Consider the following 72,089-nt stretch of genomic DNA (forward strand, 5'->3'; position numbering starts at 1 on the left):
TTTAACAGTTAATGCTTCTTGGATTTATCTATATGTATATCGCTTTCTTTGCTCAGTATTGTTCTTTAATCCCACTTCTTCATGGTGAATTTAATTCCCTTTAGTAAGAAGCCTATTCCTTGTAAGTTTAAATATTGAGGGTCTATAGGTAGAAATTTCTGTCTTTGTCTGAAAATGTCATCTCTTTCATTTTTTAATATGGTTAGTTAAGTGTTATGTTCTAGGTTAAGAGTGATTTTTTCCATTAGCACTTTAAGGATAGTGCTTTCAGTTATCTTCTGGCATGTATTGTTACTGATGAGGAGATTGCTACCAGTCTAATTGCTCTTTTTATTTGATATTCTTTCTTTCTTCCAAATTATTTTTTCAGATTTTCCTCTTTGCCATTATGTGATGTGGTTTACCAGCTCTTTTTTAGCCTTGGTTCCCCAGAAAGCAGAGCTTCAGGCCAAGAGTTTATGTTATTATTTAATTAGAGAGTACAATCCTAATGAACAGGATTGCAGGGCAAAAGCAGTGAAGCAGGGAAGGATGGTGATTCAATATGAGAATGCATAATCAGGCTGGGATGTGACCCCTGGAAATTCTGTAAACTGGATCTCAAGATCATGGGGAGGGAATGTGAAGAAAGGAGAAAGAATTCATCCATGGGTTTGCCCTGTGGGGGAACTGAAAGGGTTGCTTTAGGAGTATTCTCACCTGCTGGAGTAAGAAGAGAGGTGGGGGATAGATTTGTTGGAATCATGAACACAGTGAGACACTGTCAGATTGTATATATAAGTAGTCTGCCAGTGTTGCACATTCTTTTAATGTGGCACATGGAAAGGATCAGGCTGAGGCGAGGTATATATATCATATATACCCATATGATACAGGTATATGGTCATATATTTGTTTTCTGTTACTGGTGACTCCATGCACTTCTTTTATCTGAGGATTTATTTCTAACTTAACCTCTGAAAGGTACTATTTCTTCAAATACTTATTATATTCACTCTAATCTCACCTTCTAAAAATATTATTAGATGCATGTTGGTCTTCCATTTTATCCTTTATTCCTTTATCATTCGCATTTTCATTTAATCTTATAATTTTTCTGGCTTATTTTCAACATAAAATTCAAATTCAGTTTTATCAAATATGTTATTTAAACTTTCTGTGGAGTTTTGAACTCCAATGAACATACTTTTATGCTTTTTTTGCATCAATTGAGATGATCAGGTGGTTTTTTATCCTTCATTCTGTTAATGTGGTGTATCACATTGATTGATTTTCATGTGTTGAACCATCCTTGCATTTTACAAATAAATCTCACTTGACCATGCTGTATAAACCTTTTAATATGGTGTTCATTTTCCTGGTTGGATTATAGCTTATCTCTGCAGGTTCCAGCTTGTCCTTGATCTCCTCACTTCACATCATCTCTCATTCCTGACTTCCTGCCCTGCTGACTTCAGGACTGTCACTAGAGGCAGGGGCAGTGGACTTATATAGACTGTTTTACCAATTCCCACTGTCATATAAGGTTTAATCCCTATAATAAAGTCCTTCTAGTGGTTCTACTTCTCCAATCAAACCTTAATATAGAATTTATCTAGTATCATTTGATATTCTGATCAAGGAAAAAGGGAGAAAGCCAAAGTATAAAATATAGGAACAGAAAGAAAAAAATACAAAGGGAAATATATTAACTTTAGGATGATGCACTGAACATAAATATGCTGTAAAATCTAAAACCTGGATGAAATGGATTATTTTCTAGTAAAATAAATATCACCAGAATTGATTCAAGAAGAGTATGAAAAACAAAAGACAACCATATCCCTTAGAAGACCTTCATTGCTGCTTCTGGTGAATTGCCCACATTTCCATCTGGTTTGAGTTGGAGATACCACCTCCATATTCTAGTGTTGGGTGCATGACCAAGACCTGGCCAATTAGAATCCCCTGAACTTGAGGTTTGGACAGAAATCCCAAGCTGAGTCAGTCTTTTGTATAAAGGCTCTCTCTTTGCCTGGGTTCAGTACACTGGTAGTATATAAAAATGGAGTTGCTATTGGTCCTTTTTCTTGCCACCACTTGGAGAAAGCTTTCCTGCAAATAATACAAAACAAAACAAAACAAAACAAAAAAAAACTGCAGAGAGAAAATTATCTGTCAGAGAAACATTTCCTATTTACATCCTTTAGGCCCCCACATCTACCTGTGTCTGAAACTATCAGCACTTTTAAACTTTGGTTTATTGTGAGTCAATAAATTCCTTTTTAGCCTTTAAACTAATTCACAAGGGGTTCTCTAAAATTACAGCTTCTAATTAATACAGTGACCACAGCAGCAAATGCATAAGATTTTAAGAAGCTAATTTTCTTGCAAAAATGAAGAGATGGGTATATACTCTTTCAAGTTCAAATACTCTGAAATTCTTACCCTGTTGCTGAATTTTTTAATTCATTTATATTGGATTTAAAAATACAAAAGAAAATAGGCTCTGGTTCAAGATGTTTGTGGACTTAAGCATATGTAGCCATTACCTTTGACTCTCAAGAATGTATCATAATGATGGTGAAATCTGAAAGAAAAGGAAGCCTACTACTAAAATATGCAAGGAAGGGGCTTCAGCTTCTGGGGTATATATGTGTCCAACAGAACTTCTAAGTAACTCAGAATGGCAAGAGGGAGAAGTAGACTGAAAGTCTATGTGGGGCAGAGTTACTTCACTTATACCTTTTTATCCCTAAAAAGCCTGACAGAAAGACATTTAACCACCCTCTTACCAATAAAAAGGAAACTTTTAAAAAAAATATGTAAGGACTGTATGCAGGTGATCCACAGTAGCCAGTATGATTGTCGCAGTCTGTGCCAAAGACTTATTCTTTCAATGTTTGTAGGTTTTTAGAATAGTGACAGGTCTCCATCTGTTCATGGTAAAATTTTAAGCCTTTCAGGTTTCTTCCTATACCATGAATTATTCCTGTTTCTTTCAGGATTTATTTTTCTATTTTTAATATTTATCTTATTCCCTCTTATGTCATACCTATCTCAAATATCTCAACAAATATTTATGGAACATCTACTTTGGGCAAGATAGTATTTTGGATGTTATGAATATTGTAGTGAAAATTACAAAACCCTTGCTTTCCTAGGAGTTTATATTCCTTTTAACATCTAGTGATATTTTGTTTTCTATTCATATTTAAGCATGAGGACTGTGAGCTCTGTGTTTATGATTATCTTTTTTTACCTCTCATTTTTCTGTCTTGATTATCTTTGCTAACTTCATGTCTGTCTACTTTATAATTGCCCTTGTTCCAAGGGATTCCATCCGTCTTTCTCCACTACTACCATGGAACATACTTTCATAGGCAATACCTTGCACTTCTCTGACTTCAATTTGGCATCTTTATTCTCATTTCAGAAGCATACTTGATATTCTGTGATAGCTAGGTAAGCATGGCCACTAAAATATCACTCTGACATCTCAAATCTCAGAGATTCCAGCTGAATTGTCATCTATTCCTCTACCATGACAAACAAGTTATATTGCATTTCTCATATCAGTGAACTTCCCACCATCTACTCAGGCACCTAAACCAGAAACTTGAGGTCATCTTTAAATTATACAAGCAGCCACCAAAGTTTTTTGTGTTTCTTTAATACTACTTGAATCTATATGCAGCCATATCTTAACTGTCACACCATTACTTCAGGACTTTATACTTTTTTCTTCTAGTTAATGCCGTAACTCCATAAGAGGGACAGTGTAACTTTTTGACCATCTGTTCATATCTGTGCTAGTATGACTATTCTAAAAATTGAAAAATTTTATTCCTATTACAAAAATCATGTTGACTGTGCATTAGTTAGAAGATCTAGTTCAACTCTTCAGCCTGATACACAAGACCAGTTGTTACCTCTTTGGACTCATCTCTTTATTTTTTGCTAATGTACTTAGACCTCTTCCTCTTCTATCCCGGAGTATGATGATTCATACTTACTGTTTACTGATCCATAAATTTTCAATGTATCTTTACTGTTGCATGCAGTGTTTATTTTGCTTAGAATAAAATTAATGACTTTGTTTCATTGGCTAATTGCTACTAGTTTTATCAGATATAACCCAACTTTAAGGAGTTTTGAATTATTAGTGTAGATTATTCCTCCTAGATCATTCCATTATATCCTGTATCTGAATCTCTGTCAGGACATCCATCCCATAGAGTGTCACTGTATGTTTATTCATCTGCCTTTAGAATTCAATACATTTCTTAATGATAAGTACTGTACTTCTTAACTGTAACTTTAGCACCCAGCATTGGGCGTGGCACATTCTAGGTAAGTGTTGAATGCATGAAATAATGATTTAGAAAAGAGTTGGCAGATATTATAACTTAATACGCAAGAAACCCTATACAAATATATTAAATAAGTGAGAGAGGTCTAGGCTGAAATAGATCAAATCCAGGATGTTAGGTAACAATATTAAAGTAGATTTTCTTTGGAGAATAAAGGGTGAAAAATAAGTCTTGGATGCTCACAGTGGCCAAAAATTCTGAAGCAGAACCAAGAACTTTCTTTGGAAAGTGTGTGTGTGTGTGTGTGTGTGTGTGTGTGTGTGTGTATGCCAGTAACTGTTCTAGTTTTCAGAAATGTAGTAGTAATTAAAAAAAAAAAAAAGAAAGATCTTTTGGAGCTTCTATTTTGGGATAGGAATGGGGTAGAAAACAAGCACAAGATAAATAAAAATATGTTTAGATAGCCACAAGTGCTACTAATGAAAAAAAAATACACTGCCAGAATAGAAGATGACAAGGCCAGGGGTGGTGGATAGCTGTGTAGTGACTAGTAATGTCAGAATGGATAACCCAGAACCCAGAATTGGCTGATAATTAGTGTCTGTCCTGTATGAATGGTGGATGAGAGAAAAAGGAATTTCCCCAAAATGCTTTTCCAAATCCCCACATTTTGCAGTGATGCTGGCTTGATGATTAAAAATGGAAAGTTTTGAATGTCACACAAAGGAGTGCCTCATTTCATAGTGAAAAAGCCTGAATTAAGATGGGAAAGAATTTTCAAATCTTAAATGAAGTCACAGAAAAGAAATAGTTCAGATTTCCATTCGAAATTCTCATACCAGGAAAATTCTCATTGAAGGGAGTACACATTCACCTCTCAAATAATGAAAAGAGGTAAAATGTTTGGCTAATTATAGTAAAGATGGTACCGAAGATGAAGATAGTGAAGATCTCAAAGGATTGTATGTTGATAACAAGCAATATTACTTAACAGAGACGTCACATTTCTTTGTGAACTTTCCAGTACATGCAGTGTTTTGATGCTCATATTGTTAAGGGCTCAGGCTTGTTTGCACTTACAGAAGAATCTTTATACTTAATTCTTCATGGAAGATTGAGAGCCCAACTTATTTTCATGCTTAGCCAAAAAAGATACACTTTATATTGCTATCAAAAACCAGTCCATAGTCTATAACTACTTTCAAAAAGAATTTGTTATTCAGAGAAGGGGTTTTTTTTTTTTTTTGGAATTAGGCCAAAATAAATATTTTGAAAACTACAGAGAAAATACAGAGAAAATTCTTAAGATGGAAATATTTATGGTAGAATGAGATAGAGTGATGTGAAGTAAGAGCGATAAGATATTGGTGGTTGTTCAAACAGGAAGGATAGTGTCTTCTAGGAGCTTCAGTAGCAGGAATTAGGGACTCCGTTCTCAGGGAAAAATGGTAGAACGTAATGTCGTAGTGGACCTAGAACCAAGACATTAAGCCATTTACTTGTCTAGGACTCATTATAATAATTTTCTGGGTACAGGATGGATCTCAGATGAGAAGTTGTATTAGTTTTCTGTTGCTGCATAAGAAATTAGTACAAATGTAGTGGCTTAAAACAACATCCCTTTATTAGCTCACAGTTCTATAGGTTGGGATACTGGCATGGAGTGACTAGGTTCTGTGTTCAAGGTCTTAAAGGTCTGAAATCAGCATTTAAACCCTTGGCAGATAATTCTAACATCTAATTCATCTTGGGTTGGCATCATTTGTCATGTCTTATTCAAGCTCTCATGTATCTAACTCTTGGTATGAGTAGTGATATTTTATTGTCTTTTGGACATTTTGGCTATTATGTTAGAATACTTTGGTCCCTATTTGAGGAGGTTTGTTTTTTTGGGTTTTTTTTGTTTGTTTTTTAAACTTTAGCAGGCATTCACTCTTTATAGGTTTGGCACACAATTCCTCTACTTTTATGGACTGTGGTTCTATGACAATCTAATTTTCAGAACCTTTGTGGTACTATTTTGGTCTGTTTATCTTGTGCAGGTGGGGTTACCTCTGGTCCCTTCTCATGCTGCTTACGGGGTCAGAAGTAGCTTCCTCAGGAGAGGGCACTTGGTGCTTCTGCTGAGGGAAGGGAATCTCTGGACCACTTGATGAAGAGTGCTTCCTGAGCCAGGTACTTGTGACAGGGTCTCCCTTGACTGTAAGGTATGGAGGGTGCTTACCAGGTTGAGAGCTTTCTGTGGAGTGACCTTTGTTGCCTGATGTCTCTGGGTAGGGGAGAGGAATCTCAGGTCCATCTGGGGAGGGGAGCATTTTCCAGGTAGGAGCTTTTTGTGGTGGAATCGCTTTTGCTGGTACCCTTAGCCACTGATGTGTCTGGGTGGCGAAGGGGGATCTCAGGCCCAGTGGGGAAAGAAAGCACTTTTCCTGGTCATTTATTTTCAGCAGCGCTTCCAGTTGTTCTTCCTTGCAGGTTCTGCAGGGCTGAACTGGTCTTTGTGGGATTCCCATTTATGTGATGAAGGAAGCGCCTATTTGAGCTACTTCCTGTTATTAAGTTGGGAGTTAGGAAACGCTGGGCCTGGGTCACATTTTTTTGTTGGTAGAGGTTATAAGGTGCCCTGCCACAAAGTTGTTCATCCATTCTAAGGGTTCCTAGCCAATTCACCTTCTTTAGACCTTTCAGAGCTCTTCTTTGCTTGTCTCATTTATTTCCAGGATATATAGTTGTGCTTATAAAGGGGGACCAGGGAGAGAGGAGTATAAACCATCTTATCTGGATTAGAAGTCCTCTCTGTGCCTTTTAAGTGCTCACCTGATTAGGTCAGGCTCACTCTGCATAATCTCCCAATCAACTGTGCTATATATCATAATCTAATAATGGAAACCATATTCCATCACATTCACAGGTCTCGTACTCAAGGGGAGGGACCACTACAAAGATCATTGGGCATCATCTTAGAATTCTTTTGACCACAGAAGTTGTATGTGAATGTACTGAAGCATTAGTTAAGTAATTATCATCCTTTGGAAGGGTGGAACCTGTTAGGATAGTATGAAAGCCAAGTATTGTTATAATTATTCTACTCACTTTAAATGAAGTATATCTGGTATCAAAAATACTTCATAATATTCAAACAACTTTCAGAAGTTAATGTAAATTTCAGAGGTTTGATCTAAGGCTTCATTTCTGGCCATGCAGATATCTTCTGTGTGAAAAATATGCTAGCTCAAAGATATATTAAAAAACTTCACCACCACTCCCCATTCATATTTTGTAGTTAAGTGCAAACACTGTGGCTGCCAGCAATTCACGTAGAAAATAAAGTTCAGTGATGTTTCTGACTTTAAATTTTTAGAGTAGGTTTATATTTAACACTGTCTACATTTGTACAGGTTGCACATTGCACAGAATTTATGATTATTGCTTTAGGTTATAATACAATGTACTCTCATCTATACCCGGATTGAAAATTTTAAGCAAAATTTTCTGGACTGGCCAATACACCAAAAAAAAAAAAAAATTAGTTTTCAGGGTGAATTAGGAGAAAAATCCTTCACTATGTTTAGATTGGAAAGAAGCATGACCTAAATTTTGATTTTTAAATAGTCACTGTTTTGGGTGATAGTTTTACTGGGGACAATTAGAATTGAACTATGTAGACATGTTTTTGAAGTCAAGTTTTATCTTTAAGGCTTTCATATTGCAACTTGAGAGGCTCCAAGCAGCAACTGGGTACTTTGGATCATTCACACAAGAATTAAGAGTCATATATAAACCGTAAAACCCTTTATAAGAAATAAGAATCTGTTTTAAAAATTAATTACATGAACTAAACTTATATATAAAAAGAAATTGAAGCTTGAATATATTTAAGGAGCAAAAATTAAAGACATACCTATAACTGCCCTTTTTCCTTAGTTGTTTACAATCACAGCAAACCAAAGCATGACATGTTTAAGAGAAAGGTAATTAAGTTCTAGGCTTTGTCATCTTATCACTTTTAAAAATACAGGATCTGAGTAGATGAAAGGAAAATAGAGAGGGTTGTTAAAGAGCTGAGTCATGGAGTGGAACAGAGAGCAAGGGGAAGAGGCAAGAAAGCATACACAGACTGGGTTTGAAGAGAATTGGGAATAGTAGTTGTGGTAGATGGTCTTTGATTTGCTTATCAGATCTACTTGCCATCCTTCTTAACCCTGCTCTGTGATTCCAGGAGGCTGACCTTTATCAGCTTCATTGACCAGTCTCTCTGTGTCTTCAGATTGGGTTTAGCTAATATGAACTACTGACAAGAGATTAGAAGTCAAGAGGAAAAAAGGTAAGGGTATTTATTTCCATGATCTGCCCACTACCAAACTTTAGGTTGGCAGTGGCTGCCATTTTCTAAGGTTACAGCTCTTGTTGGGTGGACTTCTACAACTCTAAGATATTCTGGGTTGCAGGAACTACTATCTTTCTATGCCCCTTCAAACCTAGTGGTTATAATACTGGCTTCTCACAGTTACTTGCCTCAGGGTACTTCATCATCTCTTTGTTTCCTTTCATTCTTTACATACTTCAGTCTCTTCATTAAATGCTATTCCATAACTCTTTTAAAGTGTGCCATCAGTTTTTGGCTAGAACCCTGAGTGATACATTGGTAGTGGGGAACAGGAGAAACTTGAAGGTAATGTTAGGGAGGTGGGATAAACAGCTGTGGAGAAAGATAGTTAGAGAAGGGTTTCAAAGCTTTTTATGGCATTCTATGAATGTAACATGACTTCTTTATGTGAATGACTCTAATACAGTCTTAAATTGCTTCTTAATTATTTGGTTGGGTTCCTGTTTCTTTGTATGCACAGCCAGGATTGAGCAGGGCTAAGAGATGTCTGGGATTTACATGACTAGATAATACTACTAGGATCTATCTGGACTGATTATATCAGATTAAGACATTTCTCTCATGGAACCAGGAACATCCCAAACCAGTGCACATGCTAAGTTTTTATTGAAATTCCGTGAACTGATATGGTGTGAAATTCACTTTTATTGTCGAATTGGACAATATTGCTTGACTTTTTAATGTTTCCTTTTATTATGGAACAGAAATTGGGGGAAGCCCAATAATTCCTTCAAGAACTAGTGATTCAGTTCAAATTGTTACATGTAGATTTAGATTTAGATAAGATTCAGATTGTTATATTTAAGCATAAATAACTCTAAAAGTGGACATGAGGCAAGTGACTTATTTGTCCATCACTATAACAGTTTATATAGCTGAGAAATCAGATCTCAATCAGAATCTTCTCTCTCACTGGAATCCACCACTTGCCGACGACAAACAGGACAGGTAGACTTCTCAGACAGCCATTGATCAATGCAGTGAATGTGATATTCATGGGAGCAAGGTAGGATGCGAAGCTTGTTGCCTTCTGTGTACTCTGTAATGCAAATGCTGCAGGCATTCAATGCATCATTTTCACCAAAAGATCTTACAGCCAAGTTGTCAATCTGTGCTTTGGTGAGTCCTGTAGATTGGTATTGATCATCTTCATTTAAGAGGAAAATCTGGTCCAGATTAAGGGAGGGCCAAGAGTCACTGTCATCAAATATTACTGGGGTCATTTGTCTACCCTCTTCCCTGGTCTCTGATGGTAAGCCTGATGATAAGCTTCTTTCTTCACTGCCTTCAAACAGCAGTGAGCTAATATCTGAATTTTCATCACTTGAGCTGGAACTGGACATAGGACTAGAACTGGAACTAGACATATAATTGATGATAGAACTAGAAATCTGTGTGGAACTTGAATAGGGACCATAGCTAGGATCTGAATCAGAACCCCAAGATCTACTACTAGAATCCTGAGAACCATTACTTCTATTTGGTGACTCTGCCCTTTCCATGTTTTGACTTGGAGGTGAGAAACTATGCTCTAAATTACTGTCATCGTCCATAAGGTTACTTGAGTCACTAAATCCTGTCACTGTCTGCCTTAACGTGCTCTGAATTGGAATAGATGTTGTATCATTTAAGCTAGTATCTAAAATTCTACGAATGGGATTTCTGATGGTATTGACCCAAGCTCTCACATCTGCCTGCTCAGAATGTGAAAACATATGCCTCAGTCCTCCTTGTTCACTTTCTAAAGTGACAGTGTTGTTTGGTGTCTCAGATGTTAACTGAGTTGTACTAGCTATGCTGTCTCTTTGAGAATATGCTCCAGAATGAACTTGTCCTACTTCAAGACTGAAGGGTATGGTTGGATTTATTTCCCTCAGTTGCCAAGATTCACCACTGCTGGTTGTATCTGGAGAATATTCTCCATGAACGGCATTCCTTGTTCTAGAAGTTTCAATAAGACCCCTATTTTGAAACTCAAGTCCAGTCATTTGCTGTCTCAATGTTTCTTGGTGCTCAGTTCTAGAAAAGCTCTCATTCTCACTTACCAGAGGCTGCTCAAGAGTCTGAGATGCTATACTATAACCAAATCTTTGGTAAATTTCCCATAGTGAATCTGGAGCTGACCAACTTTCACTTCTTGCTCTGGTTCTCCAAGAGTCTGGGCTCCTACTTCTTGTTCTTTTTTGACTTCTGGTAGGTGGGAATTCCATTAATGCGTCAGTTGTATCTTGTTCTGATGTAGATGGTCTTGTAAATATTGATTCATATTGTGGATTTTGCACTTGCCTTTGGCTGTCTTCCATATTTTCTCTTCTGGGAAGTCTTGCAGGTACTACATATTCATTCTCTGGATTTGGGTTCTCATTATCAAGGTTAAAATTTATTTCTAAACCAAATCTGAACTCATCACTGTTAGGATTATTTTGGCTCACTTCTCTCCGAGATTGGTTTTCTCCTTGTCCACTTGTCACATTTTCAGTTTGTCCAAAAGAGTTAGGCGAGTCTATTGTAGACTCACCACTAGACACATCATCTGAAGAGTCTCCTCCACCTGTTAACAACAACAACAGAAAATGAGGAGGGGGCATAAAAGAACTACCAAAATTAGAACCATCATAAAATAGCACTCTGAAACTTCGTTTCAAAAACAAACAAAAGACAGCTCTTGTTAACCAGCCACGAGATTCTCGCGAGATCCGCCTCCTCAATACCAAGCGCCTGTGTCTGGCAGAGCCGGTGTGAGACGAAGAGACAATCCTTCCCAGCCGCCGGGATAATCAAGACTTTTGGCTGGACCTCTGAGCACACACCGAGATAGTGAGGAGCCAGACAGAAAGCACAGACTATGGCGCTGAAACGGATTAATAAGGAACTTAGTGATTTGGCCCGTGACCCTCCAGCACAATGTTCTGCAGGTCCAGTTGGGGATGATATGTTTCATTGGCAACCCACAATTATGGGACCTAATGACAGCCCATATCAAGGCGGTGTATTCTTTTTGACAATTCATTTTCCTGCAGACTACCCCTTCAAACCACCTAAGGTTGCATTTACAACAAGAATTTATCATCCAAATATTAACAGTAATGGCAGCATTTGTCTCAATATTCTAAGATCACAGTGGTCTCCTGCTTTAACTATTTCTAAAGTTCTTTTATCCATTTGTTCACTGCTATGTGATCCAAACCCAGATGACCCCCTAGTGCCAGAGATTGCACGGATCTATGAGACAGACAGAGATAAGTACAACAGAATATCTCGGGAATGGACTCAGAAGTATGCCATGTGATGCTACCTTAAAGTCAGAATAACCTGCATTATAGCTGGAATAAACTTTAAATTACTGTTTCTTTTTTGATTTTCTTATCCGGCTGCTCCCCTATCAGACCTCATCTTTTTTAATTTTATTTTTTGTTTACCTCCCTCCATTCATTCACATGCTCATCTGAGAAGACTTAAGTTCTTCCAGCTTTGGACAATAACTGCTTTTAGAAACTGTAAAGTAGTTACAAGAGAACAGTTGCCCAAGATTCAGAATTTTTCAGAAAATGGAGCATGTGTATTATGCGGCCAATGTCTTCACTCTAACTTGGTTATGAGACTAAAAACCATTCCTCACTGCTCTAACATGCTGAAGAATCATCTGAGGGGGAGGGAGATGGATGCTGAGTTGTCACATCAAAGGAAGCAGCATTATTCTAGCAGCATCCATCCTTGTTTAAGCCTTCCACTGTTAGAGATTTGAGGTTACATGATATACTTTATGCTCATAACTGATGTGGCTGGAGAATTGGTACTGAATTTACGGCATCAGCAGAACAGAAAATGTGATGTATTTTATGCATGTCAATAAAGGAATGACCTGTTCTTGTTCTACAGAGAATGGAAATTGGAAGTCAAACACCCTTTGTATTCCAAAATAGGGGCTCAAACATTTTGTAATTTTCATTTAAATTCTTAGGCGGCTTGGAGCTATTAGTTACTCTATCTTCCAATACACTGCTTAATATAGCACTGAATAAATGATGCAAGTTGTCAATGGATGAGTGATCAACTAATAGCTCTGCTAATAATTGATTTATTTTTCTTCAATAAAGTTGCATAAACCAATGAGTTAGCTGCCTGGATTAATCAGTATGGGAAACAATCTTTTGTAAATGCAAAGCTGTTTTTTTGTATATACTGTTGGGAATTTGCTTCATTGTTTGACATCAAATGATGATGTAAAGTTCTAGAGAGTGAATATTTTGCCATGTTCAGTTAAAAGTGTGCAGTCTGTTACAGGTTGACACATTGATTGACCTGATTTATGCAGAATTGATAAGCTATTCAGATAGTGTAGCTTTAGTATGCTGCACATGATACCGGCAGCCTGGGAGTTCATAGATGGACTTGGGACCCAGCAGTTTTGAAACGTGTATATGGAGTTTTAAGAAATTTATTTTCCAGGTGCAACCCCCATCTAACTAAATTTTTTCTTCACCTTGTACACTTGACAGCTAAAAAAACCATAACATGGGAGTAATAATGGGTCAAAATTTACAAAATAAAGTACTGTTTTGGTGTGGGAGTTGTAAAAAAAAAAACAAACAAACAAAAAATGAGAAATACTCAGGTGTTTTAAACCGATTTCACATTTATAGAGTTAATATGTTAAAAACTACACTGTCTAGATTTATAAGTAAAGGTAGGAAAGTTTCAATTCCATCTGAAAAGAGTGGGCTAATCCTAGACAAATTTAGAGAATTTTTTAAAAAGGGAATCTGGAGGAACTCTATTTTTCAGTATTTCATCATATACACAGCCCTGTGTACCACTGTGGGAATGTCAAGAGACATTTTTTTTCGGTCCAATGTCAAATCACTAATGCAATTAAACAAGGTAAACATCAGTTAAGGTACAGTGCTAGTATTTTAGTTCAATTTACATTATTGTCTAATTCTAATTAGTCTCCAACATTACTACTTCTAGGCTCTTCACTTATGTGCTTTTGATAATATATAAGTTGTTTTAAAATATAAGATTATTGCTCAAACATAAACAGGTTTTATAGGTTTAAAAGTATTTGAATTAATACTTAATACTATCAAGATTTTTAATTGACATTAAATTGAAGGTCAGATCAAGTGAACTGACTGAACCTAGCATGGTACATATAAGACCATGTTCAAGAATCAAAGTATGATAGTATCCTCTTCATTAGATAGTAAAATCCTCTACTTCACACTAGGAGAGAAGGCACCAGACCTGAGGTTTGAGCAGGGTTTCTCAGTCTTAGCACTATTGACGTTTTGGACAATTCTTTATTTTGGGGAGTTATCCTGTGCATTGTGGGATATTTGGCAGCATCCCTGGCCTCTGCCCACTAGATGCTAGTAACAGCCATGCTTCTCCTGTGACAACCAAAAATATCTCTAGCCATTGTCAAATATCCCTGGAGTGGAGGAGAGCAAAATTGTCCCCAGTTGAGAACCACTTGATTAGAATATAAAGTATTTCTTTTTGCTTTTTTCACACGTCTATGTAGAAAACATAAATCAGGAAGTAGGAGGGACTTTAAGTTGAGGTGGAAAACCAAGAAAAATACCAATAGGCTACTTCAGTTTCCCAATTAACCCAAGGAAAAAACATATCTCGACATTCTTACCAAAAATCAAGTAAATGCCAGTTGTTTTTAATGTTACTTACCAAATTAACTTATGCCACTTCTGTATAATTTACTATTTACTATTATGAAGTTACTGTTTACTATTATGAAGTTCCTTATTCATCCCGTCCTATTCCCCCCAAAAGCGAAATATACCTGTATTTTCATCTGAGTTTTGTGGTGGGTTTTCTTTAATTAGTTCAAGTCTTCTCAGCAACTCTTCTTCCGTACTTTCACCTGGGGTGCCTAGCAAATTGTTGTCCCTCATAAGTTTGTAATCTTCTTCAGTCAGATTAGTTACGAATCGGTAGAAATCTTCTTCCCGAACCAGTCGGTCCATCTGACTTCTGCGTTGGACTGAAACGCCATCTCCCTCATCATCGGAATCCGAGTTTTCCATCTTGATGAACAAGTGGAAAATTATCTGAATTTCATGACACAGTGTTGAAATTCAACAACTGTAGTTCAGTCTTCTTCGCTTTCTGCTTCCGTCTGGAGTGTTGGGTTGCGACTCAGTAGGATAACCCTCCGCATAGGTCCCTCCCTCTTTCCTCTCCCCTACCTCCGGTCTGTAGATTCTGTTGAGGAAACCGTTGGGAGCCGCTTTTATCCGGGAACTTACGAGGTGTTGCCTGGGCATCCATTATGCTCTCCATAGTTGCTGAGTAGGGGCTGGATTCAAGTTAAGCTGCATTTCATTCAAAACCAACCAGTATTACTGACGGTTTATAGTGTACCAAGCACCGTCCTTCACCTCGTTTCACCCACTCGAGCCTATTCTCAGGTTTTCAGGAGGCGTTTTGAGGCTCTGACATGCTCTAGTTATTCGTTACGTTGCATATGACTGTCTTCTTCAAAATGCCATGCCCAAGTCAGCCTAGTTAAATGCAGCAATTCTCATTTTCAGGTGCTAAGGGACCTACGCCTTTTCTCCTCATGAATTCAAATTTTGATAATTTACCAGGACCCTAGCTGAATCTCTTTTGTGTATCCTCTCCCCTTTGACTCTTAATGGCTTCATCTTGCATAATATGATCCCTCAATCTTGTTTCAAACAAACAAAAAACACCAAAACTTTGGCAGGCTTTTCTGCTCAGCCAGGGAATTCCTTCTCCACGAAAGCATCCGGTTTCATTTTTGTCCTCCTTTCTCATAAATATTATAAATATTAAACAAAACTAGCCAGAACATCATGGGAACTTTTAGAACAGACCAACAATGAGTATGACTTTGCTGATTTTGTTCCATGTACAACTGAATGGCTTGGTAAAAATAACGCTCATTTGTAATGCTATCTGAAGGAGACCTCTAAGAGTTTCTGGATTCATTAATATTACCAGCCCCACTTAACACTTGTTTGGGAGCTCTTTGTTCAAATTATTTATGTAAAGACAAGATTTGGCTACTGAATTTGAGACTTTATTCAATTTGACTTATTTAATAATTAATCAATCCAACATAAACTGGGTTGGTTATTGCCAGCAGCTACAGATATGTCAATTGCTGAAGAAGTTTGTACTCCCAAGTAATTCACACACCCGGTGAGGGAAACACCAAATAGAAACTATCAAAATACAATATATTTTATGTTATAATAGATTTATATATGTAGTATTGTGTAAGTACAGAGACCTGTGTAGCAATTATTTAGTGGGAGTTGGGAAATGTTTCACAGAGGTATTATATTTAAATCTGAATCTTTAAATATAAGTATAGTTTCTGTAAATGGAAAGTGGCAGTTATGTGTTGGTAGAGAAAGACTATGTCACACAGAAGAAGTAGACTTGAAAGACCTTGGCTTGTTTGGGCAACTGTGGCCACAATTTTGGGATTGGGGTGGAAATGTGGAATTAATCTCAGAAAGAATAATTGACACAAACTATGAATTTTGATTTTTTTTCATATAAGAAACAGGACACTGATTAAGATGTTTTGGTATTTTTTGAGAGCAAGCAGTGGATTTTATTTTTGTCTGCTTAGTGTCCCCTTAATATACTTAAGCTAATAGCATCCTGATTTTTGTGGGGGAAAAAACCCATTCTACAATCTTAGTCCACTTGATTTAGGTTTAGCTGAATTCGCTGCCATGGCTAAAGGAAAGGACACATGATGCAGCCATGTCCAATTAGCATATCTCAAATTGGTTATGGTAATTGGTTTAAGCATGGGCATGTGACCAAAAGTACATTTAAGGGTTAAATCTGAGATATTAGCTAGAACTACTGAAAATGAGAAATCATTTTCCACTGCAGTTGCTAAGCTGGTAAGATATAAATGCAAAGATGCTTGTGGCTATGCTATATCCCAAGAATGAGGAAAATTGACATAAAGAGACAGAGGAAAACAAAAATTGAGAAACAGCAAGATACCAGAGAAAAAATTTGAGAAATAGCTGAAGCTAGATGTGCCTTAGGAGTTTTAGACCTGTAAAACAATGTATTTCATTTTTTAAATATAAGCTTGTGAAAGATTTCTGCCATTTGTCATTGGAAGGCTCCTAATAGTTGTAACAGGAGAGTGATATGATTGGTGATGTAATCAGATGTCAGAAAGTAATTTGATAGAGGGGAGGGTGGGTCAGGGAATGAGTGAAATATGTGTGGGAGATTAAGTAGTACAGACCTCCAATTACAAAATAAAGGAGTCAAGGAGATGAAATGTACAGTGTGGAGAATATAGTCAATAGTAATGTAATATCTTTGTATGGTGATAGATGGTAACTAGACTTGTGATTATTTTATAATGTACAGAAATATCTAATCACTATGTTGTGCACCAGTGACTAACATAGTGTTGTAGGCCAAGTATACTTCAAAAACAAACTCGTAGAAAAAGAGATAGAATTTGTGGTTACCAGAGGTGGATGGGGGGGGGTTGGATGAAGGTGGTCAAAAGGTACAAACTTCTAGCTACAAGATAAATAAGTATAGGGATGTAATGTACAACATGATTAATATAATTAAGACTGCTGTATGTTGCTTATGAAAATTGTTAGGAGTAAATTCTAAGAGTTCTCATTACAAGGAAAAAATATTTTTTTCTTTTTCTTTTATTTTGTATCTATATGAGGTGATGGGTGTTTGCTAAACTTATTGTGGTAATCATTTCATGATGTATGTAAGTGTAGAGGAACAAAACTTGCCACCCCAAAATGTTTCTTTGGCATGCAGATTATTTCATGAAAAAAAATCTAGGCCCAAAAGTCTCAGGAAAAAACTTTGACCTTGCTCCTAACTGCCTAAAAAAAATTAGATAGAGGGCCTATTCCCCAATAGAGCTATCACCGGAGGTATCTACAAAGAATATGGGGTAGTTGTGGTGGTGGAAATTCAGCAGGGCCTAGAGATCAGACTCCACACTGTGTGCCATTGTCTCTACATGGCCCACTTACCAAACATTTGCTTTTCTATCTTCATATAAATCACCTTGCTCCCCTTTGAAGTCTCAAACACTACCCACAACATCCTCTTTTGTTTTTAGCTGAAGATGATATTTAAGGTGAGGGTTTCAGCCATTTTGGTTATTCAGTTTTCCTGGGTCTCACCCATATGTACATGTTATTAAACTTTCTTTGATTTTCTCCTGTTAATCTGTCTCATGTCAATTATTTCTTAGACCAGCCAGAAGAATCTAGAAGGGTAAAGGAAAATTTCTTATTGCTCAACGTAAGTCAGATCATTAGGCTGTACAGTAAATCACATACACATGAAAGAATTCCATTCCGAGAGCATGTTCATAAGTCTAATTTGTTCATAAGTCCAACGAAGTTAGCCTAGGTACCCAACTAACACAATCAGTTATATAGTACTGTACTGTAATAGGTTTATAATACTTTTCATACAAATAATACATAAAAACAAACACAAAAATATAGAAAAGATTTTTATTTTTATTTTTTTCTTTCAATCTTCATTGGAATATGATAGCTTTACACTGTTGTGCCAGTTTCTGCTGTACAACAAAGTGAATCAGCTGTATTTATACATATATCCCCATATCCCCTCCCTCTTGAGCCTCCCTCCCACCCTCCCTATCCCACCTGTCTAGGTCATCACCAATTATCGAGTTGATCTCCCTGTATTATGCAGCTGCTTCCCACTAGCTATCTATTTTATATATGGTAGTGTATAAATGTCAGTGCTACTCTTTCACTTTGTCCCAGCTTCTCCTTCCCCCCCTCCCCATGTCCTCAAGTCTGTTCTCTACATCTGTCTTTATTCTCCCTCTGCCACTGAGTTCATCAGTACCATTTTTTTAGATTCCATATATATGTGTTAGCATACAGTGTTAGTTTTTCTCTTTCTGACTTACTTCACTCTGTATGACAGACTCTAGGTCCATCCACCTCACTACAAATAGCTCAATTTCATTCCTTTTTACAGCTGAGGAATATTCCATTGTATACACGTGCCACATCTTCTTTATCCATTCATCTGCGGATGGGCATTTAGGTTGCTTCCATGTCCTGGCTAGTATAAATAATGCTGCAATGAACATTGTGGTACATGTAACTTTTTGAATTATATAGAAAACATTTTTAATCTTACAGTACAGTACGTTGAAAAGTACAGTAGTACAATACAACAGCTGACATACGGGCTGGCATCAAGTGAACAGGTAAGAAGAGTTACTGACTGGAGGAGGGAGAGGAGGTGGGAGATGGTGGAGCTGAAAGATCGTCAGCAATAGGTGCAATTTCATTCACACCTGACGTTGATGGCACAGGTTCTGGTTCCTTGCTGGGTTCAATTCTATCTTCCCTCTTGAAAAAATGATCCAGTGATGTCTGCGTAGTGATTCTTTTTTTCTCATCATAGATGACACAGTAGCACTGGATTGCATTCTGAACGGCTGCTGCAACCTTTGTGTACTGTTCTACGTCCGGGTCCTTTGCCTCAACAACAATGCCTCCTCAAATAAAGAAAATCCCCTTACCTTTTCCTGTGTTATGAATCTCTTAGGTTCTTCAGTTATTTCTTCTTCCTCTTGTCTCTCTTCATCATTTCTCTGGGCCTCCAATTCCATCTTTTTGCCTTGCTCCACTCTCTCAATTATTTTCACTTTTGTTTCCATCATTATCGCTTGGCACTTCTTAGCAGTACCAGCTACATCATTACTGCTTTTATGCTTACTTCCGGACATCCTGGGCTTGAAATAAAGATACTGTACTACTGTATTCTATATAGTACTGTAAAGTACACAAAAGCACAACCACTTATAGAGGATGGACGCATGTGACAATGTACTCCAGACATATGAACTAACTTATGTGATTGGACATGTGAACTCACGTTCGCATCTTTGAAAGTTCACAACTTGAAGGTTTGTACATAGGGTACTTACTATATGCCTTAAACTTAGACAGTGCTAAATGTCAATTATATCTCCATAAAACTGGAAGAAAAAAACAAATAATTTATAATAAAGTTGCCATGTAAAACTTACTTGCTTTGTCCATTCTATAAAGTTAACATGTTTATACAATTTAAATTTAATTGAATTTAGTTTTTATGAAAAAATAAGAAAACAGAATTTTTCTGTCATTTATTTGTTTAATAAGTATTTATTAGGCATTGAAACTCAGTAAAGTTGAAAGAAAAGAATCATTTTCATTTGATTATGAGTGAAATGTGGTTATGACATATAATGTTCATATTGTGGATACATTTCCTACTTCTTTGTACCACGAAGTTCTTTCAGAATGTTCCTACTTTTTTATGTGTTTCATTTATTATACAATGTATTCTGATACCTTGGCCCAGTAATACTCATTTAATTCTCATTTGAATAGAAAATATCCTGAGGTAAAGTACCTCTGAACATTTGGTTTATATTAAGAAACAGAATGGTCCTGGTGGGAAGTAAAATGTCTTTCGCTGATACCTTAATACAGAGAGAGATGATGTTCTGTGACCAGTTAACTCCCTGGTGGGGTTTTTCAGATGCCTAAATTTAGCAGAGTCTTAATTAGTGTGAGTAGGTGTGTACTTGTGTGTGTGCGTGCATGTATGTGTGGTGTATTTAAAAAGTTTTAACAGATGTCTGGTTAGGTGGATAACCATTGGCTTAAATGTGGTTTCTGGATACTAGTAATAGGTCTATTTTACCGAAGTTTTGAAAGTTCCTCTATAGTGTGAATGTACTTTATCTCAAACTTTGAATTCCTATAACACTATAGTTATTGTATACTTTAATGTCTTATTTTTAATATTTGTTCCCAAATATCACAATTGATGTTCCCAAACATCATTTCAATTCAGTGTATTTAAAGGCAATATACTGAGGCAATTCAATATACAGGAAAGAGGATTGAGTTGAGAATTTACAGACCTGGGTTGAAGTCTAATCAGTAATCCATTATTTGCCCAATCACTTACTCTTTCTAAACTCTAATATGTGAAAGTTGAATCTGTTTTTCAAGGTTTGATTTAGTCAGTTTCTCGGACAAAGAGAATTGGGCAGTGGGAATTGAAAATAAGACAGTAAAAGACAAATACTGTATTATCTCACATGTGGAATCTGAAAAAAAAAAAGAGAGCGAGAGAGAAAATGAAAAAACCAAGCTCACTAAAAAAGAGATCAGACTTATGGTTACCATAGATAGCAGAAGGAGGGGTGGAGGTGGGGGATGGAGAATTGGAGGAAGGTGATCAAAAGGTACAAACTTCCAGTTATAAGATAAATAAGTACTAGGGATGTAATGTACAACATGACTATAGCTACCTACCACTGCTGTATGATATATAGGAAAGTTAAGAGAGTAAATTCTAAGTATTCTCATCACAAGGAGAAATTTTTCCCTTTCTTCTTTTCTTTCTTTTTGTTATAGCTATATGAGAAGATGGATGTTAGCCGAACCTATTGTGGTAATCATTTCACAATATATGTAAATCAAACCATCATTCTGAATGCCTTAAGCTTTTACATTGATGTATGTCAATTCTCAATAAAACTGGAAAATAAAAAAAGAAAGAAAATAATGTCTGAAACAGTATTGGATTAGTAACCATGAAGTAAAGAGGAAAGGTTGAGTGGAGCTAGAGTTAGTACCAGCAATGCTGAGTTAAAGACAAGCAAGGGAATCAGAACAGGTCCAAATTCCAAAGTCAAGCTAGGAATAACTGTTTCCCAGAAACTTAGCTCAAAGCCTGTAAGTTAAAGTGGAGTATTGAGCCATAGAAGACAATTCAAGAAGATTCAGAGCAGAGCCATAGTAAACTCATACTCAGTTTGAGGATCAAAAGTCATGAGGTAGTAGCAGATGTGTGTGACTTTGATATTAGCTTGCTAAATTGTATTTATATGTTGGATCTCTGAAGGTTGGTACTCAGTTGTTTTGATATTTTTGTTTATAAGACATTTGAGATGGATGACCTCAATATCTTTTTGTTTCACAGTTCACCTGCTAGATCTGCTCACTGTATGCTCTGTTATATATGCAAGGCCTGGGTGACTGGAAGTGCAATTGTCAGGCTTTTTAATAAACTGGATAACCATTTGTTTCTCCACCGCACATTACCTTTACATAGGAGCAATCAGGAGAAAACGTGAAATAGGCAAGGATTCTGTACTACAAAATACCATGGTAACAGCTAACTAACTGTACAACTGTGTCTAGTGCACAAAAATACATGAGATTAGAACTATGTTTGATAAATAATCCTTTAAAAATAAATTCTTTTCACCTTAAATGTCTCTGCACCAATGCAGGTCCAGATTACCATTTAAATCCAAAGGTAAATAGCACATGTAAATAAATTTATAATAACTTCAAGTAGGTCTTTATTTTGAAAAGCATGATGGCAACGAGTCAATCTCTAGACAGTTTTTGACTACTCAAAAAAAGAAAAGGCTGTACACATTTTCCTAAGTCAGGAGGCCACAAATTAGGTAACAATCTGTTTACTTTCAAACAAAATGCAGTAAAGAGAAATGAAATTTTACCTCAAATATTCAAACCAACAATAACTTGAAGTTGTTTACCTCACTAACTTAAAAGATATTTGAATAACAGGAACCAAATACCATATAAACTGAAGTTTACCACTTGAGGCAAAAATTAAGTAAAAAGTTACACAACATGTTAAAGAATAACATTTTCAAGAGCTAGAGGCTTATTTCAAGGACCCTTTGGTCAACTGAGAATGTTGCTCCCCTCCTCTCCCCTCCAGTCCTCAGGATGTTTGCTAATCACTCATTATCCCAGTGGGGCACCGCTCCTTCCTCTTCAGGAAACTTGGAGGGATTTTTCAGCCGTGATCAGCACTTGGGCTTTCTTTCTGGTGTAAGGCTTCTGGATCTAGACCTGGATGTGGTTGCTGAGGAATATCTGGAGCCCAAGGAGGACTTGGAGTTGGAACTTCGAGTAGATCTGGATCTAGAGGTTGATGGAGATCTATCACCAGAGGGAGATGGAGGCTTCGCGTGGCTGAAGGGAGATCGGCTCCTGGTGTTGGAACGACAGTGGTGACGAATCCCCCGGCTGCGGCTCTGGCGTTCATGCCTGTGGGGCGGAGTTCCCCGGCAGCGACCATGGTGGAAATCTGGGGGTCGACCGTAGCGTGCCATCTGCACCCGCAGCTCGTGGCCATCCAGCACGATCCCGTCAAGGGCATCTATGGTGTCCTCGGCGTGTTGCTTGTGGAAACGGACGAAGGCAAAGCCGTGGGACTCTTTGGTGAAGCGGTCCCGTGGGATGTGCACGTCGCCAACGTGCCCATACTTCTCGAAGACGCGCCTCAGGGTATGGGGTGAGGTGCGCTAGGTCAGGTTGCCCACCTTGAGGGAGATCATGCCGTCCACATTGGGAGGAGGGCGGCTGTAACTCGTGGCATTTGCGAGCTCAGCGGAGGCCCTGTGAACTGAATTCTGAGCAACCGCAGTCTGACAAGGCTGCGAGGATGCCCCGTTTCCCTGACGGTTGCCTTGGGTTTGTTCTGCCTGAAGCTCCTCCTCTTTGTATCAGTTGCCATCAGCGTGTGGCTGCTTAGAGACACCAGAATGTTGCATCCTTTGGGACTGTCTCCAGGGCTGAGACCACCTGAGGAACAGCTCTGTACCCGTTTTTCTTTTTTTAAGTGAAAGTTCGTGACTGTAATATCGTTTTATGATTTTTCCAGTATATTTCTAAACACCCAGATTCAATTATGGATAAAAGTATATACATATAGATATAATTATGTGACAAAGTACATGGCAATGCTGATTCAGTATGCTAGAAACATTTGTCTACTTTAGAGACAAAAAAATACCAAAACAGATCATGAGCAGATAGTGTGATTCAGTGATACTAACAGGCAAGGAGAGCATGAGAGCCACCTACAGGGTGTGAACTCAATATGGGTCCCTTATTCTGCTTGAAAAAATTTTTTCATGATCTGTGATTCCAAATTATATAATTGAATATAATTCAGGTTACTAAAATTTACTGTTTTCTCATTAATTAACCAGATATACTTTCTGATAGAGTAAGTTCATTTGATGTGACTTTCATTTAAAAAATTGTTTTTAGAATTAATAATTATATTTTATCAAATTGTTGACAAGGCATCTTTTCTCATGAATCATATCCATTGGACTCTGGTAAATGAGCTTGACAATGATAGGGGTAGAAAATAATATTTTATTAAGTATTTTTTACCTTCAGTGAACATTGTATGTTCTGTACAAGGTCAGGGAATGGGAAATCTCCCCCTCTGCTACTCTTGAGTTTTTATGGCTGGACTAATAAGAAAATTGACACAAGGCAGATTAACAGGAGAAAAAGAAACACATTTTAATTCTTGTGCACAGAAGTCTCAAAGAAATGGGACCTAAGAGGTAGCCAAAACAGGCAGCTTTTATACTTTTTAGATAAACAATAAATTTTGAGACTTTGACAGGACAAAGAAACTTAGGCTTTGGGTGCTTAGTTAGTGAAGAATCTAAACAGAGTTTGGGCTTGGGGAAGTCAGTTAAAGAGGTAATAAGATTTGTTTATACAGGCGTCTTGGCCCAAGTCCCCTAACTCTGGTGATGAGGTTGTCCTTCTACCTCCAGATGCAGGGAGAGCACCTTTTACATGAGAGATTTATCTCCTGCTTTCAGAGAGACAGAGAGAAGGGTCTTGTGTCCCTTTTGTATTGGCCGTTTCTTAAGTAAGTTTAATTTAAAATAATCAATATGCCATTGAGGCACAATTGGGGGCAGCCTGCCCTGGGCCCCAACAAAAGCAACCTCTTCTGCACATTAATTCCTATGTATGTGCTCTGGTTATCCACTACTGCATAACAACCTACATCAACATTTAGTGGCTGAAACAAATTTATCATTATTTTATCTCATAATTCTAAGACACTGGAATCCAGGTAGGGGACAGTAGGGCTTGTTTCTTCATTTTATTAGCTGAATTAGCTAAGATGACTTGGATGGCTGTTTTGGAACTATGGGGTGTTGGCTGGTTCGCATGCCCTATCAGCCCCCGCCCCCCCCCCCCCCCACCCTTTTTCAGAACCACTCCATGTAGTCTGGCAGATTTCTACTGTAGTTAGATTTCTTACATAATGGTCAGGTTTATAAGAGACCATAGTAGAAGCATCTGTCCTCTTAAAGGTTAGGCCCAGGCCAGTGTATAGTATCAGTTCTGCATCACCTCTATGATATTCCATTGGTCAAAGCAACCATAGGCCTGCCCAAGTTCAAAGGGAAGGAAAAAAAAAAAAAACTTCTCAATAAAAGAATTGTGAAGGATTTGCAGCCATCTTTAATCTACCATAGGCAATCCCCTGGACAGGTAATATTTACATTCTTCTCACATGAAAAAATACATTAACCCCTTTCAAGACCACTAAATTCTTATTTCCTTATGATAATGTATGAACGTCCACGACTTTGTCATCTTAATTAGGTCTAGACAGAGAAGAGACTCTTCAGGTGTATTTCCTCGAGTTTTATTCCTCTTAAACACACAACCTGGGAAATAAAAAAACAAGTTTATCTGCCCTTCTCATATCTAACATACAATATTGAGATAAGCATAGGTTGGCCTTAGTTGACAGTTCTATTCAAGAGATAGAATAGTTCATAGTAATTCTAAAATTCTACTCACCGCATGATTCCAGTTTCTTGGATTAGCGCCCAGGCCTGTTCTCTGGGTCACCAACTGGTCCTCTAATATCTTCGTTCAGCCTTCTAAGTCATCCTATCTTCCTTAAATGGTCCATGTTTGTAGCTGAGTAGCTTTCTTAATGTTCTTCCTTTGTGCCGAAGGTTGAGGGTACCAGGAATTCTTCTCATTCTGAACTGTGTCTGTCCCTTTTATTCTAAGCTCTTGGTGCTTCTAATAGCACAGATTCTCTGTGTCTCTCTCCCTTTCTCTCTCTCTCTCTCCCCCACCCTCTCCCTCTCTCCCTCTCACCCAACCACCATCTGTTGGGTTGCTTATGATTCTTATTGGGTGTTCAATCCATTAGACAAAATCTACACCCACATTTCTTTCTAAGACAAGTCCTTATCTACCTTGGGCCACCTGTGAGGCTGATGTAGGTTGCTTAGCAGAGAGAGTTGGTGAGGAATGCTCTAAAATCTTTCTGAGATCTTAAACAAGGATCTATAGCTACAACCTTTACTTCTTTACCCTGAAACTCCATTTTACTGTCCAGGTTTTGTTTTTTGCTCTGAGGTCATTGTTTAACTTTGACTCTTTTTAGCTGGAAAGGCTGTCCTGGGCACTCTATGTTTTGTCTGCATTCTTTTCTAAAACTGAGTAATTCCTTCTTTAGTTTATTTCTTTCTTCTTGTATATTATTAGAGGCATGTAAATAAGTCAATTGATTTTTTTTCACTCTTTATAGACATCTCCTTAGTCAGATTTATGAGTTTATTTGGTGTACTTGCTATTTTCCAAAACCCTCCAGATGATAGTTTTGCTAATTGTTTGTTTTGCAGTAGATAACTTAGGGTCTAGTTCTCCATGTACTCGTTGACTTTCTTTGAATTCTTTCAAATTTTAACAGAATTGTATCATGGCCTGCTAAGGGACACATAATACGCATTTTTTAGTTGTTCAAGCTCCTTTGTCACTTTCTCAATAAAAAGGCTTTTAGCTCTTAATTACATCAGTCCCCTTAAGAGAAACCATTCCCAGGTAGAAGTGAATTAATGGATATTTTGTCCCAACTAACAGACTAACAGTGTACATGTCAGAAGTGTTAAAAATTGCATGGACTTTTATCCATTTAAAGGACTCTGTGCCTTTACATAAATTAGTTTTATCAGAACAAGACATATATTCTTCATGAAAATTGAGTTTGATTTATGTCAGAGAGGAGACAGTGCTGAACCAGCTTTTGGGGACTTAAGTTCTTGTCCTGGCTCCGCTATAAATAAGCCACATTACTTGAGACAGTCAACTTCTGGGCTCAGGTTTTAATATCTCTTAAATGAGGGAGTTAAACCAGTTGATCTTTTTGTTCTATTCCAGCTGTAAACCATCACTTACCGAAAATTGTTGAAATGTTCATTTTTATAACTTTTATAAAAATTTAAACAAATTTATTGAAACTAATATTACAATTAAAATACCAAAAGTCTTTTTCAAAATGATAGTGTACAGACTGTTGAATCCAATTCTCTGGCAATACTTTACTCATTTAAAATGATCATCACTGTATGATTTGGATCAAGTAAGGAATAATTTCAGAAGGTTTAGAGGTTTGTTATCTAAGAGATTTATACCTGATTTGAAAGTCAGGAAACACATGTTCCTGTTTTGCTGTCTGCCTGACATTGTCCGTGATTTGGGGCAATAATTCTTAACACATTTTAACATCTATTGTAATAAACGGGGTCATGTGTTTCATGAGATGATTTGAGAATTTCTCAGTTTAGCATCAACTTTGTCTGTGCAACTGAAATAATTAGAAGTCTGATGGAAATTTCTCCTCATGGAGTTTATCCTCCTTGCTCAATATTCCTATTTCATTATCATTCACAAATATTTTTAAACATACTACCGTGTGTGCACACCTGTTCTAGATGCTATACATTTCTCAGTTTATTTATCTACTACATGAAAGGATTGAAACGAATTGGTTAAGTATATCCTCTGGCTGTTCCAAACCTCTTTACTTGATAGAAAGGATAGGAAACCTGAGCCACTAGAAGAATGCTGAACCATACATTGTGGGTGGCATCCCAAGTAGAGTTGTTTCCTGAGAGAGTGTGCTGATCAATATGTACAAGTAATTAAAATCCATTTTAAAGCAGTATTTACAAATATATCTCAATAAAATCATTTTTTTCAGTTTCATTCCAAATTTCCCGAATTTCTTATGATTTTAGAGTTGTTAACTAGAATTATAAAACTAATAGCTTCTGAGTTTATTAAATTATGAGGAACATAGCCTAAAACCTAATATATAATTCTGGAATATGGTGATCCAGTCAAGATCTTTTCACTTCCTATTTCTGTGTGAAAGACTGTACAGCCTTCCCAGTCAGAGCTTCCTTATTTTATTGTCTTGTTGCTCTCCTCAAACTGCAACACTTGGTACAAACTGGGTGGAAGATATTAATTATCTCAAGGCAGGGCTGTGAGTTGCTTAAGTCCAGGCCCTTCAGTCCTGAAAAAAATGTATGCCTTACAATAGAATATTATTCATCCTTTAAAAAGGAGGAAATCCTGCCATTTGTGAAAACATGGATGAACCTGGAGGATATTATATTAATTGAAGTAAGGCAGTGTCAGAGGCACAAATACTACATTTCACTGATATGAGGTATGTAAAATAGACTCATAGGAACAGAGAATAGAATGATGGTTGCTAGGGACTGCAGGGAGGGGAAAAAGGGCATTCAACAAGTATGAATTTTCAGGTATGCAAGATGAATAAGTTCTAGAGATCTGCTGTACAATAGAGTACCTATTGCTAACAGTACTGTATTGTGCACTTAGAAGTACATTAAGTTGGTAGATCCCATGTTAAGCTTCCTTATCACAAAACAAAATGAAACAAAACAGAAAAAACCCAAAGAGATGCAAGGAAACTTTGGGAGGTGATGGACATGTCTATCACCTTGATTGTGGTGATGGTTTCATGGGTTTATGCATATGTCCAAACTCATCAAATTTGTATGCATTAAATATATATTAAATATATATAAACTAAATATAATAAACATGCATTATATTGCATACATTAGGTATGTGTGATTTAAATGTATACATTAAATATGCAACTGTATATAAATATATATTAAATATAAATTATGTACATTAAACATGTATAATTATACCTCAATAAAGCTGTTTTAAAAACACAACAAAGAATGGTTGGTATTCAGAGAGGAGCAACAGCATGAAGCTTTTAGCACCTCTAGAGCTGAAGGGCAAGAATTGGTACCAAAATTTGTGAGAACTAGCACTTTGGAAGTGGGCCTGCCCAATTGGAGAGCCAGCTATCCAGGGATTCAGAAATTGCCCAAGATGTGGCTCTGGAGCATGGAAGGAATGGAGGAAATATCCACCAACCCTTTTTCTCCTAACTTACATGCAATTAATGTTCCTCTTTGGCTGGACTCAAAATGAAGCTAAGAGAGCTTGGGAGATAGAATTTGAATGGTACAACCTTCCAAGGCACAGAACAATTAGAGAAGAGCAGAAAATTAAGCAGAATGTGTGCACAGAGAATGACTAGCGTGTCATGTGTGTTTGTCTTGCCTTCCTAGGTTCGTGAATACTTTGATTCTGGCACTTATCTGTTTTGCATTAAAATATCCACTGCAAGGGGCCATAAATAACGCTTTGTGTTTCCCTGCTTGATAAATTGTTTCATTTTGTAAAAGGGATTTTTCAGGATACTTTTGTTCTTGTTTTTTACTTTGTTTCTCCTCCTTCAAGTCCCATGTTCTTATTGAATTGGCTGTCTACCCTCTAAGTCAACTGTGCTGGTGGTTTTATTTTAAAGAGTTATTGAGGGAAGAAAATTTTCGGATTAAATCTGATAAGTGGCATTATAATAATGCTATGTTGAGGGTCCTTCTCAGTCCTTTCTGAATCCTTCTGATTCTGCTCATGTTTGTACTTTCTAAGTTAATCCTCACGTGGAAATGAAGTCTTAGCCCTTATCTTACTGACTCCTATTGGTCAATGAGATGAATTTGCTAATTTATCAGGGTCAGCTCCATGACCAGATTTGATTTTGGTCTTATGTACCTTAATTTTGAACTGTAATTTATGACTTACTCTGTTTGTCATCATCCACCAAGAGCTTTAGTGGAAAGAAATATAAATCTTAGCTACTAAGGTAGAAAAATGGGTTGGATTTGATGTTCCTTATGTTGTCCCAATTCTCTTTTCGTGAGAAACTAGATATAAAGCAAAAACTTGAGTCGTAATTCAGTTCATAGTGTGATCAAAATAGCATGGAGCTGACATCTGCATGCATAGGCCTGATTCAAAAATTGGTGTGATTATGGAAGAGGTATTTTACTCCTCTATATCTCAGATGCCATATCAATAAAATATGAGAACTGAAGTGCTTTATATTTAGTATTGCATTCAGCTCCTAATATTCTTAATCAGGAAGTGACTTGAAGCTTACTGAAGGCTTTTTCTTCCAGTCAGTACCCTATAACATGAACAATGAAAAAAGAAAGTGACATTGCATTATAAAATAATTTTTATTTCCAGATAAAAGTTTGTTGACTGATTCTGTTCAAACATTGTTCTCTTACCTAGTTTGAAAAATAAAATAAAATAAAACATACTGAGCAATAGAAAACATTGAACTTGTGATGTTTCCTTTTCCTGGACTGAAAAGTAGTTTCTTAAAACTTGTTTGTGCTTCCAGGTCAGCAGAACCAATCAATTTATTACCTCTTTCAGCTAAGCACCAACGCTTCATTGCTGCGACTGTGATGTTCACAACATCTTAAGTTTGACTGATTCCCTTATTGTAAATAATGGTGTAAATGCCCACCAAGAGTTCAGAAATGATGAAAAGAAACTCTTTGTGCCCCTTGACATCAAAATATCTTGAAAGCAGATGAAGTAGTACAGTCAGGAAAACATGGCAACAAGAAAGGGAAGAGAATGGAGAATGAGAGATGAGGGACCCTAAAAAGAAAGCAGTTGGATTCTTCCTTTTTAAAATAACTTTATATGAAAGAAAAAAATCCCTAGCTCATTATATTTTTTTTCCATTTTCCTTTTTTTTTCTATTTTCCTGATTAGTTGAAACTATTTAAGGTTGTATTAAAAATTAAAAAATAATATTCCTTTCAATAAACATCTCTCATTGAAAGTATCTTAATTAGTCATTAAGAATTTTTTGCATTTCAAAACCAAACATAAATCACAGCCAGACATGGGCTTTTGAAATTGATCCCAATGTACCATCAGAGAATTTAGTCTGGAAGGTGATTTTACATTCACTTTTGCTTTCTTCAGCTCATCATTTCCATTAAGAAACTTCCTAAGGGCTTTGTGGCATGTGTCCCTTGAATCTATTCATTCTTTCAAAAAATTTCAATTTATTTCTTTATATTTTTGGAGAGTTTATTATTAGAACCAAGCTCTCCCATGGGGCTGGAGAGTAGCACATTAGTTAGAATGAAAGGGTTAGGACCAGTAGCCCTTTCTTATTATATGAGGTTGATAATTCTCAAACTCCATGGGCTTTCCTTTTCTCAACCACTCCCCGGAGGGATGAATGAGAGATTAAGCAATATTGGAGGATCTTGGAGTCTACTTTCCCAAAGAAGCAGTAGAACAATTTCAGTATTCAAAGGAAGTAAGACATAGGAGGGAGAGAGATTGGTGAGGAATGGGGAAGGGGAGAAAAGAAGAATGAGGCAATCTTAATTTAAGATTTTTTACTTGAAGAATTTGTTTTGTATTCCAAGGCAGATAGTCAACTGCAACTCTAAGTTCCTGGAAGGCAAGGGCTCCTCTTTATCAGTTTCTGTAGATAATAAGTCATAGAGGGTAATGTGGATAAGAACTCTCTAAATAGTTTATGATGATAACTAATGGAGGCATGCTAGTCATATGTTCCCAGAAGTTTCATATTCTAACTAAATTTTGAAACAAATATGAATGTTATAAAGATAATTCTCTGATTTTTAAAATAATATTTTGGGCATAATATGATGTTTGAGCTACTAGTTGGTTTATATTTCTTAGATTATGAAATCTAATAACATATATGTTGTTGAGCTCTACAAGAGGACAGGCACTCTAGACCTTTATAAGTGTTTTTACTGTTAACTTTATGTTCTACCTTTTTATTTAAAAAGAAAATCTTTTTTCTTGTAGTGAGATCTTTCAAGATTTAATCTTTTAGCAACTTTTAAATATGCAATTACTATTATTAACTGTAGTCATGCTGTATATTACATACCCATGACTTATTTATTTTTTAACTGGAAATTTGTACCTTTTGACCCCCTTCACCCATTTCACCCACCCCCACCCCCTGCCCTTTTTTTTTTTTTTAGATTCCATATATAAGTGAGATCATACCCTATTTGTCTTTCTCTGTCTGACTGATTTCATTTAGCATAATGCCCTCACAGTCCATCCATGTTGTCACAAATGGCAGGACTTCATTCTTTTTTATGGCAGAATAATATTCCATTGTGTATGTTGTAGGGAAGCAAAATTTGCTACCTCAAAATGTGCCTCTTTGGCATGAGGATTAATTTAGCCTGATTATTTTTAAGAAACAAAGGACTCAGGAAGCCTTTTTTAATGCACACCCCCCCTCCCCCCAGCTGCCTAAAGAATTTAGATAAAGGGTCTGTTCCCAAATAGAACTATCACCAGAGATATTTTAAAGTACATGGGCTAAGTGTAGTGAGGGAGACTTAGCAAGGCCTGGAGATCAGAGTCCGCTCTGTGTCCCATTGTCTCTGCCTCGCCCAGCAAACATTTGTTTACCAAACATTTGCTTTTCCATCTCCTGTCAATTGCCTTCCTGCCCTTTCAATTCCCACACCACTACCCCCATCCTTTTCTATCTTTAGCTGAAGATGGAATTTAAGGTATGAGCTTTGGCCATTTTGGCGAGTTTACTCAGTTTTCCTGGGTCTCTCCCATGTATACATGTTATTAAACTTTTGATTTTCTCCTGTTAATCTGTCTCATTTCAATTGAATCCTTAGACCACCCAGAAGAACCTAGAGGAGTAGAGGAAACTTTCTTTCTCCTCGACAATGTATACCACAATTTCTTTATCTGTTCATCCATTGAAGGACACTTAGGTTGTTTCCATATCTTGGCTATTGTAAATAATGTTGCAATGTATGTAGGGGAGCATATATCTTTTCGATGTAATGTTTTTGTTTTCTTCAGATAAAAATCCAGAAGTGGAATTGCTGAATTGTATGATAGTTCTGTTAATTTTTTGACGAACATCCATTGTGTTCTCCATAGTGGCTGCACCAATTTACATTCCTACCAACAGTGTATGAGTGTTCCCTTTTCTCCACATCCTTGCCAACATTTATTATTTGTATTCTTTTTGATGATAGCCATTATGACAGGTGTGAGGTGATATCTCATTGTGGTTTTGATTTGCGTTTCCCAGATAATTAGTGATAATGGGCATCTTTTCGTGTACCTATCTGTATGCCTTCTTTGGAAAAATGTCTATTTAGTTCCTCTTCACATTTTAAAATTGGATATTTTGGTTTTTTGCTATTCAGTTGTACCAGGGGCCTTTTAAAAATGTGGATCCTGATTCTTAGTTTTGAGTGGGGCCAGATACCCTGTATTTCTAACATGTTCCCAGGTGAGATTGATAAGACTGTACCTACAAACATACTTTGAGTAATAAAAGGTTATTGCTTAGGGTTTGGAGTCAGGCAGGTCGGGATTTGAGTCAAGGTTTACCTATTTATAGACATTTCATTTTGACAAATTTAAGTTTTTAAGTGTCAGTTTCCTAATCTGTAAAACTGAAATAAATGTACCTCTCTAATGGCAATTTTGTGGCTATTAAATAAAATCCTATTGGACTTCCTAGGTGGTGCAGTGGGTAAGAATCCGCCTGCCAATGCAGGGGACACGGGTTCGAGCCCTGCCCCAGGAGGATACCACATGCCGCGGAGCAACTAAGCCAGTGCACCACAACTATTGAGCCTGTGCGCTCTAGAGCCCATGAGCCACAACTATTGAGCCCATGTGCCACAACTACTGAAGCCCATGCGCCTAGAGCCTGTGCTCTTTAACAAGAAAGGCCACTGCAATGAGAAGCCCACGCACCACAACGAAGAGCAGCCCCTGCTCACTGCAACTAGAGAAAGCCCATGTGCAGCAACGAAGACCCAACACAACCATAAAATAAATAAATAAATAAATAAATAAATAAATTTATTAAAAAATCCTATTAATATTGTTAGCACTAAATGAAATGCTTGAAACAGATATATATTCTCGTTGTGACAAGTACATGGTTCATTTTAAATGGTCGTTGCTTTTATTTTTAGGTCAAAGGTCTTATGTTTAGTATAGCTTTCTGTATACATCTTAGGATGCTAGATAGTATGAAGAGTTAATTTTTTTTCTTCTGACAGGATTTCAGGCTTTATAATGTATTCATTTTTATTCTGTTATCTAAAGCAAAGAAGATAGAAGTTCTAGAAAGGATAGAAATTCCTCACAAAATGGATGAGTGCCCTTGAAGCACTCAGCTCTCAGAAAATGGTTTGCTTTCATCCTAGCAAGTCACATTAAGCTTGTCAGTTCAAAACAAGTGCAGGGACATAGCAAAGATGAAAAAAAATGCTGATGCCAAGAAGGTATAATTTGGGCTTTTTTTTTTTTTTGGAACAGCAGTACAAAAATCTAGAGTCTTAATTGTGAATGAAATAATCCCATGTGACAGGATGTGAAATTAGAAGAATTAGAAGAGTGTTATTTCCTAAAACAATATACCTTGACAATCACCAGCCACAATACTTTTTTTTTTTTACATTTCTTTTTTTGTTTGCTTTTCAAATCTTTTCAAATCTCATAGCTCCCTCTTGTGTTTATAGAGGGACTATCCTTTTCTTATCAGCCTATGCTATATCTCCTCATCAGATCAACAGACTTTACAGCAGAAGGAACTTCACTGCATGAATTTCCCAGTAATCAAGTTGAAATTAAAATATTTTATAGTTTCTGGAAAGTGGCAGGAGAGCACTGGGAAGGAATTTTGTGGAGTAAATGCTGGTATTTATTTAAAATAAAATGTGCGTTTATTCATTTCTTTCTGTATTTTTTTTAAATCTGGATTTTCAGTTATAAAATACTTGCCTCGAGTAATATGATTCTTATTAACCTTTTTGGAAGTTATTGTCATAGAATCTAGAGTTTACAGCCCTAAAATTAATTCACCATGTATTTCTCAAGTGGTTATGTGCAATTTATTATGCAAAATAACATGGGTGGGAGTGGGAAGACAAAAACCCAGTTTCTCTCTCTAAGACTCATAATCCTGGATGGGATAGGTATGCCATGGAAAGAGCACCTTACCTTAGGTATGATTTTGACCCCGCTTCTAGCTACCCATATGATCTTTGGACATAGTACTTATCTTCAGGCAGAGAATTACAGTCATCTCACTTATGCAATGAGGGGAATATACTGGGCCACTGTTTCCTAAATTTGAATGATTATGAACTCATCTGGATCATTGTTAAAAGTAAAGATGCTCAGGCTTTGGATTCTGATTAAGTAGATTTGAAGCAGCATCTGGGAATCTATATTTTCAATAAGCACCCTCCCTGGTGATTCTTCTCATCAAGCAAGCCATGGATATGGGGAGATATACATTTTCTAAGTTTATTCTACTTAGAATATTCTATAATTTTTTAATTTCAAAAATAATTACAATTCAATGAGATATATAGTATCAAATGAATTATAAACACACGCTATTGGAATTTATTAAAGAAAAGACATTCTATCTTGGATGATCAGGGAAGTGTATAAACTTTAAAACATAAATGTGATTTGAATACGTAAAAAAGAAGAGTATAGCAGGTGGGGATACAGAATGAGAAAGATATAGAGTAATAAAAGTAAATGCCAAGTATGTTTGTCAATACCTCCTCTATTTATTTAGAGCATATGGATTATTTAATGGACTGGTGCAAAGTAAAGATGAAAAAGTAGATTAGTTTGTATTAAGAGGCTTGAGTCTGTTAAGAAATGTGGGATATACGTCTATATCTATGTCTATATCTATATCTAATCTCCCAAGCTGTCCTATATTATCTTATTTTATCTTATCTATAAATGTTACCAATTAAAAGTTTTGGACTAGCAAATATTTGAGATATGTTTTTATATTGGATGGAGAACATATTAGAAAATTGGAGAAATTTAGATAGAAATGGATACCACTAAGAAGTTTTTTGATGGTTAAAGTAAGAAATGAATCATTAACATGTACATTGAAATTAGAGAACATGATTGGGGTCAAGGGAGAGTAGACAAGGGGCGGGGAGGAGTTCCATGAGTAGAGAAAACTATGACCTAGGTAGAATATGTCCTTGCCATCTTAAAATTTCAGGAGGTAGTAATTCTACTTTATATAATTTTGAATTATATATCCCTTTCAAATATTAAAATATATTTGTAAGAACAATGCCATCATATTTTTAACACCGTCTTACGTTTCTTTCTTTTGTTATTACAGTGTTGATGGTATTGTACAGTCCTATCAGCATCCTTTTATTGCTGGAAGGGGAATCCCCTTCCAGGGTCTGAGAGTGGGCTCTTGTCTAACACTTGGAAATGAATTGTCTGAGGGGACACACATACTGACAAAGCAAAAGACTTTATTGGGATGGGGCACCTGGGCAGAGAACACCAGGGTAAGAGAACCCAGGAGAACTGCTCTGCCACATGGCCTGCAGTCTCAGGTTTTATGGTAATGGAATTAGCTTTTAAGGTTATCTCTGGCCAGTCATCTTGCTTGTGCCCGTATTTGGTTTGATTCAGGGCCCTTCCTGGTGGCACTCACATCTCTCAGTCAAGATGGATTCCAATGCGAGAATTTCTGGGAGGTTGGCAGGAGATATCATGGGCTGGCATCTCCTCTCTCCCCGTGGCCCCTCCCGAATTCTTCTGGTTGGTGGCAGCGTGTCAGTTCTGTGTTCCTTATCAGGACCTCCTGTTGTGAGTCCACTCATGCAAGCGGTCATTATCATGCCTGGCCAGGGCAGGTGGTTTCGGTCAGTGGTTCCTGACACTTTTATCTAGTTTTGCACGGACTGGGATTGTTTAAGAGAAGGCCTGCTTTCAAAAGACTGCCAAATAAGCCGAAGTTGTACCATTTTCTCCTTCCTTCCTGACTTAGTCAATAATATCTATGTCTTAAGTAGTAAAACTCTTTTGCAGATAGTTTTCATCCCTCCCCTCCAATCTTGCTGTGACTAGGAATTCTCTCTCTTGTGTCTACTTTCTCCCACATAGCTTGGCCTATTACATCTTTTAGGAAGTGCTTGGATGTAGAGACAACAGTCACTGTCAGCCCTTTCCATAATTCTTGGCTTTCATTTTAGCCCTGGAAGTTCTCTGTCAGGCATGAACAGGAGGACCATTTATGAGCTGTTGTGAAGTAGCATCAGGCACAGGTCACCTTGAGCGTGGCAATGAAGGAAGGCTAAAGGAATCAGTGGTATATTCATTCTGGAATATTCTTTATTAAGGGTGATATTTACTTGCTCTGCCTGTTACAGGTTTCAGGATTTTGTAAAATATGTGGGATCCACTTAGTAATTTTGCTACTGAGTTTATGAGATGAAGTTGAAGTCAAATTGTTCTTGGTATATGTATTAATTTCCAAGGGCTGCCGTAACAAATTATCACAAACTTGGTGGCTTGAAGCAATAGTAATTTTTGTCCTTCACAACTCAGAAGACCACAAAATCAAGTCGTTGGCAGGTTTGGTTCCTTATGGAAGCTCTGAGAAATTACCCCATGACCCTCTCTTAGCTTCTGGTGGTTGCCTGAAATCCTTGGTATCTTTTGATTTGTGCAGCAATTGTTTGTGAATCTCACCCTGCATCTTCAGGTGGCCCTCTTTTCTGTGTTTCTGACTCCTCTGTGTCTGTGTCCAAATCTACCTCTCCTTTATCTTATCAGTAATTGAATTTGTTACACACCCTAAATCCAGGATGATTTTATCTCAAGATCTTTAATTGCATCTACAAAGACCCTATTTCCCAATAAGGTAACATTCTGAGCTTCAGGGTGGACATGAATTTTGGAGGGAATGCTAATCAACCCACCACAGTATCTGTCTATAACTGTTGTTTCCACAACTCCTTATTTTCTTGATAAAAACTTATACAGAATCCCACTATATAGAACTTGCAAATATAGAGTTGAAATTAGTCCTGGAAATTCCAAATGCTGGACCTTATCCTCACTTACCATAGTTATTTCTGTGGTACCAGTATGAAACTTAAGGACAAAATGAAGATACATTTGGAAATCAATGAATAGTAATAATGACTAGACGTATTGCTTATCTCAAAAATGACTAAGCCTACATTTTGAAATGAAAATTGCAATTGTAAGGGAGGAAAATTTACCACCCCAAAATATATGAGGATTATTTTGAGCTGAAAACAATCTAGGCTCAGAAGACTCAGGAATCTTTGACCTTCCCCCTAACTGCCTAAAAGAATTTAGATAGAGGGCCTATTCCTGAAATAGAGCTGTCGCCAGAGATACAGAGATATCTACAAAGATTATGTGGAATCTAAAAAACAAAACAAATGAACAAATACAAGAGAAGAGAAACAATACAGAGAACAGACTAGTGGTTGCCAAAGGGGTGGGATATGGGGGTATGGGCAAAATAGATGAAGGGGATTAAGAGGTACAAACTACCAGTTATAAAATAAATAAGCCACAGGAATGCAATGTACAGCATAGAGAATATAGTCAATCATATTGTAATAACTTTGTAATATGCATAATCTATAAAAATATCAAATCACTATGTTGTATACCTCAACTAATATAATACTGTAAATCAACTATACTTCAATTAAATAAAAAGATAAAAGAATATGGGCTAGGTGTGGTGAGGGGAAACTCAGGAGAGCCTAGAGATTAGAGTCCACTCCCTGTCCCATTTTCTCTGCCTGGCCCGGCAAACATTGTTTACCAAACATTTGCTTTTCCATCTCCATGTGAATTGCTTTCCTTTCCTTTGAAGTCCCAAACCACTACCCTTAACATCCTCTTTTGTCTTTAGCTGAAGATGGTATTTAAGGTGAGGGCTTTGGCCATTTTGGTGAGTTATTCACTTTTCCTGGGTCTCTCCCATGTATACATGTTATTAAACTTTTGTTTGATTTTCCCCTATTAATCTATCTTATGTCAATTTAATTCTTAGGGTACCCAGAAGAACCTGGAAGGGTAGTAGAAAAATTTTTCCTCCCTGATGCAATAAAGAACTACATAGAGGTCCAGTATGGATTCAGAATAGATGTTTCTGCTCCTGGGCATTTAAAAATGTTTAGGGCCACAGAGTAAGACCTCAATATATTTGAAAATAATACATTTAGGATCCCCTTTGGTATAATTTATTATGGGACCTCTGCATCTATACCTGTAAGTGTATTGAGAATGAGGTTACCATTTGTGGGGGAGAAAAAATAATTTTCTCTCTACCCTTCTAGGTTCTTGACTGAGACCCCTGATAAAATACAGATATACAGAAGAAAAAATAAAGAAGTTTAATAACATATATATCTGTATACATGGGAGATACCCAGGGGTAAAAAAATTAATTAAATAGAGTTTGGAGACTAGAAGGGGGGAGACCTCACACCCTGTAAGGATAGCAGAGCTCAACAGGAAGAAGAAAGCATCCTCTTCTTTCCTGGCGAGGACTCAGCAAATGAAAAGCTCTGGACTCTTTGTTTACTATAGCCCTCCCAACTTTCTTTTCCTCTCTATAAAAGTATTTTCCTTCCCTTGCCCTTTGGGTATTAGCAGTGGCTTGCCCTGGTTGCAGATAACAAATCACAATTTTCTGCTGATCCCAAATAAACCCATCATTGCTGGGGAAATATCTGACAGTCTCTTTGCTTCAGGTCAACACAGGAAAATTGAGTAACTTAACTGAAATTGCCCAATCCATCTCCTTATGTCCCATCTTCAGCTAAAGACTGAAGATGTATGGAGGGGAGGGGACAGTTACGGGAGGTTACCAGGAAAAGCACAGTGAACTAGAGTAAGGTTGTTTTGCAGATTTAAGTCATTGCCTTCTCCATTGAGAAGAGTTTCTAGAGATTTAGAGTCATCCTTCTCTTTCTGGTCCAGTAAGGGAGACACCCTTACAAATGGAGATTTCCCTTATAAATGTAAATGTCCTTCACAAAAGGGTTAACTACTGCTAGGTTTTCAGAGCTTTTTCCTGTATCTGCTGTTTTTAAAAAAGAGCCAACTCAAGATAACCCCTGTGCCAAAGAGGCATCTTTGGGGGTGGCAAATTCTGCTTTCCACATTCATGTAACTGTCTTTTTGTAGCTGTATCTCCAATATCTAATTTAGTGCTTGTTTTATTTTAATGAATCGATAAATATAAACGAATTAAGGAGAAGAATTTTATATAGTGAATTAAGATATTAAATTTCATGTCCTCACACTAGAAGTTAGTGAAATACTTTAGCCAAGTGTTAGCCAGGTATAGTTATGATATTATTTCTTTTATAATCCAACGTTTGCCCTAATGCGTTTGATTTTCTTTCATGTATTACACAGTGATCTTGCTCTCACTTCGTCTTTGCTAGGATTGTAGCTTCCTTGTTTAAGGAAGTTAACAACAGAAAATCTTGTCTTTTTTTTATTGCTTTTTTAATTGCTTAAAAGTCAGACATTAAACATAGAAGTATCACTGAGGCTGTATTCCTCTTTAGCTCACTTCAGCTTTCTAGGCCTGTTCTGATTGCTATCACTCCTCCTTCTTCATCATCAAGTTTTCTTTACTGAAATTGTGGAAAGTGTCTTGTAAACCTCTTATTTTGACCACACAAATTCCATTTTTGAATCTGAACTGAGAATGCATCCCATTCCCCTTAGAGCAGAAATATTTATTCAGTGTAGCCCTATTAAATACACTAACTGGTAGCAATTTAGTTTAGGGATTTTGTAACTTAACCATTTTACTCTCAAATCCATGTAGGCTATCCCAGTAAAACTGACACCCCAAAGACACAACCCTTAGTTACATTTCTATTACCACCTACCCAGTTCTTTTTGTATACGTGAGATGTGGGACCCTTACCTCTTCAACTTGATGAGTAGTATTGAACCTCAAATATCATAGCTTATATTATACTCAGGTATCATTTTTCTCATATTAACAGCTCTCACCCACCCACCCACCCACACCTGCCCCTTCTGAAAAGTTGTTAAATGCTCTATGGTTTCTAGATAAATTTTGGTCTTATAGAAGTCAATCATGTAATATCTAATGTGTACTCTGAGCACCATCTAGTGGCAAATATATATCAGAAGTATTTGTGTTCTTTTGGGATTGGATGTTGTGAAGGCTGGAGGAAGAAACAGTGAGCTGCTGAAATCCAACAGATATTAATTTGGGGCTAAAATTGTCACAGAGTACCTGAAAACAAGGTCTCAAAGTCTACATTCTTAAGCTGCCTCAGTGAGGCAGAACTTTACCAAAGAGAGATGGGGGGAAAAAAAGGTAAAATGAGGAAGAAGGTTTGAAAAAATAAGTAAAACTTAAAGTAAAACTTAAGTGAGAGGGGAGACTTAAGTGAGGTAATGGCAGAACAAGAGAAAAAGAAAAGAAAACAAATTAGGTACAAGTTTAAGTACCTAGTTTAAGATCCAGTGTCATGAGTGGCTGTATAAATACATGGAGAGGAGAAAAATAACTACGTCTCATAACTTTTCTGTTTCAAATACCTTAAGTGTAATTTAAGCCTCACGAATACCTAATGGAGTATGTATCACCATCCTTACTTAAAAGATAAAGTAAGAAGTTCGTAGGAATTGAGAAAATGTTTAAAATGCCTAAGTCATTTTGTTCATTTTGAAAACTCAATCTTGTTTTTTAACCTGTACCAAACCATCACTAAAAGAAGCCCTAGTTACCGTACTAAAGCACTGGTTCTCAGATTCAGCCACACATTGGAATCGCCTGAGAAGGCCTGAAACATACTAATGCCTGAATCTCACTCACTGTAAGAAATTTTGATTTAATTGGAATATGGCCTGATAATCTGGAGTTGTAAAGCTCCTTGGGTGATTCTAATGTATACCAAAGTTTGAGGATGACTCAAGTCTTTGACTTTCTTGCCAGTTATGTAGTTCAGTAGGTTCCTAAGAACTGTGTCTACATTAGACCTTTTAATTAATATTTCAGATGCAAGTCATTTAATAACTTTATGAAGGAAGAGGTTCTGTTCCAAATTTTTCATATCAGGAAGTTTGTACTTTTGCAAATTAACAATAATTAACATGGTTGTCAATTCTCCTATCTGGAAGCTATACGCGGTCCTCAATTTTCTGATTAAGTGACCTTATCTCTATCATCACAAGAGGTAGAAGACACCACATATGTTTCTTTTAGGACCGTTCTCTGTCCAGTTACATGGCACATAGCCACAGTTGCCACCCTGATAGCAGTTTCCTCTTTTTCAAGTGTCCAGGCCTTTTGCATGCCCTTGGTAGTCTATCAGAGAGTACAATTGCCCTCTTCTGTTGAAATGTAGGTGAGAAAAAGTTTCTTCAATCATTCCCCACACGCAGCTATTTTGTATAGTCTATTTTGTGCTCAGAAGATTTATTAATTGACATAAAAAACAGGGTGAGATTATTTAGAAATCATGGCCAGTTTTCAGGGTGTTGTCCTCTGATGAGCTATTTAATGGCAAATGTGTGGTTTTTGAGCCTCAAATTTGGTCAAGCTATTTGTTGAGCCAACATCTGTATCTACTTATATTTGGTTTTTTGGTCTCTTAAACAAACTGATTCACGTCCTAGGCCTCAGTGGTCTGTTTTGCATACGTGCAAGGCGTCAAGTGCTGTATTGTACTTTCAATTTGGATTGCCACTTATGTTTTTCTATACTCTGCAAAATCCCACTTAGAGTATTGCGCACAATGATACAATTGCATAGGAAAAGAAAAATATATTTCAAAATGTCAAGATCAGGAATCAAAGCATTTCTGTACAGCTGTAAAATATTATATGAGCATGTGTAGTCCTATAAATTATCTTATTAAAGCAATAATAAAAAGCTCATAAAGTCATAATTAGAATATATTATACTTTTACTAGTATCTTTTAAAGAGTTTTTTTTCTTTCTTTTTTTTAAAAATTTTATTTATTTATTTATTTATTTATTATTTTTTGGGGGTACACCAAGTTCAATCAGCTGTTTTTATACACATATCCCCGTATTCCCTCCATTCTTTGACTCCCCCCCCTTAAAGAGTTTTGATAATGCCATGGTCAAGCGATAAGTAAAAATGAACCCAATTATAAAATCAAAACTGAATTCCCCCAAATCCCATTTTCTAATAATCACTATTTCAAAAATGTTTGGGAAGGAAAAGATTTCCCTCTACCCTTTCCAGATTCTTCTGGCTGGTCTAAGAATTAAATTGACATGAGACAGATTAATAGGAGAAAATCAAATTTAATTTTGTACATAGAGAAACCCCATAAGAAAAATGAGACCCTTTGACATTCAGGCAGTTGAGGCTTATATACCTTCCTGAACTGAGGAGAAGGGGGTAGGGGTCTGGGACTTCAAAGGGGAGGAGGACAACTTATAGGAAGATAGGAAAAACAAATGTTTGATAAACAAATATTTGCTGGGCCACACAGAAACAATGGGACACAGGCCTTGCTGAGCTCCTCCCACCACACCGAGCCCATAGTCTTTGTAGATCTCTTTGGTGATAGTGCTCTTCCTGGACCCGGCGCTCTGTCTAAATTCTTTTAGTCAGTTAAGGGGCAGGTAAAAAGAAAGACTTTCTGTCTTTTTTTTTTTTTTCTTTTTTAATTTTTGTTTTTTTAGTCTTTTGTTTCTTAAAAATAATTAGCCTAAATTAATTCTCTTGCCAAATAGACACATTTTGGGGTGGCAAATTTTGCTCCCCTGCAAAAGCAATGTTTATGTTTTTATTTCAAGTGTGTATTCAACATTCAAGATATATGTATTACATATATGTGTATTTCTTTTACTTCTATTGTATACAAATTGAATGCTATACAAAGTAGTGTGTATGTGTCTTGGTGCCATCATAACTATTGTAGGAAAACATGCACACATATGAACATGCACATAGGAAAGCCAGCCAAAGAGCTAATTAATGTCTATTTGTGTACATGGGGGGGGCCATACTATCATGATAATTGTCTTTAAAGTGTCCACTAGCTAACATTTATGAGCACACTCTAGGTACCAAAATATGCTTCATTTTTTCCCTAAATGGCAGAGTAACTTTTCCCTTAGAGTTAGAATCATTTCCTGGCACCTAACCAATGACAGTATATTGAGCAGTTAACCCATTCCTTCATTTATTACATACTTATTTTAAATTTTCAATGCTACTCTTTTATTTACTTATGCCCTTCCTCCTTCAATAAATGATTTGACATAAATGTACATTATTAGATAAATTGAGATGCATGCACATTTTTAAAGGGTAATTTGGAAAGTAATATTTATTTGGAAGGGTAAATGGAAAGGATGGGATAGTAAGTCAAAGCATGTAAATGAAAAAAAAATCTCAAAAATAAGTTGAAGATGAGAAAATAAATGCCTTTCATTTAATAAAATAAGAAATAATAAAGCTAAAGAAAGTAAAAACTGCCAATGCCCACATTTCAATTGCAGGGTGGCTCATATGACCCAATATTGTACTTTGAGTTCCCAAATTGGGTTTTAGGTTAAATTCTGCTACCATATTGCACTGTGACTTTGGGAAAGTCTCTAAAGCTCTCTTGTCCTTGTTTTCCTTTTAGATATAATGTGTTTCCATTAGATAAGTGACTTTGAAACTGAAGTAACATCCCCTAAATGGGTAATGACAGAAGTCAGAGGGCCTGAATTTGAATCTCATCCCTGACATTTGCTGGGTGTGTCCTTGAGTTTCTGTTTTCACATCTATAAAATGGAGTTAGTAATAGTACTTTCCTCATGAAGTTTTGGAAGAGATTAATTATGTTAAGATATGTTAGATGCTCGGGCTTGTGTCTAGTGCCTAATAATGGCTGCATTAACTACTATCATTGATGTCATTTAAAACTATATTCAGGGGGCTTCCTAGGTGGTGCAGTGGTTAAGAATCCGCCTGCCAATGCAGGAGACAGGGGTTCGATCCCTGCTCCAGGAAGATCCCACATGCCGCAGAGCAGCTAAGCCCGTGAGCCACAACTGTTGAGCCCATGTGCTGCAACTACTGAAGCCCACGCTCCTAGAGCCTGTGCTCCGCAACAAGAGAAGCCATGGCAATGGGGAGCCCGCGCACCACAATGAAGAGTAGCCCCCCACCGCAACCAAAGAAAGCCCGCACACAGCAAAAAAGACCCAACACAGCCAATAAAATAAATAAATTTATAAAAACAAACAAACAAAAAAAACAACTATATTCAGGTGAGCCAAATGGCCCCTTAGAGCTCTCTCAGGGGCTTCTGAGAGAGGAAAAAAAGGGGAGGAAAAAAAAGGTGCTGTAAGAATATGACTATACAAAATTAAAGTTTTAAAATAAAATAATGCGATTGTATTAGCATAAAGTACATACTGAAAGTCTATGGGTTTCAGTGATTCTCACATTTTGAGTACAAGGACGATTTTTCAAGGCCTTAAATTTTAAAATGGCTTCCTCTACAAGAGGTTAGTTAAAATTTTAGCATTCATTCATTCATTGAAACAGTACAATCATTCCGGTAAAAATGTTCAATAAATTTGCATGTATTAGGGTAACTGATAGGAATTTATTATTTTTTCCCCCCAAGACAAATTATAGGTTGGAAGAACTTAAAGGATTCTGGAGAGGGAATGATAAATTCTTTTCAGATGATTAATAAACTTCTTGGAGAGAAAGGTTTGAGATCTTTCTTTTCCACAGGATTCAAAGTTAAGAAAATGTGTTATAGTGAGCATGGCTATTCTCACCCAAGATCCTTAAAGTAAAATCTTTTCAAGTTTGCATGTTAAAATAGTAATAGATGTGTAACAGTTAAAATAGTAACAGATGTGCAACAGATAAATACTAAAATCTCAGCAGTTTGAAGCAATCAAATCTGTTCTTCATTCACATAATAAGAGGTGTGGCTAGTTCTGATCAGATAGTTTCCTATAACTGGTGATTCAGGATTTAGCTTCCTTCAGTCACATAGGTTCCTTATCTTTAAAATATGAATGCCTGGTTAGCCTTGGGAATCAATATCTAGATAGCAGAAAGGGAAAGAGAAAAGGTGTTGGACCTCATAAAACAAATAGCATACATCCTGTTTTCTGATACTCATTGACCAAAAATAAGTTATGTGACCAAACCGACATTTACAGGAAGCAGGGAAATGTAATCTCACTGTGGATGCAAGAAGAAAGCAGTTGGACTTGGTAAACAGCTGGCTGGTGTCTACCAGAGGATAAAGGCTTTATTTGGTATGATTTTGGTGGTAATATGGGAAGAATGGGAATTATAGTTTAGTGAAGTGATGAAAGTGTTCCATCTTGGATCTCCTAGGAAGGAGGATTGCACTTTGGCAAAAGGGTTGTGTGAATTCATTTAAAGAGCTGACATTTTGGATCACTAGGTCAATTTTGGTGTGGAAGACCCCATGGCTGAGCACACTCTCAAGCTAGACTTGAAAAAACTTGGAAGGCCCAGTTTGTGATGATAGGGAAAACAACCATATGGCAAAGGACCTCTTTGGATCTCCTAGATGTTCACTGGAGTATAAGTCTTCTCTCTGGGCTACCAATTGCCAGTGGTAGTCACAGAGTGTTCCTGTCACATATGAGTTTCTGCTCCGGTAATGGGTGGAAGCCACCAATATTTACCATTTGATAAGAATCAAAGCTCTCTGGAAACTTTTTGGCTTATTGTGGTGTTTAGGGGAAAAAGAAAGACATTCTTGCAATGAGATGAGATGTGAGCTGTTAAGTGAGAATTTAAATGATTCACATACAGTTATTTTATTAATCATAAAATCATATGCTGACATTTGAAGAATGTTATTGTTTATCTGTGTAGACATAGAACTTATCATTACAATGATAGAAGCAGATATGAGTTAACATGTACATTGCACTGATTCCAAAGCACTGTTGATTTCTTGGGATCAGAATGGAGATTCCTGGGATGGAGAAATCTTATTAAATTATATCCTGGTGCCTATGTGTAAGAATTTTTCTCGTAAGGCAATAAAGCTTAAAGATGTGATGAAAACAGGTGAAAAAACAGGAATGGAACATTGAGATTCAGATGGCTCTTCTAATTTTCACATATGAAAAGCTAGCTCAGATCAAGTCAAATTGCAGGAGTATGGGTAGATCCTAACGAGACCAATTTGAGCAGTCTTAAGTGGTTTACTTAGGTCTTTTTGGCACAGTGTATTCCAAGGAGAAAGTGGCAGTAGTTTGGGTACCTCTACTTCTGGAAGAGTAGATACCTTTTTAACTGTATCAGGTTTTTTTAGCCCCACGTTCTCCAAAGTGCCTACTGCTTCTCTGGTTCCTGAGCTGGACTAAACTCTACAGAATATTTAAACTTATGGATAACCTAAAGATGCCCTTATATCCTAAGACTAAGATGACCATATAGTTTACGTCTAAGCACTAAACTTATGAGAAAAAAAAAGAGATACTGTTAATAACTACACAGCACAATAAGAATAAAACAAGAGCATTCTGTACTAAAAACCTCCCTACTTAAGGCAGAGCTTCTCAAAGCATTGTGTGAGGAATTATTGAATCAGGATTTCCAACAGAGTTCATGAAATGCAGATCCATGGTTCCTAACCTTTACCAACTAATTAAGAATATCTGGAAACAGGGTTGGGAATATGCACTTTAAGAAGCCTCCCAACTCTCAAGTCATGTGTTTCTTATACATGCTAAAATTTTCATGGTCATAGATAACAAAAAACAACTGGAACAATGTTGAAATGAGTCTTTTTCATCCAGTTGAAATGCACAATAGTATTTGTAAATGGGTTTCAACCAGAACAATAGAAAGTTTGTTGTATTAGTTAAAAAGTTTTGTCTTTTCATTGCTTTTCTCATTTCAGTCTTAAATTATGTACAATAGATTGTTACCTTCACTAGTATAGAGCTGAAATAAAGATTTCTCAGAAAGACAAATACTATATGATCTCATTCATATGTGGAATCTAGAAGAGTCAACCTCATAGAAACAGAGTAGAATGGTGGTTGCCAGTGGCTGGGGGAGGGGGAAGTGGGGAGGTGATGATTAAGGGTACAAAGTTTCAGTTATGTAAGATAAATACATTCTGAAGATCTACTATACAACAAAGTACCTATAGCTAATGATACTGTATTTTATATTTAAAATTTTTCGAAGAGGGCAGATTTTATGTTCGAGTTCTTACTACACACACAAAATTATAATAAAGGGGACAGGAGGAAACTGGGAGGTGATGAATATGTTCATGGCCTTGATGATGTTGATGGCTTCATGGGTTTATACCTATCTCTAAACTCATCGAGTTCTATACATTAACTACATACAGCTTTTTACATGTCACTTTTACCCTAATAAAGTGATTTTTAAAAAAATATTTCACATGTCTTTTGAATTCTGTGCCATATTTTGCATTTTTCCTTCTGAAGTCCTAGAAGTTTAGTGTGGAGTGGTATTAATGTATCACATTAACTTTTCAAAAAGAGTTACGTTAATATTATAATTTCAAGCTTTCTAATCTAATATCAATCTTAATAATAACATGTTAATATTTAAACATCTTTCAGGTATAAGACATTGTCTAAATTCTAGATTGAAAAACAATACTTTTCTTAAAAAGTAAAACTATTGATATAACTGATGGGAAAAAACCCTTTGTCTACATTTACCTATTAAATCATGAGATATAAATTCACTCTCTGTACACAACTTAGAAGTTTAAGGAGCTGTGTAAATTCTCAGTTGCTGTTTTGTTCAGGGTCCACAGCATGCTTTCTTGCATTTGTTCTAAAGGAGATGGAAGGATGGTAACTTTATTTGTGTGACAGTGAAGAATCTATGTCATGCTTTTGACATTTGTTCGATGCTTCATTTAACTTAAGCTAGAAAATCAATCTTCCCCCTCTGAATCAAATTTCAGCAACTCTTTGGATGAGAACAGAATCCCTAGACTACCCTGCCTCCTTTATGGACTCCTGAGTGTATTTGTTATGTTTTACTCAAGTTATTATTCTCACAGAGTAAATCTGTTGTAAACTTGATGTTTGCTGTGCCTCAATCAAAACTAGCAGTATTATGAAAATTCAGAGTGAATTTGTACTCTTAAACTCTAATAATCATTAGTGTTCTTGAGAGTGATTAATTCAGTTCAGTTCAATTCAATCAATTCAAATGTCAACTCAAGTATATTTAGTGTTTGTTAAATGTCAGTCATATTATTAAATATTAACATACAAAGATGAGCATATTTTAAGAATCTGTTGTCATTAGAGTAGGGGTCCCCAACCCCTGGGCCTGTTAGGAACTGAGCCACACAGCAGGAGGTGAGCAGCGGGCTAGTGAGCAAAGCTTCATCTGCTGCTCTCCATCACTCACATTACCACCTAAACCATCCCCCCCATGCCCCCCCCCACTGTCTGTGGGAAAATTGTCTTCCAGGAAACAGGTCCCTGGTGCCAAAAAGGTTGGGGACTGCTGCATTAGAGTATAACAAACAATTGAGCTACACAGATGTAAAATTATAGTTTTGAGGAGAAAATGATTTGAGTGGGAGAGAAAATAGCTTTCACTGCATTTAGGTTTTGAAGGATGAATAGGAGTTTTCTAAGTGAATGAAAGGTAAAAATATTTTCAATAATGAGAACAGCAACTGCTGACACTTGTAAAACAACAAGGATAGTAGATTTTAATTACTGAAAAAAGACATTAGCTAAATTGGCAGACCAAAGCCAAAAAATGGAGACCTTTATGACATTTTCAGAAGTTGGGCTTTAGTACAATGGAAAGATGTTGAAGTCTTTAGGCAGATTGTTGATGGTCAAATTTGCAATTTAGAAATAATAATATTGGTAGCAGTGTAGAGGATGAATATGAAGGGCAACAGTTGAGATGGGAGGGGCAGAAATGGATAGAGGGCAGCCTAGGATCTGAATCAGGGCAAAGGAATTTGATTAAAATGAAGGACTTTAAGAGATATCTAGGCAGCAGAATTGATTAACCCTGGTAATATATTGGAAAAAGGCAGAAGTGGGGAGGGGGAATATATGAGGTAAAGGCAGGGGTCGGGATTACTTCTGTACTTCTGTCTTTGCTTAGTGGACAGAGGTACCAATAAGAAGTAACACCTGATTCTGAGGTCGTATAGTACACAAGTTACCTGAAGATTCAGACAGTCTTACAGTCTTTCCAAATTTAGTACAGAAACACATGAACTAATAGCCCCAGATGTTTCGTGTTCCCTGTAGTTGGCTCAGAGTGTCAATGACTCTAGCTTCCTGAACTATTTGTCCCTGGTTATGTCCCAATTCTGGTGCAAGTAACAGGGCACAGGGATCGTCATCCCAGAGACCTATTTATTGACCTTGATTGTTTAAATAGTAACCACCAATATAGCTGTGCTTTACACTTAGTTCTCTCACGTCTTGACTTTACTTCTGAATATTGCGGTATAGGTCCAGTAATTTTTCCTCTGGATAGCAATATTGTTGCTTTAGCCTTTGTTCTGTCACTTGTGTCAATATCAGAAGTCTTCTGAAGATGTCTTTTCTTCACTTTTCGTTTCATAGATGGGAGGTGCATCAGGAAGTCTGGAGGTTGACTAGAGCATCACTATAAGTTGAGCTGGAGGGGAAGAGGTTGAGGATGGAAATTTGCCTACTTTCAATCAGAGTCAAGCACTTAAAAATTTGGCCAATCTATTGTTGATGACATGGTGAAAAAATGGGGTATGTGTGAGGAGATTTGGCTGTTCTTTTATCCTGGCTGTAATAATGGAGTTTTATAATCAAGAGTTTTCTTTTACTGACTCAATCCAAGGAAGCATCTGAACAGATTCTATGACTCAAAGGGAGAAGGAAAATAAGCAAGAGATTGCGTCCTTCCTGAATATGGGTAGAAGGAGTTTCATGGCTTTAGAACTGTAAGAAATGATCAAGACATATGTTCCAGATACCTATTACAGTGTAACAAACCACTCCAAAACTCAGTGGTAGATACAACAGGAACCTTGATGTTATAGTGAGGACTTTGTGAGCTAAGAATAAAGATAAAGAATACTGGGGAAGGCTAATCTCTGCTCCATCATAACTGGGCCTCGGCTGTGGTGGCTTGAATAACTGGAGATAAATTAGACACCTTGACTGATGTCGTATGTCTGGGGCCTTGATTCTGGCTGTTTTTGAGTCACATCTTTTGGTGCTGAAATGTCCAACCAAGATGGCATCTTCATTCATAAATCTGGTGCTTGAGCTGGGCACAGGCTGGAAAGCTGGGGCTGATCCTCTCTCTCTCTGTCTCTGTCTCTCTCCATGAAACTCTTCCATGTAGCTTAGGAGCCTTAGCAACTGGGAAATCTCAGAGTAGTTGGAATTCTTACGTAGTGAGTGAATTTGCCCAGAGTAAACATTTCGAGAGACTTGGCTGGAATGTATAAGGCTTCCTATGTCTTAACCTTAGAAGTGCGTTATTCTCTGGGTGAAAATAAAAAAGGGAGGACATAAAATCTGAAGTTCTTTGCATTCAGCCTGATTTTCAAGATACTCAATTAAGGATCTTTTTATTATGTAACAGTTTTCCCAAACCAGAGACCATTGATAATATTAAGAGCTATTTACTGAACAACTGTAATTGCTAGACACTCTGCTTGTGTTTTATTTATTTGATCTTAAGCCCCATGCAAGATAGGGATTACTATTCTCATCTGTAGGTAAAGGCATTCAGGCAAATTAAGTGATTTTCTCAAAGTTACAGTAATAGATAATATGTTTAGATACAAACAAGGTCTATAGGATAACTCTCACTGTTTCTGCTATACTCTGCTATATTTAATGAGAACACGGTTTTAGACATTATTATGCAAATGTAGTAAAATCTCAGTTAAATGAAAGGCTTGAATCATATTTGATCATTTTCATGTGCCATTTCAGTTCTGCTTTGGAGTTAGTCTAGAATATCTTTGTTTTAACTTAATAAAGAGTAATTTTAAATCAAGAAGTAAACATAAAGCTTGATATTTCACATTTTTATGTTTTTTTTTCTTTCCCACCAGAAGAATGGGTTAAAAGCTTGAAAGCATTGATGTAGAAAAATGAATTGAATATGCATCTCATGGAATCTACTGGAATTGGTTCTTTGACACAAATACTTGTTTTGAATCTTAACACAAAACTCTTGTTAATTGAAATTACAACCTTTCCACTTACATAGGCTTGACACTTAGGAATTATTTTCATCTCTTCCTTATGCTTACATCTAATTATGGAAATAATGTATTTATTTGGCAAGTTCTCATCCCTCTTATGATTTCCTTTCTTCCTGGTTCTGCTCAGATTTAGACTTTTGATAGCTTTTCTATTAGCGCTATGTCAGTGGATAATTTGCTTCTATGCTTTCTCCAGTTTTGAGCCATTTTACATTTTCTCTGAGCCATGGCCCAGGTCTGTTATTCACAAGCAAGTTAGTTCATATTTTTGCAAATTTGTTTATTTGTAAAATCTTACCTCCTAGATTATTGTAGTAAATAAATAAAATTGCATACACATAAATAATGTTCTGTTTGTTGCCTATATAGATGTAGTTAAAGATGAATTTTATGGTTCCAAGTATGAAACTGATATCAGGTTTGTTCCTCAAGACAAATGAATACAGAGAACACAAAATGAATAAGCAATACAAAGGCTCTCAATATGTAAGCAAAACCAGATTAAGCAAGCCTACCTTACAGAGATTCACAGGTTGTACACTTTAAAATCCCTGGGGGACAGCATTCATGTAAAGAATAAAGTGAATGACAGTCCTAGAAATATGCAGTGCACCACCTGTACAACTGAATGTGCAGACCCTGAAAGTGAGCTATCTTCTGCCTTCCTTAGACCCAGTAGGGAGAAAAGAAGAGGATAAAAAACTCAGGGGATAGTAAATGATTACTTTATTATTTGCTCTTCTTCCGGCCTAGCATTTTGTATGCTCATATTGAAGGGAGGTTGGTGATTTTGTTCAGTAACCTGCAGGCACAGGGAGCTGCGCTGCCTCTTTCACCAAGTATTTATACCAGTAGGTGTAACCACAATGGCAGCGTGTGGCATGGTAAAAATGGTCACCTCCCATCTCTCTCATGTGGACTCTCCCTTTTATGGTGCTAATTGGGTGTTGTAATCGCTTTTATGGAGAGTCACTGAATGGTCAGAGTCTGGGTTGTTTATTCAGAGAAACTCACCACATTTTCAAATTACATTACAAAAGGGCCCCTACATTTCAGGCATACCATTTTGCTTAAATTCGAACTACTGTACTATAATCAAGTTGCATCTCTTGCTTAGGTCTTAATATCCACAATCCTCAACAAATTTAGTGGGCAGCAGGTTGACCAAAGGGTGAACATTTTTTTAAAAAGTTGCATTTGTATTGGGAGCAGAGTTTGGGTTTCCTTATGGTGGGATTTCCTGGGGCCTCTTTAATATTCAGGCTAAATGCAAGTTCTTATCCACACTATTAGAATGCAACCTCTCTCTTCAAACACCTTTGACAACTTATTGCATATAGAATAAAGTAAAATGTGTAGTAAGTCCTTACAAAAATCACTCTAAATTTCTCAACATTACTACATTTTCATCTTTCAAACTTCAATTTAAATGTCGCTTCCAGAGAAAGGTCTTCCTGACCAGTGTATCTAAAATAAAATTGTGCATGTCGTGCTCTATCACAGACCCTTATCTCTTCCTCCAATAAACCATATACTATAAAAATAGTGATCTTAATAGCTCAACCTCTGTTTTCTGTCTGTTCAGTTCCTTAAAGTAGGTACTAAAAGAATGTGTGTTGGATAGTGAAATAAGTGAAGGAAGGAAGAAAGGCCAGAGGGAGGAAGGGAAGAAGAAAGGACCTTTGGCAAAGATTCTCTCTCTGTCTTATTTCATTCTGGCTGCTGTAACAAAATACCACAGACTGGGTAGCTTATAAACAACAGAAATTTATTTTGCAATGTTCTGGAGGCCAGGAAGTCCATGATCAAGATATCAGCATGGTCTCGTTCTGGTGAGAGTCCTCTTCCTGGTTCATAGCCAGAAACTTCTTGCTGTGTCCTCACATGGTGGAAGGGGGCTAGTAAGCTCTCTGGGGCCTCTTTTAAAAGGCATTAATCCCATTCATGAGGGAATTTGTGGAATCTAATAAACACAATAAACAAGTGAATATAACAAAAAAGAAACAGGCTTACAGATGTGGCGAACAAACTGGTGGTTACCAGTGGGGAGAGGGAAGGGGAAGGGGCAACATAGGGGTAGGGGATTAAGAGCTACAAACTATTATATATAAAATAAGCTACAAGGATATATTGTACAACACAGAGACTATAGCTAACATTTTATAATAACTATAATTGGAGTATAACCTTTAAAAATTGGGAATCACTATATTGTATAGCTGTACCTTATATAATATTGTATATCAACTATATTTCAATTAAAATAATAATAATAATCACAAAAAAAATCTGAAAAAAAGGCATTAATCCCATTCATGAGGGTTCCACCCTCATGACCTAATCACCTTCCAAAGGCTCCACCACCTAATACCATCAATTTGGGGGGTTTGGATTTCAACATATAAATTTTGAGGCAATATAAACATTCAGACCATAGCACTCTCCTTTGACCAAACTTGAGTCAGGCTTCTCTGAGTCCTCTTTCTAACTAGTCCCTGACCTTAAGCTCTATCCTTGGCGCACTTAGACTAGTTTTAGCATGAATTCTGCTGGGTCAGTTTAGCAAAAATCCTCTACCCTTGATATATAATCAAATTCTTTATCCCTCACCCTCCATGTCTTTTCACCCTAGCCTGCCTACAGAAAAAGTTCTGTCAAATTGGTTTAGCCAGAATTCTCCTTACCCCTGATGTTTCCGCCTAGTAATTTTCTATCCACTGACCCCCACACTGCTCCTTGCCTTTAAATCTCTACTTGTTCTTATTGTATTAGGAGTTGAGCCCAGTCTCCCTCTCTTACTACACAGCCCCTTTGTAGTAGTCTCCCTGACTTGTCCTTACTATCTTTAATAAGTGTCATGTATACTTTTCTTCAACACCTTCCAAGGCTTTCTTTACCTACATCTCTCTGCATATGCTGTCACTTTTTCCATGCCTTTGTCCACATTGTAACCTGTGCTTGCGACGCCCTACCCTTTACGCCCTAGTTCATATCAATACCATTTACGCCCTAGTTCGTATCAAACCCCTCTGCAATATCTGTACCTTTCTAGTCCTGTATTAAATACAGTGTCCTTCAAGATGGCCTATAAAACTCCTGTTTGCATAAATATTTGCCATTTTTCACCTACCTAAGTTATTTCCTCTTAGACTCTTAAATAGAACAATGTGTGCACTTGCCCTCTAGATTGTAAACTGTAGTGATGTAAGAACTAGGCATCATTATGTGCCCTATAATGCCTAACACCAATTGTTATGTACAGTAGAAACTCAATAAATATCTGATTAGTTGTGATATGGTCCTACTCTATAGTGAAAAATTCAAGGGCTATTGAATTGGATTCTGATCTCCCCCACTCATGAGCTGTGTGACATTGGGTAAGTTATTTAATCTCTCAGTTTTAGTTTCATTATTTGTAAAAGGCAATGATAACTAAATCAATGGGTTGTGGTAAACATTAGATGACATTTTATGTAAAATAAATAAAGTAAATGTGATACTATGTGTAAAGGTGTCTCCTTCTTAAGGTCAGGAATCTATTTGTGAAAATCAAGCAATTTTTGTTAAAAAGTAACCAGGAAACTATTTCCTACTATTTTAAATGGAAACCTTTAATATGTTTTATATGTTAGCCCAACAACCCCAACAAATTTCCTGAAATGCAAACAAAACAAAACAAACAAAAAATTATGTTATAGATATTTAAAATCATCATATCCTAATCACCTGATAATTAACATGGTGTTAACAAACATTGCTTTGTTTGTAGTAATATGGCCTGTCTTAACACCAGTAACATCAGAGTTGCACATCCTCTTCTGTGATACTTTGCAGGCTTTTCAAAATGTCTACACAGGAGTCTGAAGTTTTACCCAATATATTTGGAATGTAACTCAAAATTTTCTTCAACCACTGTGTTACTATAAAAGTTACCTTGAGTTTGCAGATGCAAATATGTTTTATTGCTGTATAATCACTGGCTGAAGAATATTTGATTGAGAAATAATTATATTTTCTGTAGTGTAAGTATTAAAACAGAGAACTTTTCTAACAGGGAAGGAATAAACAGGAGATATTTTGTGGGGTGTATCTTCATATAGGATTGCTAAACACAGTATTGGTCTTAATAAATGTTATTTTCTAACTTCCATTATGAATCAAAGTAATTCTAAGACTAAATCAAAATCTAAGACTAAATTTAACTTAGTCTTCATTTCTCAAATTCAGTTAAAACATTCATTTTGGGGGGTTTATTTTTTAAGAATTTAGTTCAATTATGCAAAAATATATCCAGGGCTTTATTTTTGTATCCATTCAGCCAGTCTGTGTCTTTTGGTTGGAGCATTGAATCCATTTACATTTAAGGTGATTATTGACATGTGTGTTCCTATTACCATTTTCTGAATTGTTTTGGGTTTGTATTTGTAGGTGTTTTCCTTTTCTTGTGTGTCCTACTTAGAGAAGTTCCTTTAGCACTTGTTGTAAGGCTGGTTTGGTGGTGCTGAATTCTCTTAACTTTTGCTTGTCTGGAAAGCTTTTGATTTCTCCATTGAATCTGAATGAGATTCTTGCTGGGTAGAGTATTCTTGGCTGTAGGTTTCTCTCTTTCAGGACTTTCAGTATATCCTGCCATTCCCTTCTGGCCTGCAGAGTTTCTGTAGAAAGGTCAGCTGTTATCCTTATGGGTTTTCCCTTATATGTTGTTTGTTGCTTTTCTCTTGCTGCTTTTAATATTTTTTCTTTGTGTTTAATTGTCGTTAGTTTGATTAATATGTGTCCTGGTGTATTTCTCCTTGGGTTTATTCTGTATGAGATTCTCTGCACTTCTTGGACTTGGTTAATTATTTCCTTTCCCATGTTGGGGAAGTTTTCCACTATCACCTCTTCAAATATTTTCTCAGACCCTTTCTTGTTTTCTTCTTCTTCTGGGATGCCTATAATGCGAATGTTGGTACGCTTGATGTTATCACTGAGGTCTCTGAGACTGTCTTCTATTCTTTTTATTCTTTTTTCTTTTTCCTTCTCTGCGGCATTTATTTCCCCCATTCTATCTTCCAACTCACTTATTCGTTCTTCTGCCTCAGTCATTCTGCTGGTTATAGCATCTAGAGTATTTTTAATTTCAGTTATTTTGTTATCCATTGCTGTTTGTTTTTCTGAGTTCTTATGAACTGTTTCTTGTACTTTCTCTATTTTGTTATCGAGATTTTGTATCATTTTTACTATCATTACTCTAAATTCTTTTTCAGGCATTTTTCCTATTTCCTCTTCATTTATTTGGTCTTGTGGGTTTTTTTCCTGCTCTTTTGTCTGCATGGTGTTTCTTTGTTTCCTCATGGTTATCCAAATTTTTGGGGTTGCTTGTCCTGAACTTGCTGTATGACCTTGAGCAATTCACCTTCCAGCTCCGAGTTTTCTCATTAATGAGGGTTAAACAAGATCAGTAGTTCTCAGCCCTGACTGCACATTGGAAGCATCTTCCTTACCGGTGGCTGGGAAAGCTGATGACAGCTGGAGATGGCCAATGGCACGTACACTAAAGTGCGCTGCAGGCGTGTGGGAAAGTTTGCTTCCCAGATAAAAGGGAACAGACCCAGAGCCACCCCTTCCTCCAGCCCTGAGTGTAGCTGCAATGCTAGAAGTTGGAGCAGTCCTTTTACAAGCACGAAGGAAAGGACAAGAACATCCCACAGACCCAGGTCCTGACACTGAGGATCCGCTGACCGAGCACCCAGGGCTTTAATTTTTATTTTTAATTTAATTTAATTTTTTCTTGAAGTATGGCCGATTTACAATATTATATTAATTTCTGGCGTACAGCAAAGTGATTCAGTTTTATTTATATATATATATATATATATATATATATATATATATATATCCTTTTTCAGATTCTTTTCCCTTATAGGTTATTACAAAATACTGAGTATAGTTCTCTGTGTTATATAGGGTCCTTGTTGGTTATCTGTTTTATATATAGTCATGTGTATATGTTTATCCCAAACCCCTAATTTACCCCTTTCCCCTTTGCTAACCATAGTTTGTTTTTATGTCTGTGGGTCTATTTCTGTTTGGCATATAAGTTCATTTGTATAATTTTTTTTTTGGTTCCACATGTAAGTGATATCACATTATATTTGTCTTTCTATGTCTGGCTTACTTCACTTAGTATGATAATCTCTAGGTCCATTCATATTGCTGCAAATGGCATTATTTCATTCTTTTTTATGGCTGAGTAATATTCCTATAATACACACCCCCCCCTTCCACACACACACACACACACACACACACAGACATCTTCTTTATCCATTCATCTGTTGGTGGACATTTAGGTTGCTTCCATGTCTTGGCTATTGTAAATAGTGCAGCAGTGAACATTGGGGTGAATGTATCTTTTCAAATTATGGTTTTCTCCTAGGGCTTTGTTGATAACGACATACACTCTAGCCCACTCACCTCACTTATATCTCCATATATCCTGAGTGAGTCAGTCTCTTTTCTTCGTTTTTAAGAAATCTGGATGCTTCCTAGTTACTAGTTATCTCCATTGCACATTTGAACCATTTGCATGGTTTATTTGTAAGTTTGTTATTAGAGAAGCTTAGAATAATTTTATAGCAACATAGAAAGTGATTGTATACAAACTTTATTTTAACTGTAGATTACCCCACCCCTAACCCCAGTACTATAGACTGAAAGGTCAGAGGTGAGCTTGTCTTTGGGAAGTAGGAGAGTAGAAAAGAGAGAAAGGAAGGAAATCATGTAACTACTTCAGTTGGGGATGAAGGAGTAGGTAAATACTCTTTGCTTGGAAAAAAGATAAATTTCCAACTAGAGGAGAAATCTCTTAAAATATTCAGCTGTGCCAGTGATTAACTCTATTGCAAATTTAGTTTCATTAGGGCAGGTACTGCAAGAAACAACTAGTGTATATGCCTTGGTATAGTAAAAAAAAATTATGTAGACAGAAAGAATATTTTTTTATCTAGTTATTGAATAGCCTGGATATAGAGCAGTCTAATACTATTTGTAATGTGTGTGTGTGTGTGTGAGTGAGTAAAGCTGTGTTTGACACTACCATCATTTTTTTCTGACTTAAAGACAATATTTTAATAGATAATTGTGGTTTTAAGAACTGATTGGGCCTTTCTCACCTTCTGAGATGGCCCACAACCTGTCTGTGGAGTGTGTTTCTCTCTAAATAAATCCATTTCTTAAAAAAAAAAAAAAAAAGAACTGATTGATGCCTGACAGGAAGTGTTCCTCATGTTGATTATGTGTAAAAATGCCTAGGAGGTGTTGGGACTGACAGTAACCATCAGTAAACTTCAAAACTCAAACAAGAACCTAGCTGACAGCAGGGTGTTCAGTAAAGAAAATAGTTTCAGCACTGACGCTCTCTTCTAAGGCTCATCTATCCATCTATATACCACATATCTGTGCAAAAGACAGTGTAGTGTGGTGGAATGAAAACTGAACTTGTAATTGGGACATGGGCATTAGATTCCAGCTGAGTGCTTTCCATTCAGCTGTCTTGGAGAGTTACACCTCTGAGAATAACATCCTTTGTTTTTAAACTATCTCTAAGGATCTTTTGGGCTCTACATTTCTATGATACTCTGATCCTAACTTATAATTGTAGGGGTACTGCGTGTTAGAAGATAGTTAGATCAATGGATGTATATATGGGTGGGTGGAAAGATGAGTGAATATACACACACAGACACATATGCACACATATATATGCACAATGTGTACATATAAAAATATATACATATATATGGCTATATATGTGTGTGTATAACACATACAGGTTATTTCCATGCATGTGTCTATAAAGAGTGGCATCACAAATTCTGGCTACAGTTTTCCTTCATAAATATGAAACTTTTTCATTTGCAAATATGACAATAAATCATCTCTCATCTATTATTAAAGAGGTAAGACCTCTTAATGGCAAATGGGTCTTGAAAGAGATTTTAACATTATGAAAGATACATTAAAATAATCCAAAAATATTCATCTGCATGTATTGTGAAAATGCTTCTTAGTGGATACAAATATAAAAGGTGAATAATAAAAGTATCATGAATATATCCATAAAGAATTCTAATATTGAAAATTTACTGGGCAGTGTTAAATAAGTGACTATCAGGAATATGAACTTCCCAAAATAACAATTTTTGATGTATAGTATGAATACTATTAGCAGAAACATATTTTTTTTAGCAATGATCTTAATAAAAATAAAGCTCATGTAAATAACAATCCAGTAGTGGAATCTACATTTTACTCCTTTAACAAACATGTTTAGGTTCATGGGACACTAAAGACCTCAGTCATCAATATTACAGAGCATTTTATTAAGTATATATTATTACAGAGTGAGTGGATAGACATTTAGATCTGTATTCCAGACAGACTGAGTGCATTTCTGTGGAGTAGTTGGCTTTATTTGAGGTATTCCCCATCGGTGAGAGGTCACAAGTAATCAGCTATCTATGTATACTTGGAAGTTTAAAAATAACTAAGAGTTTATTTAGATGGGGAATCTTAAAAAGCTGAAACTAAAAGTGCCCGTATAATCATCAAACTTTAAAGTTGGAAAAGGCCTCATTCTTTTTCAAATCTAAAAAGCATTAACTGGGTCATTAAATGAGTTTTTAAAAGAGTCTCACAGCAAGAGAGTGACAGATATAGAACTTTAAACCCATGCCTCTGGGGCCAGTGCTCTTTCCATCACACCATGTTTCTCCTCAACATTTGATGAATCAAAACATACCCAATCACACACACTCACACACATACACACACACACACAGACATACACATATAATGTAAAGACCCAGGGTTCACTCCCCAACTTGCTTTCAAACATATGGAAATCTTATGGATTGAATCTTTCAGGTACTCTTTCAGAGCAGATAAGCCAAACCCTGTTTCTTTCACCTGGTTCCAAGCATTGTTTAGTCTTCTCCAACTGGGTATAATTATTCACTAGGGATCTCACTTATTGTTCAACACTCAAATTTGTGATGGCCATGCTGTGGACTCCATTGTCTTGAGAGGAAAGCTTATACACTGAAACATTTGGGTGGATGAAAGGAACACAAGGAGAGGAAACTAGAGGAAAGGTATTGGTGAATGTGTAGTGAGTTGTTGCTTTTCTACCTTGATTATGCCTGAATGGCTATTTTTATTAACATAAGCTTGTGCTACATGCTTGAGGCATGACACACACAGACTGCCTTAACTTAGTACATAATTGTGGCACTTGTATCTCCAGCTACAAATTTAGATACCAAAGAGCCCAAGGAGCTCTGAGAGTCATATACCTTCGTGGGTTATATTCTTTTTTCTTAGCTGTTTATTAGAATATAATTGCTTTACACTATTGTGACAGTTGTTGCTGTACAACAAAGTGAATCAGTTGTATTTATACATATATACCCATATCACCTCCCTCCCGTGACTCCCTCCCACCCTCCCTATCCCAGCCCTCTAAGTCATCACCCATCATTGAGTTGATTTCCCTATGTTATGCAGCAGCTTCCCACTAGCTATTTTATATTTGGTAATTTATGTCAATGCTACTCTCTCACTTCATCCCAGCTTCCCCTTCACCCCCACCCCCCCACCCCTTGCCCTCAAGTCTGTTCTCTACATCTGCATCTTTATTCTTCCCCTGTCACTGGGTTTATCAGTACCATGATTTAGATTCCATATATATGAGTTAGCATATGGTATTTGTTTTTCTCTTTCTGGCTTACTTCTCTCTGTATGACAGACTCTAGGTCTATCCAACCTATAACTCGATTTCATTCCTTTTTTATGGCTGAGTAATATTCCATTGTATATATGTGCCACCTCTTCTTTATCCATTCATCTGTTGATGGGCATTTAGGTTGCTTCCATGTCCTGGCTATTGTAAATAGTCCTGCAGTGAACATTGTGGTACATGTTTCTTTTTGGATTATGGTTTTCTCAGGGTATATGCCCAGGAGTGGAATTGCTGGGTCACATGGTACTTCTATTTTTAGTTTTTTAAGGAACCTCCATACTGTTTTCCATAGTGGCTGTACCAATTTACATTTCCCCCAACAGTGCAGGAGGGTTCCCTTTTCTTGGCACCCTCTCCAGCATTTATTATTTCTAGATTTTTTGAGGATGGCCATTCTGACTGGATATGACATGATACCTCACTGTGGCTTTGACTTGCATTTCTCTAATGATTAGTGATATTGAGCATCTTTTCATGAGTTTGTTAGACATCTGCATGTCTTCTTTGCAGAAATGTCTATTTAGGTCTTCTGCCCATTCATGGATTGAGTTATTTACTTTTTTGGTATTAAGCTGCATGAGCTGCTTGTATATTTTGGAGATTAATCCTTTGTCAGTTGCTTTGGTGGCAAATATTTTCTCCCATTCTGAAGGTTGTCTTCTTGACTTGTTTATGGTTTCTTTTGCTGTGCAAAAGCTTTTAAGTTTCATTAGGTCCCATTTGTTTATTTTTGATTTCATTTCCATTATTGTAGGAGGTGGGTCAAAAAATCTTGCTTTGGTTGATGTCATAGAGTGTTCTGCCTATGTTTTCCTGTAAGAGTTTTATAGTGTCTGGCCTTATATTTAGGTCTTTAATCCATTTTGAGTTTATTTTTGTGTATGGTGTTAGGAAGCGTTCTAATTTCATTCTTTTACATGTAGTGGTCCAATTTTCCCAGCACCACTTATTGAAGAGGCTGTCTTTTTTCCATTGTGTATTCTTGCCACCTTTGTCAACGATAAGGTGCCCATATGTGTATGGGTTGATCTCTGGGCTCTCTATTGTATTCCATTGATCTATATTTCTGTTTTTGTGACAGTACCATACTGTCTTGATCACTGTAGCCTTGTAGTATAGTTTGAAGTGAGGGAGCCTGATTCCACCAGCTCTGTCTTTCCTTCTCAAGATTGCTTTGGATATTCGGGGTCTTTTGCATTTCCACACAGATCGTAAAATTTCTTGTTCTAGCTCTGTGAAAAATGCCATTAGTAATTTGGTAGGGATTGCATTGAATCTGTAAATTGCTTTGGGTAGTATAGAAATTTTCACAATGTTGATTCTTCCAATCCAAGTACATGGTATGTCCCTCCATCTGTTTGTATCATCTTTGGTTTCTTTCATCAGTGTCTTATATTTTTCTGCATACCAGTCTTTTGCCTTCTTAGGGAGGTTTACTCCTAGGTATTTTATTCTTTTCGTTACAATGTTGAATTGGGAGTGTTTCCTTAATTTCTCTTTCTGCTCTTTTATTGTTAGTGTATAGGAATGCAAGAGATTTCTGTGCATTAATTTGGTATCCTGCTACTTTACTAAATTCATTGATTAGTGCTGGCAGTTTTCTGGTGGCATATTTAGGGTTTTCTATGTATAATATCATGTCATCTGCAAAGAGTGACAGTTTTAATTCTTCTTTTCCAATTTGGATTTGTTTTATTTCATTTTCTTCTCTGATTACTGTGGCTAACACTTCCCAAACTATGTTGAATAATAATGGTGAGAGTGGGCACCCTTGTCTTGTTCCTGTTCTTAGAGGGAATGCTTTCAATTTTTCACCATTTAGAATGATGTTGGCTGTTGGTTTGTCATATATGGCTTTTATTATGTTGAGGTAATTTCCTTCTATGCCCACTTTCTGGAGAGTTTTTATCTTAAATGGATGTTGAATTTTGTCAAAACCTTTTTCTGCATCGATTGAGATGATCATATGGTTTTTATCCTTCAATTTGTTGATATGATGTATCACATTGATTGATTTGCGTCTATTGAAGAATCCTTGCATCCCAGGGATAAACCCCACTTGATCATGGTGTATGATCTTTTTCACGTGCTGTTGCAGTCTGTTAGCTAGTATTTTGTTGAGGATTTCTGCACCTACATTCATCCGTAATATTGGCCTATAATTTTCTTTTTTTGTGACATCTTTGCCTGGTTTTGGTATCAGGGTGATGGTGGCCTCGTAGAATGAGTTTGGGAGTGTTCCTCCTTCTGCTCTATTTTGGAAGAGTTTGAGAAGGATAGATGTTAGCTCTTCTCTAAATGTTTGTTAAAATTCACCTGTGAATCCATCTGGCCCTGAGCTATTGTTTGTTGGCAGATTTTTAATCACAGTCTCAATTTCCATGCTTGTGATTGGTCTGTTCATATTTTCTATTTCTTCCTGGCTCAGGCTTGGAAGATTGTACTTTTCTAAGAATGTATTCATTTCTTGCAGGTTATCCAATCTATTGGCATAGAGTTTCTTGTAGTAGTCTCTCATGATGTTTTGTATTTCTGAGGTGTCCATTGTTACTTCTCCTTTTTCATTTCTAATTCTGTTGATTTGCATCTTCTCCCTTTCTTTCCTAATGAGTCTTGCTAATGGTTTATGAATTTTGTTTATCTTCTCAAAGAACCAGCTTTTAGTTTTATTGGCCTTTCCTATTGTTTTCTTCATTTCTTTTTCATTTATTTCTGATCTGTTCTTTATGATTTCTTTCCTTCTGCTCACTTTGGGGTTTTTTTGTTCTTTCTCTAATTGTTTTAGGTGTAAGGCTAGGTTTTTTGTCTGAGATTTTCTTGTTTCTTGAGGTAGGCTTGTATTGCTATAAACTTCCCTCTTAGAACTGCTTTTGCTGCATCCCATAGGTTTTGGGTCATTGTGTTTGGTTGTCATTTGTTTCTAGGTAGTTTTTGATTTCCTCTTTGATTTCTTCAGTGATTTCTTTGTTGTTTAATAACATACTGTTTAGCCTCCATGTGTTTGTATTTTTTACAGTTTTTTTTCCTGTAATTGATATCTAGTCTCACGGTGTTGTGGTCTGAGAAGATGCTTGATATGATTTCAATTTTCATGAATTTACTGAGGCTTGATTTGTGACCCAAGATATGATCTATCCTGGAAAATGTTCCGTGTGCACTTGAGAAGAAAGTATATTCTGTATTTTTTTGGATAGAACGTCCTATAAATTTCAGTTAAGAAGGTCTAAAGTCTCATTTAGAGCTTGTGTGTCCTTGTTTATTTTCTATTTGGATGATCTGTCCATTGTTGTAAGTGAGGTGTTAAAGTCTCCTACTATTATTGTGTTACTTCAATTTCTCCTTTTCTGGCTGTTAGCGTTTGCCTTATGTATTGAGGTTCTCCTGTGTGGGGTGCATAGATATTTACAATTGTTATGTTTTCTTCTCAGATTGATCCCTTGATCATTAAGTAGTGTTCTTCCTGTCTCTCATAATAGTCTTTACTTTAAAGTCTTATTTGTCTGATATGAGTATTGCTACTGTAGCTTTCTTCTGACTTGCATTTGCATGGAATATCCTTTTCCACCCCCTTACTTTCAATCTGTATGTGTCCCTAGGTCTGAATTGGATTTCCTGTAGACAGCATATATAAGGGTCTTGTTTTTGTATCCATTCAGCCAGTCTGTGTCTTTTGGTTGGAGCATTTAATCCATTTACATTTAAGGTAATTATTGACATGTATGTTCCTATTACCATTTTCTAAATTGTTTTGGGTTTGTTTTTGTAGGTCTTTTCCTTCTCTTGTGTTTCCTGCCTAGAGAAGTTCCTTTAGAAATTGTTGTAAGACTGGTTTTGTGGTGCTTAATTCTCTGAACTTTTGCTTGTTTGTAAAGCTTTTGATATTTCAGTTGAACCTGAATCAGATTCTTTCTGGGTAGAGTATTCTTGGCTGTAGGTTTTTCTCTTTCAAGACTTTCAGTATATCTTGCCACTCCCTTCTGGCCTGCAGAGTTTCTGCAGAAAGATGAGCTGTTATCCTTATGCGTTTTCCTTTATATGTTATTTTTTGCTTTTCTCTTGCTGCTTTTAATATCTTTTCTTTGTGTTTATTTTTGTTAGTTTGATTAATATGTGCCTCAGTGTGTTTCTCCTTGGGTTTATTCTGTATGGGTCTCTCTGAACTTCTTGGACTTGAATAACTATTTCCTTTCCTATGTTGGGGAAGTTTTCCAGTATAACCTTTTCAAATATTTTCTCAGACCCTTTCTTTTTTTCTTCTCCTTCTGGGACATCTATGATTTGTATGTTGGTGTGCTTAATGTTGTCTCTGAGGTCTCTGAGACTGTCTTCCATTCTTTTTATTCTTTTTTCTTTTTCCTGTTCTGTGGAAGTTATTTCCACCATTCTATCCTCCAACTCACTTACTCGTTTTTATGCCTCATTTATTAAGATGTTTATACCATCTAGAGTATTTTTAATTTCAGTTATTGTGTTGTTCATTACTGTTTGTTTGCTCTTTAGTTCTTCTAGGTCCTTATTAAATGTTTCTTGTATTTTCTCTATTTTGTTTTCAAGATTTTGGATCATCTTTACTATCATTACTCTCAATTCTTTTTCAGGCAGTTTGCCTAATTTTTCTTCATTTATTAGGTCTTGTGGGTTTTTATCTTGCTCCTTTGCCTGCCAGGTGTTTCTTTGTTTTCTCATCTTGTCTAATTTATAGTATTCGCTGTCTCCTTTCCTTTTGCTACCTAGTAGTGATTCCTCTTGTTTTTGTTCCCTGCCCACTGTGGTGGGGTTTGTCCAGTGTCGTGACTAGGCTTCCTGGTTGGATGGTCTGGTACCTGCTTTCTGGTGTGTGGATCTGAGTGTTTTCCCTCTGATGAGCAGGGCCGTCTCAGGTGGTGTGTTTTAGGGTCTCTGTCAGCTTAATATGGCTTTAGGCATTCTGTGTGCTGATGGGTGGGTTTGTGTTCCTGTCTTGTTTGTAGTTTGGTGTGAGGTATCCAGCACTGGCAGTTGCCGGCAGTTTGGTGAAGCCAGGTCTTAGACTCTGATAGAAGCCTCTGTGAGAATTCTCTGCAGTTAATCTTCCCTGTGGCTGAGGACTCTCTACTGGCCTATTGTCCTGGACTTGTTGCTCCCTCCCCAGATCCTCTGATTTGACCTCTGGTCGAGGAATCCAGACTTCAGAGATCACTCGTCCTGTGACTTCAAGATGGGAGACTTTCTCTGATGTAAGTTGTGGGGCGGCACAACATCTCCTTAAACTCCACGTCTCTTTGTCTTTGCTCACACTACTGTTGTCAAAATAGTATATACTTGTGGCAGTGTTACAAAATCCATCTTCAAGGAATGCTGGCCTCCTCCTTACGCTCTGGATATGTAAACTGGCCCACATCTCTCTTTGGGCTTCTATTTCAGTGGCGACAATGTGACTCTGGATGGCATGGGCCAATTTTTTCGCCTGCTGGCCAAGGAGAAGCTTGAGGGCTCCCAGCATCTCTTGAAAATGCCAAACCAGTGCTGCCAGCATGCCCTCTCCCAGGACTTGTGGACCCCTTCTCAGAATGAGTGGGGTAAAACCCCGGATGCTGTGAAAGCTGCCATTCTCAGGGAGAAGCAGGTGAACCAGGCACTTTTGCATCTGCGTGCCCTGTGTTCTGCCCCACAGACTCCTGCCTTTATCTTTTTTATTTTTTATTTTTATTTTTATTTTTTAGTTTTTCTTTCTTTTTTGGTGAAAATTGAATAGAAACAAAAGCTAAAAAAATCCCATATTCACTTGGCAATTTTGTTTTATCCTCCTTTTCTCAGGTATCCTCCAGGAATCCTCCCATACCCAGGAAAAGGTAGTTTCTCCTGCTGTTTACAATCAAACCCACCTGGGCAACACTTTCTAAAACCTTTTATAGCAAAGTGTTGAATTGTGGATTTACTTGTCTGAATCTTCTTTAACCTGTGACAAAACTGAGTGCAGGGGTAGAATCTTCCAATGCTGAATCTTCCAGTGCCAAGCCCAAAAGAGTCAACTAATATGTAGCTTAAAAAAAAAAGTATCTTGTATATATTGTAAGTGTTCAATATTTATGTACATCAAATACATGAAATAATCAAGGCTAAGAAATATGATAGGAAAAAGATTAATGTTACGGAGGATTTATAAGTGAGTAGAAAGGGGGTTTTAGGAAAGAAATCATGATTTAAGATTATTACAATTTTTTTTAACCTAGTATATGTTGAGGATTGCTATAGAAGAAAAGGCAGTTAAATACTTTGAAAATTTGTGACGTCTGTATACATTAGCTCATCAACTAAAATAAGGTGGTATGCCCATAGCTGCTCACCTTTCAAAATTTTTCTTAAATGCCAACCTGTTGAAAATATTTTTGAAACTAATTTTTATCTTTTAAATTCTCTTGGAGTTAAACATGGTGATTTACCACTAAGAACTTCAAGATGTATTAATTTATTTAGGCCACCATAATAAATTTGAGAGGGAGTGTAGCTCAGTCTTTGCATGGAAATGCATTTTAAAAAGCACAGTTAATCACCCAAAAGTAATTTATAAAGGAATTCAAATTGTAACCATTACTTATAAAAACATTGAAAGGAATTAAATTCATAAAAAGTTGAACATTCTTAAATCTCCATTCTCCTACTCAATTTTCTTGTACTTCACAGTGCAACAGAATTTCTAATGCAGAAATCTTCAATTATATCCAGCACTTTTTGGCTTTTCCCTTTTTCTTTACAAACCCTCATTATTTTCTTTTGAAGACAGTCTTCACATCTCTTCTCCCAAGCATTCCAATTATATTTCAGAAAAGGAAGGGATAAGGTAAACTGGATCAGAAATTATACAATTTGGGGGGCAAGTTTGGAAAGTGGGAACTTTTAAATTAATTCTTTATCATGTCCTGTAAAGTATCATGATGATTTTGTGCTTTATTTTGGCCTTATCTACTGCATTATAACTTCATTGAGGACAGGGACTATGACTTTTGATCCTTTTGTAGCTGCCACCTCACCTAGTCATGGAGGAAATGGCCAATTCAATCAATCATAATGAAGACTTCATCCTTCCAGGCCTTTCCATCCATAAGAACTGGATGTATGGCAAATTAAGACTAAAACTGGCCATCTATTTTGTAAATAAAGTGTTACTGGAACATAGCTAAGTCCATTGATTTATTATTGTGCATGGTTGCTTTCAAGGGCAGAATTGATAAGTTGCCACATAGATCATACGGCTGGCAAGCATAAAATATTTATTATCTGGCCCTTTAAGAGAAAGCTTACCAACCTCTGCCTTAGAAATCAAAATCCAAACATTCCATCTTGTTTTAAAAGATATTTGTTATCTTTGGCTGTCCAGTATCTAATTCCTGCTTACTATTTTGAGGATAATCTCTACTTTGTGTGGTTTTTCTAATGAGAAGAGCACAGCTCAGCTTGTTTAAAGCTTCTCACCTAGAAGACTGAATACGGAGCAAAATGCTGCAATGATTAGAGTTGGCTAGAATTATTTCGTGACAGTTGTGTTGGTAGTATCCTGCACATTAGTCAGTGGCATTCTGGCCAGATTGTTCCTGTTAAAGCAATGCTCTCTAATGTCCTATTCTGTGATCTACCAAAATATTTTTGTTCTTCTCCAGCCCCATAGCAGTACTACAAGTGTCACCGAACCAAACTTAGGTCCACTTGCCTGCATGCAGTAAAGCCAATCTACTGACACTGGGTTGTGGTGCAGCATTTATTTTAAGGCACCATGCAAAGAGTCCAGGACAGCTAGTACTCAAAAAGCCTCATTTCCCCAATGGGTTTCAGCAAAGCATTTTTAAAGGCAAAGTGAGGGAGGGGTGTCCCAGGATATGTGATCAGCTGGTATACAGTTCTCTCATTGGTTGATGTAAGATAACAGAGTGGTGTCACAGGGGTTAAGTCATTAATCCTTTGGCTCCAGTAGGCCTGGGGGCTATGTGCTCATGGTCAGGAGGTGGTTAATGTTTTCCTTTTGGTGGGGGTTTTAGCACTTGTAAAGCAGGAAATGTGCATCAAATACTGTTATCTAGGTACTTCAGAGAGGAGCTAAAGTAGAGGATATGGGGGAGGGGCCTGTCCCAGGAAGGCTCCATAGAGTCCTCCTCTGTTACATGAGTCCTGATGTTCTTCCCCAAATCCTCTTGAAATGAAGGATAGACAGATTTGGTTTCCATTTTTTGCTACCAGAAGCATCCTAACATATACACTTGGCATAAAAATACTCTACTAATTCGGTACCTGCTCAGAGCTCTTTCTTGGGGCCGTACACAACTGCAACATGTGCCATTCACATTGACATTGTTATGAATGGTACCCATTGGAGTTGTGCAGTGCCCAACCTTCATAGCTATAAAAGGCTGTGCTGCTTTGTATCTGCTCATCTTTCCAGCAACCCTTCAGTTGTCTTATATCCACGTGCTACAGTTGAGTCAGTTTCGACTACTTTTGCTCTCCAGAGGAACCACGGTATTTCTTGGTCTTTTTGTGATCACTTAGTTTCTGATGTCATACAGATTCTTCACAATTTGTTCATCTGACAAAGTTGTATTTATTCTTTAATGCTCTTCTCAGATAACACCTTTACTATAAAACTTTTCTTGCCACATCTTTTTCCTGCCACAGGCCCTAGGCATTCATAGTAAATGACTTTATCAAATGTAAACATAACACTTTGTATACATTTCTGTCAATGCATCCCATGGTGGTTTTATGTTAGTCTTCTTAACCTATGTGCTTTTTGAGCAAACAGATCTGTCTGATTGTGGCCTAGTAGAGGAAACCCTAGTGCATAGCAGATTCTTAAAGGACTCTTTGTGGACTGTTTAATGTGTTCATTAACACTCATAATTCACTGAATGAACCAAAACATTTAATATTTAGAGTTTTGCACAGCAAAATCTTCTTCGACCAACCTCCTAGAGTGATGAAAATAAAAACAAAAATAAATGGATGGGACCTAATTAAACTTAAAATCTTTTGCTCAACAAAGGAAACCATAAACAAAATGAAAAGACAACCCTTAGAATGGGAGAAAATATTTGCAAACCAAGCAACTGACAAGCGATTAATCTCCAAAATATACAAAGTGTATGCAGCTCAATATCAAAAAGACAAACAACCCAATCAGAAAATGGGTGGAAGATCTAAATAGGCATTTCTCCAAAGAAGACATATAGATGGCCAGAAGCACATGAAAAGTTGCTCAGCATCACTAATTATTAGAGAAATGCAGATCAAAAGTACAATGAGGTATCACCTCACACCAGTCAGAATGGGCATCATCAGAAAATCTACAAACAATAAATGCTGAAGAGGGTTTGAAAAAAAGGGAACTCTCCTGCACTGTTGGTGGGAATACAAACTGGTACAGCTACTATGGAGAACAGTATGAAGGTTCCTTAAAAAACTAAAGATAGAGCTATCATATGAATGAGCAATCCCACTATTGGGCATATACCCTGAGAAAACCACAATTCAAAAAGATACATGTACCACAATGTTCACTGCAGCATTATTTACCATAGTCAGGACATGAAAGCAACCTAAATGTCCATTGACAGAGGAATGGATAAAGAAGATGTGGTACATATATACAATGGAATATTACTCAGCCATAAGAAGGAATGAAATAGTACCATTTGTAGAGACATGGATGGACCTAGAAATTGTCACACGGAGTGAAGTAAGTCAGAAAGAGGAAAACAAATATCATATAATATCACTTATGTGTGGAATCTAGAAAAATGGTACAGATGAACTTATTTGCAAAGCAGAAATAGAGTCAGAGATGTAAAGAACAAACTTATGGTTACCAAGGGGGGAAGGGGTGGGCGGGATAAATTGGGAGATTGGGACTGACATATATAACTACTATGTATAAAATAGATAACTAATGAGAACCTACTGTATACCACAGGGAACTCTACTCAAGACTGTGGTGACCTAAATGGGAAGGAAATCTAAAAAAGAGTGGATATATGTATATGTATGACTGATTCACTTTGCTCTGCAGTAGAAACTAACACAACATTGTAAAACAATTATACTCCAATAAAAATTAATACAAAAATTTAGAGTTTTCAATCCACCATTATCACATAAATCCAGATGCAGCAATATTTTCTTCTTTCCATCAGTTGCCAATGTCAACTAAAAAAAAATCCCAACATAGGAAGGAGAAACTACTCCAAAGGGTAAGTACAAGGAGGGGTCTATTGCAATTGAGGGAGGAGAACAATTTCAGTAGGGAGAATGCTGTGATCATAAGATCTTCAAGTCTCTCAAAGGTTAATCAAAAGGGTTTTTTCTTCTGTTGAGAGGAAGTAACAAGGGTATTAAGGGAAGGGTGTGGG

General features: G+C 36.8%; 2 protein-coding genes and 1 pseudogene across 2 annotated transcripts; 1 reads left to right on the plus strand and 2 right to left on the minus strand.

Moving 5' to 3' along the window:
* Positions 1-9,569: 9,569 nt before the first annotated feature.
* Positions 9,570-14,762, minus strand: LOC130841560 (E3 ubiquitin-protein ligase RLIM-like). The gene is made up of 2 exons (XM_057717679.1): positions 14,483-14,762; positions 9,570-11,230 (listed from the first exon to the last, which is right to left on the minus strand). Exons 1-2 carry the CDS (start codon positions 14,724-14,726, stop codon positions 9,570-9,572), a joined length of 1,905 nt encoding a protein of 634 aa, XP_057573662.1. The 5' UTR covers positions 14,727-14,762.
* Positions 11,489-12,211, plus strand: LOC130842663 (ubiquitin-conjugating enzyme E2 D3-like). The gene has a single exon (XM_057719347.1). It carries the CDS (start codon positions 11,525-11,527, stop codon positions 11,966-11,968), a length of 444 nt encoding a protein of 147 aa, XP_057575330.1. The 5' UTR covers positions 11,489-11,524; the 3' UTR covers positions 11,969-12,211.
* A 7,754-nt stretch (positions 14,763-22,516) lies between the features above and the next one.
* On the minus strand, positions 22,517-23,146 carry LOC130841561 (serine/arginine-rich splicing factor 2-like; annotated as a pseudogene).
* Between the last annotated feature and the right edge of the window lie 48,943 nt (positions 23,147-72,089).

Source organism: Hippopotamus amphibius, chromosome X (assembly GCF_030028045.1).
Source record: "Hippopotamus amphibius kiboko isolate mHipAmp2 chromosome X, mHipAmp2.hap2, whole genome shotgun sequence".
NCBI classification, from domain to species: domain Eukaryota; kingdom Metazoa; phylum Chordata; class Mammalia; order Artiodactyla; family Hippopotamidae; genus Hippopotamus; species Hippopotamus amphibius.

Excerpts from the sequence above, each read along its gene's own strand:
- LOC130841560 (XM_057717679.1), bottom strand. The coding sequence starts at position 14,726 with ATGGAAAACTCGGATTCCGATGATGAGGGAGATGGCGTTTCAGTCCAA. Across the intron at positions 11,231-14,482 it reads AAACTCAGATGAAAATACAG|GTGGAGGAGACTCTTCAGAT; the intron begins GTATATTTCGCT and ends TGTTGTTAACAG.
- LOC130842663 (XM_057719347.1), top strand. The coding sequence starts at position 11,525 with ATGGCGCTGAAACGGATTAATAAGGAACTTAGTGATTTGGCCCGTGAC.